General features: G+C 38.6%; 4 protein-coding genes and 1 pseudogene across 7 annotated transcripts in view; 4 read left to right on the top strand and 1 right to left on the bottom strand.

Annotated features, from left to right (window-relative positions):
• The window catches only part of ddx42 (DEAD (Asp-Glu-Ala-Asp) box helicase 42), an 8149-nt gene extending 7975 nt beyond the window's left edge, over positions 1-174 (top strand). For both annotated transcript variants that reach the window (XM_079605442.1, XM_079605443.1), the window contains one exon: positions 1-174. This exon is cut by the window's left edge and continues 1370 nt beyond it. The gene's annotated coding sequence lies outside the window, so the exon portion shown is untranslated.
• A 67-nt stretch (positions 175-241) lies between these two features.
• LOC306994822 (zona pellucida sperm-binding protein 3-like) lies at positions 242-2267 on the top strand (annotated as a pseudogene). The gene is made up of 7 exons (XR_013800710.1): positions 242-893; positions 971-1092; positions 1179-1282; positions 1356-1637; positions 1711-1793; positions 1865-1953; positions 2026-2267. The product of XR_013800710.1 is annotated as a zona pellucida sperm-binding protein 3-like (transcript).
• A 19962-nt stretch (positions 2268-22229) lies between these two features.
• Positions 22230-23424, bottom strand: LOC307010075 (zona pellucida sperm-binding protein 3-like). The gene is made up of 2 exons (XM_079634457.1): positions 22914-23424; positions 22230-22561 (listed from the first exon to the last, which is right to left on the bottom strand). The coding sequence occupies exons 1-2, from the start codon at positions 23283-23285 to the stop codon at positions 22373-22375; spliced, it is 561 nt and encodes a 186-aa protein (XP_079490583.1). The 5' UTR covers positions 23286-23424; the 3' UTR covers positions 22230-22372.
• Positions 23425-27654: 4230 nt separating this feature from the next.
• On the top strand, positions 27655-39653 carry limd2 (LIM domain containing 2). Its single transcript, XM_079609633.1, has 4 exons — positions 27655-28014; positions 35749-35793; positions 36027-36163; positions 36682-39653. The coding sequence occupies exons 1-4, from the start codon at positions 28012-28014 to the stop codon at positions 36839-36841; spliced, it is 345 nt and encodes a 114-aa protein (XP_079465759.1). The 5' UTR covers positions 27655-28011; the 3' UTR covers positions 36842-39653.
• Positions 39654-40225: 572 nt separating this feature from the next.
• map3k3 (mitogen-activated protein kinase kinase kinase 3) lies at positions 40226-68796 on the top strand. Of its 2 annotated transcripts, XM_079637717.1 has the most exons (18): positions 40226-41612; positions 48911-48953; positions 50199-50291; positions 55774-55904; positions 55992-56032; positions 56381-56480; positions 56845-56958; positions 57169-57289; positions 59309-59442; positions 60246-60319; positions 60420-60487; positions 60602-60697; positions 60792-60953; positions 62167-62315; positions 62804-62935; positions 63708-63837; positions 64838-65015; positions 65885-68796. In XM_079637717.1, the coding sequence occupies exons 3-18, from the start codon at positions 50288-50290 to the stop codon at positions 66111-66113; spliced, it is 1863 nt and encodes a 620-aa protein (XP_079493843.1). In that variant the 5' UTR covers positions 40226-41612; positions 48911-48953; positions 50199-50287; the 3' UTR covers positions 66114-68796. The 2 variants fall into 2 exon arrangements, with proteins under 2 accessions (XP_079493843.1, XP_079493844.1); XM_079637718.1 differs by lacking the exon at positions 48911-48953 and having other exon boundaries at positions 40433-41612.
• The last annotated feature ends 3293 nt before the right edge of the window (positions 68797-72089 follow it).

Genomic DNA, 72089 nt, shown 5'->3' with positions numbered 1-72089 from the left:
TGTGGCCATGTTTCTGAATTAATAAAAAAAGGAAGACTTGAGGTTGTTTGTGTTTCAAAGAATTGATCCTTTCATTTTGATATTTAAAATAAGCAATGTTTGGTTTAGCTACTAATAACATGCCCTTATATGGTACTTCATCTTATTCTGAGTAATAAAGATTCAATTACTTACACCTGTGACGTATTGATTGAGTAAATTGGCAGGTGCAGAGAAAAATGATGCTTGTCACAACAGAGGTGGAGTCATTCTGATTTACATCTGCATAAATTTGGATGGTAGAACCCTAATGTGTCATTGAAACAAGCTTGGCAATAATGGGGTTTTGGCAGGTTGGATTTGGATTGGTGTTTATTCTTGCACTTGGATTTTCTGAAGCACAATGGAGAGCAAGAGCAGCACATAATCAGAGTCCAATTGAGTTTAGGCCTAGAACATTAGCCCAAGCTTCTCAACAGGCTGATTCCAGGATGTCTTTGGTTCCCAGTAACACTGTATTTGCACCACAAAGGTTTCCCGCTCAGTTTCCTGTCCAGACACCAGTCAGGACTAACTTTGGACAGTCTTCTCAAGATCTTATGGGTGTTCAATTAAAAGAGCTGTTGCAGGGTCCAGTGGCGAAACTGACGTGGAGCTTCCCAAGTCTACCAGAGGAACCACAGCAGCCAGACGTTACTTTTGAGTTGCCTTATCCTGTCCCTGCCAACAGTGTAGCTGCTCAGTGTGGACAGAATTCAGTATATGTGAAAGTGATGAAGGACTTCTTTGGGACTGGGCACCCACTGTTGTCGTCTGGTTTTACACTGGGGGGCTGCACTGCAACTGGAGAGGATTCTTCTGCTCAAGTGCTGATCTTTGAGTCTGAACTGCATGGATGTAGCGGCACATCAATGGTTAGGTTCTGTTGTGACTAATCATAGGTATTCTGAACCGCCCATGTGACACTTCTTCTATTAACATTTCTGTTTAGGTGACTGAGGGTGAGCTTGTCTATAGGTTCAACATTATCTACACCCCACAAGAGGCTTCATACGGTGTGCCTATTGTCAGGAGCAGTGGTGCAGTGGTTGGTATCGAGTGTCATTATCCAAGGTGAGGATTCAATTCATTCAGGCTCACCGGATGTTCTAATCCTGACGTTTATGGGCAAGAGATGACCGCTTGTTTAACTCCTACAGAACATATAATGTGAGCAGCGATGCCTTAATGCCCACTTGGATCCCATATGCCTCAACTATGGTTGCAGAGGAAGTCTTTGTCTTCTCCCTCAAGCTCATGACTGGTTGGTGTAGCCCAAACAGATTTGTTGTATGCTTGTGAATCATCTGTTTTAAGACTTTTTTTTTTTTTTTCAGATGACTGGCGATTTAAGAGACCTTCTAACCAGTACTTCCTGGGTGACATGATAAATCTTGAAGCATCAGTGCGTTTGTACAGCCATGTTCCCGTCCGTGTGTTTGTGGACAGCTGTGTGGCTTCCAGAAGAGTTGCGTGATTTCTAACTGGGTTCTGTTCACAGGTGCCTGGTTGATGCCAAGTTCACAGGTTCCAAGTCTCACTTTATACCCCGGACACAAGGTGATAAGCTAGGGTTTCAGCTAGAGGCGTTCAGGTTCCAGCAAGCAGACAGTGGGCTGGTAGGTATGTCTTGTAGTTGTGCAACTCTTTGTATGATATGCTGCCATGGTGTACAAACGGTTGTCTCTGCAGGTCTACATCACATGCATTTTAAAGGTGGCTGCAACAACCTCTCAAAGTTCTGAACAGAAAGCTTGTTCATTCTCTGCTAATGGGTATGTTGCCTGTTAGATAAGTGTACAGGTCAATTAGTTGCTTTAACTTAATTGAGGGTTTATTTTGTCAGGTGGGTGTCTGCAGATGATTCTGACCAGGTGTGTGGCTGCTGTGACACAACTTGTAGCATCAGAAGTGGAAGTGATCAACTGCTTGCAGGTTTGGACTAACTCCGATAACTTGTTATTGTCATACGTGGCTTTAGTTCTCCCTAATCATTTGTTCCTTTAGATCTACGCTTGGAAAGAGCATCTGTCGGCCCCATCAATGTTAAGGAATATGGCTATGGCCAAAATTAACTGGAAATGTCATGCGACTTCTGGTGATTTTTAATAAATTTTGTTAATATATTTGTTTGTCTTTACTCTCACAAATGCTAAACTTAAACATATTTATCCAGTTTACATGGTTTCTGTTCAGATATGTACCACAAAAAGCCTATTTCCACTGGCCTATGTGGGGGGACATTCTGCTCAAGTCATTTTTGGGTCTAGGCCTATTACAACACTAAAGGCGGGCGTACATGGTGTGAGTTCGGACACTCGGGAGGTCGTGAGATTGCACACGTTACGAGTCAGTTAAACTGATAATCGCGTCAAAGCAGCTGGTACATGGCACGGCTGTCCTCCTGCACAAATTTTATCCCGAGCCGGCAGCAATCTCATGAGCTTTCGCGCTAAACGCAGAGACTGGAGCTTTCAATGTTGCAGGCAATAGCTTCAGATAGAAAAATGACAGAAATGTGTGCAAATGATTTGTTGAAAAGCAGAGAACAGTAGCCATTCCGTTCAACATAACTTGAGTGAGAGTGTGTATACGCACACTGTATGGTTAATGCCACTGAGGTATAGCCCCATCGATCTAGCCTGTGATGTGGTTGTGTATGATTTGGGAATAGGGGAGAGCATATACGCTGGTGAAAATCGGGCTGACTCCCTGAAATTTTTTTTAACCTGTTTAAAAATGATAGGGAGGTTGGGAGGTGCTTGTAACGTGCTCGGCTTGTAATTCCTCTCACACTGGTGAAATTATTTTTCTCCCAAGAACCTACTTTAGTGAGCTAGGCCAATAGGCTATTAAATAGGCTATTTCCATCACGTCTGCGACAGGGTGCCAAATTGTCTAAAATGGTTGTGATCCTCTCTTCAAAAATAGCAATCATTGTAACTTAGGTAAGGTTGGGTTTTATATTCACACATTCGCGTTTACAAACTTTTTCAATATCTGCAATAAAGCAAATTTTTGCAAATTCTAAGCAGCTACATGATATTGACGACAAAGATGGTCAACTACTACATTTTCCTAGCCTGGGTGCCAGCCCGAACCCCGCCCACAACATTTTTTGGTCGGGAAGTTCGGTCTGGACTCGATCCGAAAGATTTGCCGTCCTTCCTACGGGATTCGGCAAAAGTTTAATTTATCAGCTGGCTTTGCTGGTCGCTAAGAAGATGGGACGCAGTGAAAACCAATGGAAGGGATGGGCTCACGATCTCTCTTCGCTGAAGTCTCAGATGAACACGCTTCTTCAGCCTGGTCTCTTTCGTCGTCTTTCCATTTTTTTTTAATCAGTCAAGTCGCGTTGCAACCGTGTTATAAAGTTGAGACAGGGCTGACAAATGCGAGAAGATTTATTTGCTTTATTGTCGAGATCTAATCTAAACGGAGAACTTGTTCGTATATACATACACCTTTTGTATTTCTCTCAAAAATGCTATTCGTGCTTGTAAGTACTCTGCAAATTCTTTTTACAACAACGGCAAAGATAGTTTACACTCTAATTTACTACTACTTCCAGCGTGCGTGCAGTTGAGCTCTGTTGACAACTATGGTATGCATCGCTCAACATGCGTTGCTCTGATTGGTTGTAGGTCTATCCAATTGAGTGCAGTTTTTTTTTTTTTCTGGTTCGGTTAAGACACGCCTCATAATCAAAGCCTTATGGAGCAGTATCAGACTCACATTCTGCCTAGAATATGAGTATGACGAAATCAGGCTAACATTTTCCACAATCGATCAAAATGGGCAAGTATTGTTTTAAAGTGGTGGTAAAGTATGATTTCACTTTTCTAACTATAGTTAGTGTGTAATGTTGCTGTTTGAACATAAACAACATCTGCAAAGTTACAACGCTCAAAGTTCAAAGCAAAGGAAGATATTTGCTTTTAAAGAAAAGGACTACAACAAATGGCTGGTAGGGACTACACAACATTCCTCCGTGACATCAGCAACCCTAAAATGTACATAAACCCCACCCCCGGGAACACGCAGTCCATGTTCAGAAGAGGAAAAGTTGTTGTACATTTGTGAGTCAGCTCAAACTTTAGCATCCATCTTTTCACATGCAATAGAAAGTCACTCTGTGCATCTCACAACAGTTCCGATGCACGATTTATAGATTATCATGACAGAATGTTCTAATTGAAGATAGTTAACTCCACATCAGCAAGATAAATTCATCAACTAACCATTCAGAGACGTCCTGTTGCATTCTACATGTTGTCACTTCTTCTTGAGTCTCTCCATCTTTGTCTGACTCCGTTTTAACATTAAAGACAGAACAGTTTCTGTCATTTTACTGTGTCTGCATGAAGGAATCGCAGCTGCTAACACACATTAGCTCTTGAAACCCCGCCCTCTGCAGCAGCTCATTTGCATTTAAAGGGCTAGGCACAAAACGGTGCGTTTTTGCAAACCCTCAAAAAGTGACAACTTTAAACATGCTATATAAAAATATCTGTGGGGTATTTTGTGCTAAAACTTCACACACACAATCTGGGGACATCAGAGATGTATTTTACATCTTGTGAACATGGCATTTTACCACCCCTTTAAATGTAAGCCTAAATATATCTAAACAAATCGCACTATAAATGTCACTATATATCACCAAAAATCCGCTATCTCAAAATCAAACTCCTCACAAAAACCCACGAGGTCAAGATAAGTTGCGATTGTCTGGTCTGTTCCCGACCCTGTTAATCAAACGCTGATTCAACCAATTCCACCTGTCGAAACACTTCAGGCTAGTGACAATACCCTATAATTTTTGCGATACCCCTACCGGAGGTAGAACTAAACCAAATAATGTTTTTCCTCATCTCTAAGGTCTCCCATATATGAAATGGATTCTTGACTCAAAATATTTTACTGCTAAGATTGTTAAATTAACAGATATTGTTATACACCCCAAAACCAAAAAAGGACTAAAATATAGCCTGTCCGTATGGGAGTTAAGGCATAAAAACTAGTGCAGATCAATCACACAAGCTCTGAGAGCTTTGAAACTTGACATATTTGTAGTCAGGAAGTTGCTTTACCTATACTAGAAAAGACTGGATGTGAATATCTTGATGTATGGAATAAATAGAGACATATAAACACAAACCAAAAATAAGCGGACATACACAAATTGAATATCTATGCAGAATGTTTTCATTTACTTTGTGGTTGCTTTGCCAATGATTAACATATAAACATATATGATGGCTTGTTGGAAAGGTGGGGTTGTGCTGAATCCAGCAATACCAAATATGTAAATATAGCATGATAAATCAGAGTTTTCTGTCACTCAATGTGTGAGGTGTCTAAAATGAAAGATAACGGAACACTGTCATAATAGTCTCATTTAAGATACATTTAATAATGATACATTTCATAAGGCACAGTATACTATACAATTCATATGAAACACAGATCAAATTGAATCATGTTAACATTGGAATGGAACACCTTTATTAAAATATGTATATCCACTTGAATTTTGTTTTGGCCAAGTCATTACTGTAATAATAGAAAATAATATTTGTTAGCTTTTTTTCTCTGTCCAGGCCAGCAGTGGGCAGTAGAGCCTACACTGCTTACTTCACCCCATTGGTGTGATCTCTGATTAGATAAGAATAAGATATTAGTGCTAGGCTAATGGTTGGATCCAGCTGTAGCTATCTACTTGATTGTCTTTATTGATATCTTCTATAATGTCTTAAACACATATTATGTCATGAGAAAAGGCTGACCTAGCCTAATACAAGTAGCTAAGTAGCTAGTTGTATAAACAACTTAGCCTAGCTAAGACATTACTTAGCCCTCTGACTAATGTTGCATGTGTATTTCAACTTGATTTGCATTTCAATTAAAATTCTGGGTAACACTTTACAATAAGGTTCATTAGTTAACATGAAATAATGAACTGCACTTATACAGTATTTATTCATCTTTGTTCATGTTAATTTTAACATTTACTAATACTTTATTAAAATCTTATTAACATTAGTTCATGCACTGTAAACTAACATGAACAAACAATGAATAGCTCTATTTAACTAACGTTAACAAAGATTAACAAATACAATAACAAATGTATTGCTCATGGTTAGTTAATGTTAGTTAATGCATTAACTAATGAACCTTATTGTAAAGTGTTACCAAATTCTGAAATGTATATAATTTTTCCTTTTCACTAGTCTCTTGAATTATGGAGAATGTCTTACAGACATTGGATCCAAAGCTTTGTATAATTTGTGGGAAACATTTTGAAAAGGGCAAGAAAAAAGATCCCATGTACAAAACCCCACAGTAGAAGGCCTCCAACGCATACTTACCCTTGCTCAGCAGAGAGATGATGATGTCCATAAAACTCTGGCTCCATATACAGATGACATACTTTCCTCCAAAATCAAAGTTTCATATGTATCATGTAGAGCGAACTACTGCAGTAAGACAAAAATCAGTGAGCAGCAGCAAGTTGCAAATGTTGAGAGTGAGAGCACATCTGCACCAAGAAGGCTGAGTAGGGCTGATACAACATCATTTAAAAACGGAGAGATTGTTTCATTTGTGGGAAGGCCAGCTCTAGACCAGAACCTCTGACAGCCATTTCGACTGGTACAGGCGCAAGTACCAGAGACAAGGTCCTTCGGGCAGCTTCTGAAAGGCTTGATGAAGAAGTACATCTTCGAATTCTTTCATGCCCAGATCTCTTTGCATATGATGCAAAATACCATAAAATGTGCCTTGCACACTACATCTCTGAACGAAATATAGCAGCTGCCAGACGAAGAAAAGAATCTGAAAAGCAGACCAATGTCTATGACAAAGCGTTTATTAAAGCTGCAGTCCGGCACTTTTTTGTGTTTAAAAATATCAAAAAAGACATTTTTGAAAAAAAACGTAACCAGCCAGTGTTCAAAACGATCTGCTTGTCTTACCTCGATTCAAAACGGTAAGCTTGTAATAATGATTTTAATTCCAGTGGTACTGGTGGATTTCCGCGGGAATTTCGAGCATGTCTTTGCGTCATTACGTCACTTCTGTACACATAGAGAAGGAGTCCCGGCTAGCGTGTGTGGATGATGGAGGTGGAGATTTAGCTTAGCACTTGGTATGGCGGATCCCGAAAGTTTAAAGCGACAATCACCAGTGACAACTGGAGATTCACCAGTTGTAAAACACAAAGACTTCGGACTTCAGATTGGCTACAGAAAAAATATATTTTTCACGTTTTGACGTGATATAAGCAATCGTTAGATTTGATCAGCATGGTACCCTACTGCAATGCTTCCCCCCACCCCCCGAATTTGGTCAGAACAAAAGTGAATGTTACTTACTTGTTCAGATGACATTTTCCGATGAAAATTCTAATGTTGACACTTTCAAAAAGTATACTCTGAGATTGCTGATGAAAGTACAATATCCACAGCGACGCGGCAGCCTCAATACATTGTGTTCATCCGCGCTGTCTCATGCCGATTTACTACCCACGCACAGTTAATAATTCCGCGAATAACTGCAATTGCAGATTTCGAACAGAGATGGCGACAAAGAGGAAAAACGACGGACTGCAGCTTTAAGCTCACAGAAGACATTGATAAAACCGTATTGTCCAAATATATGAAAATGAGGACTCTCAACTCTTTGTCTGATAGCTATGACAAGATACTAAAGACCATTACTGAGGAAGAAGGTGCGTCCATAGTTCAACAAGAAATATAGATCCTGGAAACTAAAGGAAAAGCTGATACAGCATTACAAAGACATGCTTGTATTTGTTCCACGTCCAGGACAGTCAGATCTGATCTGCTCAGATAGTATGACCATAGGTTGTGCACTGAGGGAAGCTGCTAAACTCACAGAAATAACAGTAGACTGTGAGACAACATTTCCACAGACAAGTCAGAGTCTTTCCGAAATCCAAATATTACACAGGGCTGCAGACATATTGAGGAAAAGCATGGAGCGGGTAGAGCATGACAGTCAATCATATGTCAGCACAGCAGTGACCATCTATCACGTCTCCAATGCAGCAAGTATGTACACTGTTAACCCTTACTGTAGAAAAAGCCCAAATTCTTACAATATTATACCATTTTCCATTAAAACAGTAATATACAGGAATATACCTTGTCACAGAGCTGCCCTCTGTTCTCCTTGTTAACCCTTGCTAAAAACACATGCACACATACTTGGGTTTTTAAAAGACACTTTATTTACCTTGATGTACCAGCGAAGGGAGAGATGGATTACACCCACACCCACACAAACATGCACCTACAACAAGACTGTTGTGTCTCAGACTGGCCACCTGAGCACGCATGCATGGTGGCGGCCATCTTGATTTTAGTAAAAGACCGGAATGGACTTCTGTTGTGCTTTTTGTACCTGTGCTGTGTTGCATCATGGGAGTGGGAGATACCAAGTGTGGTGTGTAAGGGGTGGAATTGTTCTGAAGTTATTTATGTATAATTATTGTTTATTGATATAATTATATTTATAATTATTGTTGAACTGAAGTTTGTGCTGTGTTATTTAAATTTGTGTGTTGAAGGAAATTGGGTTATTTGATCTTTAATACATGTTTATGGTATTTAATACATCCCCATTTTTATGATTGACAAATGGTTGTACCCATGTGTATAAATGCTCACCTGAGGAAGTGGTCAGGAGGTCTATGACTGGTGGTAGTGAGTGCAGTATCTGCTGAGTACTCTGATTGAATTGTGATACCTGATCCAAGGTGATTGTTTTTTGTATATTGAAGTCTTTTTATTTATTTATTTTTTCCTTTTGATGTTTCATGTTTTGGCACCTGTGAGCACCTTGCACTTTCCTGGCTTGGGAGAATAAACTGAAAACTGGCATTTAACGTCCTCCATGTGTTGATTTGAAGAACTCTAGATGGTATCCCTAGTTGCTCTTTGACATACCTACAGGAATATACTGTGAATTAACAGCGCTCAAAGTCGACACTCAGAGGCTGTTTTCCAATCACACCCTATACCCTCATTCACTATTCCCTACATTAGTTCACTAATATAGTCCACTTAAATGAAAAGAAGTGAGTGAATTGAGACACTGATGAACTCCTGATAAGCAGAATCACTGAAGAACAGAGAAACAAGAACAGAAAAAAAGAGAAACACAAGAACTACAACTGACTTCCAGCCACACTGAATGTGAAACCAGTTTAACATTATTTATTTCAAGTTATTGTAGAGAATGAACAGGGATTTAGTTAATAATAAAGTTTGTTGTCACCATGATGGAGATCAGTATTTGCTTTAGTTGGTCTCTTGTACCTTGACTCAAAAACTTAAAATAAACAAAAAGTTTATAAAGCTCATTTGCTACAGCAAGAACAAGTCAAGGGGAAGTTGATCAGGTGTTATTGGATTTGTGATGATGTCATAATGATTCATAAATTTTTTATCTTTTTTTATGTAAGCTTTGAATTTATGGATTTAATACCATATATCTGGTTATCTACAACATGCAATCCAGCAATATTTCTTTAATCAGGTCAACTGAAGAATTTTCAAATTATATAGTGCATTAAATTTGTATTAACTCCTGCTTGACTATGGCACATATAGACATCAACAATCAGCGTATGAATATAAACAATGGTGACGATCAAAAGTTTAATATCACAATGCATGCTGGGTACCAGGATAGTATAAAACTCCCAGCATGCTCTGCTGCATGCATAATAATTTAATATATATATATTCGCACCATTGTTGAGATGCATGTTCTAATTTGTGATATCTCTGTGTTTCTACAAGACTGCGTAGCTCTTTCTTTTTGGTTATGCATGTGTTAAAAATAAATTAGTCATTGTTGCTGTTGTTTTACAGTGGTGGTAACGTAACACTTTTCATTAACAATTAAACTCTGAATGAGTGAGAATTAACTCCTTAGTGAATGGCTATATCTTGATTTTGTCATGATAGTGAATATAACCGGAATCATTCACAAACTGTGTGTGTGCACAAGTGTGACTTGCAAAAACTCAGCTCAAGCAGCAATAAAATAACTTCTGTGTTGGCATCAGCAACCTAACTAAAGCAAACACTGATCTCTATAATGGTAACTTAAAATCAAACATTTTCAATTAAACATCTCAAAAACAACTTCAGTAGATGTATGACAGAAATAAAGAAATAACGTGTAATAATGTGTAATGGCTGGAAGTCAGTTGTAGTTCTTGTGTTTCTCTATTATCTGTTCTTGTGTTTCTCTTTCCTTCAGTGATTCTGCTTGTTAACAGCAGGTGTTCATCACTAATGCTCAACAATCACTTACATATTCCCTTAATTAAGTACAAATTCAAGCAACACAGCAGTAATGACTTTATGAACTTCTTCACTTATAAGATCGATAATATCAGGGACAAAATTATAACTATGCAACCGTCTAATACAGTATCGCATCATGAAGTGCATTGTAGTCTCCCTGAGGGAAAATTTGATTCATTCATTGCTATAGGAGAGGAAGAATTTTGCAAACTCGTCAAATCATCTAAATCGACAACGTGCATGTTAGACCCTATACCAACTAAGCTGCTGAAAGAGATTCTTCCAGATGTCATAGATCCTCTTCTTAATATCATTAATTCATCTTTGTCTCTAGGATACGTACCAAAAACCTTTAAGCTAGCTATGATTAAACCGCTTGTTAAAAAACAGCAACTTGATCCTACAAAACTAGTCAATTACAGGCCGATCTCTAATCTGCCATTTCTGTCAAAGATATTAGAAAAAGCAGTATCCTCACAACTGTGTTCCTTTCTTGAAAGAAATGATATCTGCGAGGATTTTCAGTCCGGATTTAGACCGTACCATAGTACCGAGACAGCTCTCGTTAAAGTCACAAATGATTTGCTCTTATCATCCGATCGTGGTTGTATCTCTCTATTAGTATTACTTGATCTTAGTGCTGCATTTGACACCATTGACCACAACATCCTTTTAAATAGACTCGAACATTATGTTGGCATTAGTGGAATTGCACTAGCATGGTTTAAATCATACTTATCTGACCGTTATCAGTTTGTAGCAGTAAATGAAGAGATGTCTTATCAATTACAAGTTCAGTATGGCGTACCACAAGGCTCAGTACTAGGACCGCTGCTGTTCACTCTGTATATGCTACCATTAGGAGATGTCATTAGGAAACATGGAATTAGTTTTCACTGTTATGCCGACGATACTCAGCTGTATATTTCTTCAAAACCTAACGAAACCTACCAATTCACAAAATTAACGGAATGCATAGCTGATATAAAAAATTGGATGACTAGTAATTTCCTACTACTAAATTCAGAAAAAACAGAGATTCTAATTATTGGACAAAAAACTTCCACACGTAGCTAATAACCTAGAGTACTGTCTAACACTTGATGGCTGCTCTGTTAAGTCTTCATCGTCGGTTAGGAACCTGGGTGTGCTCTTTGATACCAATCTTTCATTTGAAAGTCATGTGTCTAGTATCTGTAAAACCGCTTTCTTCCATCTTAAAAATATATCTAAATTACGTCATATGCTCTCAATGAATAATGCAGAACAATTAGTTCATGCGTTTATGACCTCAAGGCTAGATTATTGTAATGCTCTACTGGGTGGTTGCCCTGCACGCTTAATAAACAAACTACAGCTAGTTCAGAACGCAGCAGCTCGAGTTCTTACCAGAACCAGGAAGTATGACCATATTAGCCCCGTTCTGTCAACACTGCATTGGCTGCCTATTAAACATCGTATAAATGTTAAAATATTGCTGATCACTTACAAAGCACTAAATGGTTTAGCTCCGCAGTACTTGAGCGGGCTCTTAACGCATTATAGTCCTTCACGTCTACTGCGATCTCAAAATTCCGGCCAGTTAATAATACCTAGAATATCAAAATCGACTGCTGGCGGTAGATCCTTCTCCTATTTAGCACCAAAACTTTGGAACAGTCTTCCTAACATTGTCCGGGAAGCAGACACACTCTGTCAGTTCAAATTTAGACTAAAAACACATCTCTTCGGCCTAGCATACACATAACACATTATAGACTTCTATAATTCAATGTTAGGCTGCATAGTTTAGAACAGCCGGGACCGGGAACACTTCCCGTAAATCCTGATGTACTTGGTACATCATAAGAAGGATGGCGTCTACGCTAATATTAGTCTCTCTGTCTATCCCGAGGTTTACCGCTGTCCACCGGAACCAGGGCGTATCCAGATCTGATGAAGGACCAGCGCCAGGACACGACGACGCCGCTGACCTGAAGTGTCAACCAGTCTCTCCTCCTCTCCACTCCGACTTCAACAAACAGGAACTGGACAAATACTCTGATTCATTCTGAACTTCTGACCTGTAATGCTCCTGAATCATAATCATACACTGTTCACTCATTGGCCAGAGGAGAACTGGCCCCCGACTGAGCCTGGGTTCTCCCAAGGTTTTTTTCTCCCTTCTGTCAACTGATGGAGTTTTGGTTCCTTGCCACTGTTGCCTTACCTTCTGGCTTGCTTAGTTGGGGACATTTAATATTCAACAATATTATAGATCTGCCTTAAAGGTGGACGATGATGAAATTGTTTTTTGTATTATTTTCATGTTATCACTGTGAACCTGCTTTGATACAATCTGTATTGTAAAAAGCGCTATATAAATAAAGGTGACTTGACTTGACTTGACTTAATTATCTTATCAATGTTACTTTTTACTCTTTGAAGTGTGGATTGTCCTGTGGGGTTGAAAGGGTCAACAGTGTAAGATAAAAAGACACCCACGAAAAGTATTTAAACAGTAGTAAACTGTAAGTTATAAAACAGGTTTATACTGGCAACACTGTTGCCAGTAGTTTACTGTAAAATTTAGTTTTTTGGGTCAACATTGTGCTGAAGAGTAGAGCCTGTGCTTCAGTCCAGGAGAAGATCTAGCAACATTGATGATGCGCTGGATGTTGCTTTATTCAACAGGCGGTGATTGCTGGTCCAGTGGAAATCCTTTTTTGTACTTAAGTTTTTTTGTGGTTTCTAATGAAAGTTCTTAACTCTTTTCTGACGTTATTAATGCATTACACATTTTAGTTAATAAATTTAAATGACAGTTGGTCAATTTAAGGCAGTCGGTTTCTGCAAGTGAAATTAGTTTTAACTCGAGTTTTAATTTAGTGCATTTTACAGTAACAAACTGTATATTACAGTAAAATACTGTAGATTACAGTAAAGAACTGTACAATTAACAGTAAATTACTGGCAACAGTGTTGCCAGTATTTTACTGTAAAAAACCCCGGTAAGGTCTAACAGTGTACCCAACATCCTGCATGACTTTGTCAACTGGTGTGTTGATTCACCTGCCCACAGAGATTACCAAACATGTGATGATGACCCAGCTTCAAAGGACAATCTGTGTGTTATCGCAATCGGTCATGATCTCATTGGACAGAGCTGTCACATCCACCAATCACACTGGGACTTGCCATTTTGATACATCATGAGTTTGGTAGTAAGACACTCATCAATGAGCTCAGTGCAATGGGGCACTGTGTTTCCTATACAGAGGTTAGGCACTTCCTCACATCTGTGGCAGCAGACCAAATATCAAGGACAGAGACTGGTGTCTACATCCCAACTGGCCTCACTGGAGTCGCTGAACATGGAATTGTTGATGCAGCCATCGACAACTTTGACCAAAATGAAGACACCCTGGATGGAAAGCATACAACTCATACAACTCATGCTATGGCATCTGTTGTGTTCCGAAGAGGCCAAGTCTCCACAGTAGATACATGCCTAGCACGGGTTCCACAGAGGAACATGTTTGATATGAATGGAGATAAACTTTGCAGGTACACGAGGCTGGTGTTACATGCAATACACTTTGAACAGTCACATTCTCGTCTAATTGTCAAATGTGATGATACAGATGTACTAGTTTTGCTTCTGTACTATTCAAGCAAAGGGATGTTTGGATCCTCAGCAGTGTTTATGCACTCTGGACATGGCCTCAAGGAAAGATTCGTCCCTATATGTTTGATCGCTCAGAAGCTTGGAGCAGTGCTTTGTGAGTGTTTACCTGCATGCCATGCCCTCACGGGTTGTGACACCACAAGCAGTTTGTACAGAACTGGGAAAGCCACTGCCCACACAAGACTGAAGACCCATCTTTGTGAGTTACAGGAAATGACCAAATTTGGACTCTCTGGTAGCCTGGAAGAGGCTTTGCCTGTGGCAAGAAGGTATGCCCTCCTACTGTATGGCCAAAAGAAAAAGGTGGATGGGCATCCTTGCACCAACCTGGGTGAGCTGAGGTACACACTGGCATCTACCACAGATTTGTCAGCAGCAAATCTACCACCAACAGAAGATGCCTTCAAGCAACATGTGCTGAGAGCCTTGTACCAAACAGCAGTGTGGCGTCACAGCCACCTGGCCAAACCTCTTCTCTGGAACCCAGTTGGTAGAGGGTGGAGGCTCAGAGAAGATGGGTGCATTGAACCTGTGATGTTCCAGAAGGCACCAGCACCTAAAGAAGTTAGAGACATCACCCACCTCTACTGTAAAGACGGAAACTGCAACGATGCCACCAAATGCCAGTGTCTTTCAGTGGGCTTAACCTGCACAGAGTTTTGCTCTTGCCCTTTCCCAGACTGTCCAAAAATTACCCACTTTGTCACTGATGACAATGTGGATGAGTGACAGTGGTGTGTTGCAGATATGGGGGGCTGATCTCAGAATGGCTACCAAAAGCAGTTCATGTTCCAAATGGTTGCTGCTAGAAAATAAACAGCCCGAGAAGAGAGGACTCATCCCCCCTCTGAGTGTTTGTTTTGTTAGATTGCCATTTGTTTGATTTAAGACAGTAATTTAATTTGTATTGTGTGAAGTTAAGTTATAGTTTTATTAAAAGGCTCATTAATAAGGTGAAACTCCAATCCTGACTCCTGGTCTCCTGTTTGTGCTATGGTAAGGTGTTATCTTTCAATTTCAATCTTTGTATCCATATAGTTCAAGGTGCCATGTGAAATGTTTCATTATTAAATGTATCTTATATTTTCATTTCTCAACATTCTTCTCACCAATGATAATGGGCTTTGGACTAAATTATGTCAGTGTTTCATTTTCTTTCATTTTAGACACCTCACACATTGAGTGACAGAAAACTCTGATTTATCATGCTATATTTAAATATTTGGTATTGCTGGATTCAGCACAACCCCACCTTTCCAACAAGCCATCATATATGTTTATATGATAATCCTTGGCAAAGCAACCACGAAGTAAATGAAAACATTCTGCATAGATATTCAATTTGTGTATGTCCGCTTATTTTTGGTTTGTGTTTATATGTCTCTATTTATTCCATACATCAAGATATTCACATCCAGTCTTTTCTAGTAGGTAAAGCAACTTCCTGACTACAAATATGTCAAGTTTCAAAGCTCTCAGAGCTTGTGTGATTGATCTGCACTAGTTTTTATGCCTTAACTCCCATACGGACAGGCTATATTTTAGTCCTTTTTTGGTTGGGGGGTGTATAACAATATATGTTAATTTAACAATCTTAGCAGTAAAATATTTTGAGCCAAGAATCCATTCCATATATGGGAGACCTTAGAGATGAGGAAAAACATTATTTGGTTGAAAAGTAGACATTAAGCTTTCTATATATTTCTGAGTTTCGGTTCATTTATGAGACGAGCTCCAGTTCACGAGCAATGCAAGTTATATTGCGCTGGCGCGTTCATGTCCTGATTATATTGTATTTGCTCCTTATTTCTTAAACTCAGGCAATTGGTTGATGAAACTGTTGGTTGAATTGATTCAAATTAAGATAGGCCTACAATTTATACAAAACTAAATTCACTTTAAAAAAAGGCTCTTTACAAAACAAAACTTAATGTGGTCAGAATTATGTCTCCCGATATATTGGGTATCTTATGATTAGGCTACTCATGATGTTCACTTTTTATAATCAACAGATGCAATTAAAAATAACATTATTTAAACAAATATGAAACTAAATACGTTTTCTTTAATGGCCTACAACACGTATAGGCCTACAGTACAGGTATATTTAATAGAGTGGAATTTGAGCAAACGCCGTTGTACCGGTGAGCATGTGGGACAGGGTGCATTTTTTGAATAATAATCGAATAATTCCCTGAGAATGTTGAATATTATTTTTGCTTGAAATGCCAATCCCTACAAAATACGAAATGTCTTAAGACAACAGACAAGCATCATAGCATAATAAATATTTTTTTTATTTGTTGAACATCAATCAATAAAATTTTTACCCTTAAATGGGTTTGGAAGTTTTTTGTATTTTCTAATTCGGGTAACAGACACAGTTTCTATATGATGATATCTAGTGAAAGAATCTCTATGTTATGAGGTTTATCTGATCTCAGTGATGTAAGACAGCTAACAGCTGGTTGGTTTAGCCAGTCTGTCTGCTTCCTGACCTGAGCCCCAGATTGTCATTTTTTATCTCTAAGACTATGAACCAAATTACTAGAGAGAAGAGCAGCACCATCCCAGGAGGGATGAATACCATCTTTTTTCAACAGGTCAGGTTTGCCCCAAAAACTTTTCCAATTGTCTATGAATTCTATATTATTTCACGGACACCACCCAGACAGCCAGCCATTGAGTGAACACAATCTACTAACTATCTCATCACTCCTGCGAACAGGAAGGGGGCCAGAGCAAATTACAGTGCTTGACATCGTACTTGCGAGTTCATACACCTCTTTAATATTAATTTTGGTGATCTCCGACTGGCGGAGTCGAACATCATTAGTGCCGACGTGAATAATAATCTTAGAGAATTTACCATGAGCATTAACCAGCACTTTTAAATTGGTTTTGATGTCAGGCGCTCTGGCTGCCTGCAAACATGTGACTATGGTGGCTGGTGTCTCTATTTTCACGATTCCGTGTAATAGAATCGCCAATAACTAGGGCACATTCAACAGGATTCTCAGTGGGTATTTCACTGAGGGGGGCAAATCGATTTGTTATGGTAATCGGAACGGAAGAACGTTTTTTTGATCTGCGACTACAGCGTCTCTCTGTCACCCATTTGCCCTGCTGCACGGGCTCTAATTCAGCTGGAACCGAATCGTGTAAAGGGTTCACTAGGCTAGGCGCATCCAAAATAGTATCTAAAGCTCTTGCACTCTTACTGTCCTCAATTAAAGTTTGGATGCATGTCTCTAGTTCTGAAATCTTATCCGTCTGCCTGACTGTCTCCCTGCATTTATCACATAAATCCTGTATTGCAGACAGAGAAGGCTATGCTAAACATGTGACATGAAGTGCAAGTGATAATAACAGGAGAAGTCATTACTCACCGTGTTTGTTGACTGATTCTTACTCACCTGGGCTTTTGATGAACTCAAAGGCGCGGGCACGCGAGAGAGTGCACAGCATTAACAGGCTAGCGAATTACTAGCGTGTTGTGGTAGTAATAACGGAAGCTTGCGATGTCAGGTTAATGTGTGATGTTGGGTAAGCTGTATTTAGTAGTATAAACAACTAGAAATGATAGTAAATAATGGTTCAAAGCAGAAAGAAATACGATGCTAATATGAGGCTTAGAAGAAGCTTACAGCCACAAACCAACTCACAGCAGCAGCAGGAGTCACAGTGAGGCAGACAGGAGCAATCGAAGAAAATCCCAACCAAGGATAACAGGCTGTGCAGCATTTCTAACCACCTGGACATTATGGGAGAACACTTCCTCACCCAGCCTAATAGTAATAGGCAACATACCAAGAGTGTCAAGATAGTCACCAGTCACTGATTTTGCCAGCAGAAAGGATTTCTGAATAGGCTTTTTCATGAGCGAGGGGATCGACATTCTCATTGTTTCACTAATCAAGTATATTTCTGATCCTGTGTCTACAAATGCTTGTACAGCAATGTTCTCAATGATAGCAAAAACATAATGTGTGGGAGTGACATAAGTTACCAGTTCAGTTTGTTTGGGCCCACTCATAGACTCACCAGATACTTGGCCCATAGTACCTGCTACCAGACGTTTCCCTGCAGATCAACATCCCCATCATCGAAACTGACATGATGATCACCAGACGAGGGTAGATGGTCACTAGAAGATCGTGGGCCATGTCTCTCACCAGAAAACTTGTTGGAGGAGTAAGGTTCATCTTGACGATATGGAGATGATGCAGGTGACGATAGGTATCTCCTTGGGGATGAGAGCGGAGAGTAACGATGTTTATCTCTACCACGTTCAGGTGAGTAGCCTCTCTGTCTGGAGGAAGCATGTTGAAAACTGGGCTCCAGCTGTCTTTTCAATTGACCAACTTCCATCCTGAGAGTCTTAACATCAGCAGTTAGTTGCTTTACTGCAGTCATGGTTTCTGATGAAATGTCCCCAGATGACGCTGTCTTTGTGGACACCATAGCAGAAAGCGATTCCCCACTGGGTGAAGTTGCTGATGAATTCAGTGCCTGAGAACTTAATGTGCTCATTCCCACTTTACAAGCAATTGCTAATGCGTCCTCTAGACTAGTAGCGCCATGCTCATGACATTTTGCTTGGAGAACAGGATCAAGACCAGCTATGAACCATCTAAATCTTTCCATAGCAATGGTGGCCTCACCATCATTTGGAAATGCTTCCAAAACCAGTCTTGTAATCTCAGCTGTAAATACTTCCAAAGGCTCTTTGAGCATAAGTGGTCTGGCATTCACAAAAGTCTGAAAATGCGACAAAAATGGTTTCTGTCCAAAAACGTAATTTAATGCAGCAACACACTGTTCATAGTCTTGTTGTATATCAGGAGACAATGAGAGCCAGAAAGCTAAAGCATCTCCACTCAACCGTGTAGGCAAAATGGCGGCCAAATCTTGTGTCTGTGCATCAGCACAAGCTTTAACAGCAAGCTCTAGTCGGGCTTTCCATAAGGAAAAACTGTCTTTATCCTTACCGTCCCCATGGAAACATGGTGGAAGATCGACTTTGAAGTGCAGCACTTTTGTTGTGTGCTTAGACGAAGCCGCGTTCTCTGTACGATGAGTCGTACTGTCCAATTCGTCATCATTGTTCCCATTGAGAGACGAAGCGCACGCGGCAAGCACGCGACAATCAGTAGACATTTTCCCGTCGATTAGGTATTGTTAAACTTCGAATGGAGCGAGTGATGAAATAGTCACTTTTAAACAGACCAAATGTCTTCTCAAAGTTCACTCACCACCACTACGCTTCGCGGTACATTAGAAATGTGCCGTCGTAGTTAAATGCTACTGCCGTGAAACTTCCAGAAACTCTTGAACTTGAAACCACTGCCACCAGTCTGTAACCCTTTTTTCTCTATGCCGTATCTGCGATTACTCCAGTCTCTTCATCGTGGGTAACATAAATGAAACACGGGTTACAGTGGTGATAATTCACGTTTCTTCTTTAATCAGAAGCATCGGCATAACAGCATGAACAGCCGCCTAACTCGCATAACTCACTTTACTTCTCTTCCTTTCGTAGTAGTGACTCTTGGCTCTGAAGGTTTTTTTGTCCTTTTGTTACAAAAGGTGTAACTGTCATAGGCCAGTAAGAGTGCATGTAAACCTCACTCCCCCTGATCTCAAGAGGTGCTGTAGCGACTGCCGCTAGAGGCTACGGCCTTTAGTCTCCTTGTTAGAGCGTTCTCCTTCCACACTGGAGACCAGTGCAAATCCCACTCGGACTGGGTCAGTAGGACCAATTACATTACCAGCATATGTTATTTCTGCCCTCATATTAACACCAGCACATTTGCAGCTTTGTGCTGCTTTTCTCCCCCTCTGCGTTGTCCTAAACTTTGCTGGAAACATGCTGAAAAAATCTATTTATCAACATTTGCAATCTAGTCCTACGAAGCAACAAACTAATAGAACAATTTATATTAGCTGAATACCAGACAAGTTCCAGATGCAACGACACCATTTTAATTTCTGTTTATCAACAGAATTTAAGTGGTTATATTTTGCATGTTTGGGTGTAGGTTAATGCTTGTCCTGTAAATGTAATGTCATTCAGAACACTACTTTTGTCACTGTTTAAAGTCTTTATTTTACAGTGGCCTTTTATAACAGCAATGTGTCTTAGTTTCTGATAATTTATGTTTGGCATCAACAGTGATCATTTGTGCTGTGTGTTAATATAATCGCTTCCAGTAATCCTATTTTCTAACATGAATGATTCATTAGAAATATGGTGCACACTTTATTGAAACCTTAACCATTTGCTTTTGTTTACTGCTTACATTTTTTCAGGAAAGATGAGTATAAAGTTTTTACTTAATTGCTTAAGGTCATTTATGGCAAGGCAAGGCAAGTTTATTTATATAGCACATTTCATACACTGTGGTAACTCAAAGTGCTTTACATAGAAGAAATTAAAATAATCAAAAGAAATAAGAGTAATTAAAACAGGTTAAAAAATAAAATAAAATAAAATAAAATACAGTGCAAACAGTCGGACGAACTCACTGATGCTTCGTTTGAATGCCTCCATCTCGCCAGGTTAAACTGTGAATAGTAGTTTAACCCTTGTGTGTTAATTAAAAAAAAGTTACACAGGTCCATAGAGAACAAAAATGTACAAAAACTGTCTTAAAAAATAAATAAAAAATTACACATAAAAAGGTAAAAAAAAAGGTTCATGAAAATGATTTTTGAACATTTTATATAAAATATATATTTTATGAAACATGAACTCTAAAACTGCTAGAAAATCTAAGTTATTCATCGAAATAAGTTTAAAAATTAGCTTTCAGTAAGATTTTGTTTTGGCACAAGATTCTTACAATTCGAAGTCCAACGTGCTTTTGTTCTGTGGTGTGCACCATGTGATGTAAAGAACTATGAAAACAATATTGAATGTTGACATTGAAACAGAGACAAGAAGCCTAATTTTCTGGTTAACATTTGTTTAAATTACTACTTGCAGCAACAAATTAATTTGCCTCCAAATCACCCAAACAGTTTGTATGTCAAATGGTATTTTTTTAGGGCTCACTTATGCAAAAGGACACTAACATGGGGTTAAATGCCTTGGTCCTGTAATAAAGACGGCTCACACATGCTTCCTAGAACTCAAAAACAATGGGTGCTTCACATTTCTAATTTGTGCATCCTCATTTCCTTTCCATGTCTCAGCTCCAACCCCCTTAGAAATGAGGACAAAGGAATTGAAGGGAGGCTACTTTGGAATATTCAAGCGTCACTTCAAAGCATCATCAGCTGATGTCCTCTTAAAATATGTCAGATATATGGTTTATTTAAACTACAAAGGAAAAGTATTAGATTAAAATTGTGACAGATGTGAAGAGGGAGGGAAATGTATACATGTGCCAAGTTTTTCAACAAGAAAGACTTCCACATAGGATTCACCTGTGCATCCTCACTTCTAGCTTCATTGGAAGCCTTCTCACTCCTCGTTCCTTGCAGTGCAATTGAAGTATTGATTCTTCAATATTGCTTTTTTTTTTTTTTTAATCAGAGAAGCATCAATTTGGTGATTGAGAAGCACCCAATGTTCCAGCCATCACCAATGAAATTGTTACCAACACTGACTGAAGTTGTAGATTCAGTAACTCAAAACAGTATAATAAGAACACTTTATTTTGACATTCTGCAATAAGGTATACTACATTGGACTAAAACCATGGTCCTTGACTCTGATGGGTCCAACAGATGCCCTGTCCCACCGCCAATCTGCTGAAGAAAAGTGAGAACACTAAAGCAAATGAACATACAAACATTAACTTTTGGAAGCTTAATCACATGCCTCTACGTAGCTGATCACTTCCACTTCTAATGCCACAGGTTGCGTCACAGCAGCCACACACCTGATCATCCTCATCAGCAGACACCCACCTGTCAGACAAACCAAATATTAAGTCCTCACACACTAAAGTTTTGAAGTAATTCATATCAGTGAAAACATACCTATTAGCAGAGAAGGAGCAAGCTTTCTGCTCAACATTAGTAGGGTTGGATGCTGCAGCTACCTTGAGAACGCAAGTAATGTAGACCTACAAAAAGCCACATTATTTTGTACACTCCATGCCATGCACCCAAACTGCTAATCCACATACATACAATTCCACTAATCTCTTGCTGGAATCTGAACGCCACCAACTGAAACTGCAGCTTGTCAATTTCAGTCCGGGGCATAAAGTGAGAGCCTGAGCCTGTGAGCTTGGCATCAACTAGACACCTAGGGTGAAATAATTTTTATTTTTTGTAAATAAATTCAGACATTACATGATGCCACATTGTGTGGTTCTTGAAGGACCTCTCACCCATTATTCTCAATAAAGTAGTATCTGGGTGTAGCACTGGTATCAGGGACTGAAGTAGCCACACAGCTATCCACAAACACATGAAGAGGAATGTGGTTGTATGACCTCAGTGAAGCCTCAATATTAATGGAATCACCCAGGAAGTACTGATTAAAAGATCTTTCAAATCTCCAGTCATCTGCAATGAAATAATTTTAGCCCAGGTTCACAAGAACTGGCATGTTACAAACATTTACATTATACCAGTTCCTCAGCTACTATGGTTGAGGCATATAAGGCCCAAGTGGGGACTAAGGTATCACTGCTCACATCAAGCACTCTGTCAAGGTATAAGAGTCAATCCCCTTTTAGTGCAAATTATATTAGCATATTCTGCAATCCTATGTTGAAATCTTACCTTGGATAATGACACTCCATACCAACCACCGCACCACTGCTCCTGACAATAGGACCAACATATGAAGCCTCTTGTGGGGTGCAGATAAGGTTGAACTTATAGACAAGCTCATCAGTCAGTTAGTAGACAGTTAACTAAACAGAAAGGTTAATAGAAGAACAGTCACATGGATGATGATTGTCACAACAAAACCTTACCATTGATGTCCCGCTACATCCATGCAGTTCAGACTCAAAGATCAGCACTTGAGCAGAAGAATCCTTTCCAGTTGCAGTGCAGCCCCCCAGTGTAAAAACAGACGACAACAGTGGGTGCCCAGTCCCAAAGAAGTCCTTCATCACTTCCACACATACTGAATTCTGTCCACACTGAGCAGCTACACTGTTGGCAGGGACAGGATAAGGCAACTCAAAAGTAACGTCTGGCTGCTGTGGTTCCTCTGGTAGACTTGGGAAGCTCCACGTCAATTTCGCCACTGGACCCTGCAACAGCTCTTTTAATTGAACACCCATAAGATCTTGAGAAGACTTTCCAAAGTTTGTTTTAGCTGGTCTCTGAACAGGAAACAAAGCGGGAAACCTTTGTGGTGAAAGTACAGGATTACGGAGTTCATAGCTCTGGGGAATTCTAGATTCAACCGGTTGATGATCTAATGCCTTATGCCCAACTTGGTACTAATTATGTACTGACCTTCCTTGTCACTGTGCTTCAGACAAGCCAAAAGCAAGCAAAAACACAACTAAAACCAAAGCCAACTTGTCTCAACCCCATATTCAAAAACCTTTTGATCCTTAATGCTGATCTTTGATTTTTCCTTTATTTATAAGAGTTTATAGTAGTAAGCTTGGCTCCATCTCTCAGCATCAAGCTTTTTTTTTCATTCCCCCCCCCCCCCCCCCCCACAATTTCACACATTGCATATGTTGCTACATGTTGGAAGTACCATATAACAAAGGTGACAAGTTACAATATATATTACTTTTTCTGCAGCCGAGGACTACTACTATAGTACTCACCACGGTTCATGTAACCTAACCAACAACTGATCAGTAAAAACTATAGTGTTCTATTGTGAAAAAATTGACTCCCAAGAAGCAATAGCTTATAATTAGGGGTCCATCCCACCACCAACACCACCCCATCCACCTGGTAAGGATTATGTGAGCGGTCCAACTTCAGATGCCAGTGTAACGGAGGCCAGCTAGTAGTTGCTGTGCGAGTAAACCTCACTCCTCTGATCTCAATAGGCGCTCTAGCGACAGACGCTAGAGGCTGCAGTCTTTAGCCTCCTTGTTAGAGTGCCTGACTCTCATGCCGGAGACCTGCACGGAGCGGGGTGAGGAGGACCCGGGTGGAGGGGTTACATTGGTGCCGTGACCCGGATGGGAGTGAGGTTTAGGGGGGTGAGTGTAACGGAGGCCAGCTAGTAGTCGCTGTGTGAGTAAACCTCACTCCTCTGATCTCAATAGGCGCTCTAGCGACAGACGCTAGAGGCTGCAGTCTTTAGCCTCCTTGTTAGAACGCCTGACTCTCATGCCGGAGACCCGGGTTCGAGACCCGCACGGAGCGGGGTGAGGAGGACCCGGGTGGAGGGGTTACATTGGTGCCGTGACCCGGATGGGAGTGAGGTTTAGGGGGGTGAGTGTAACGGAGGCCAGCTAGTAGTCGCTGTGTGAGTAAACCTCACTCCTCTGATCTCAATAGGCGCTCTAGCGACAGACGCTAGAGGCTGCAGTCTTTAGCCTCCTTGTTAAAACGCCTGACTCTCATGCCGGAGACCCGCACGGAGCGGGGTGAGAAGGACCTGGGTGGAGGGGTTACACCAGGACAACCATTCTTTAAATTGTGGGTATTTAAAATACAGTTAACTTAAGCAGACAAAAAATTGACAGTTACGATACCTTTGTACCTCAATTAGAAGCATAATGGTTCCATGGACTTGTTAACTTACTTATGCATCATGTCACAGGTGAAAATCATTGAGTCATCAGCAATTTGAGGAAAATGTGTTTTGTGTTACGAAATGACATTTATAAATGTCATGACATGATAATAAACGATATTCGCTTAAATACTGATACAGGCAAATTATCAGTGCTGGTTCTACTCGACCTCAGTGCTGCATTTGACACTGTCGATCACAACATACTTCTTGACAGGCTGGAAAACTGGGGCTTTCTGGGATAGTCCTAAAATGGTTCAGGTCATACTTAGAAGCGAGAGGTTATTATGTGAGTATAGGAGACCATAAGTCTGAGCTGACATCCATGACATGCAAAATTCCTCAAGGCTCAATTATTGAGCCACTCCTATTCAACCTGTACATGCTTCCAATGAGCCAAATAATGAGAAAGAACCAAATTGCTTACCACAGCTATGCAGACGACACACAGATCTACTTAGCCCTATCGCCTAACGATTACAGCCCCATTGACTCCCTGTTCCAATGCATTGATGAAGTAAACATGTGCCAAAACTTTCTTCAGTTAAACAAAGACAAAACTGAAGTCATTGTGTTTGGAAACAAAGATGAAGTTCTCAAGGTGAATGCATATCTTCACTCTAGAGGTCAAACAACTAAAAATCAAGTCAGGAATCTTGGTGTGTCTCTAGAGTCAGACCTTAGCTTCAGTAGTCATGTCAAAGCAATAACTAAATCAGCATACTATCATCTGAAAAATATTGCAAGAATTAGATGCTTTGTTTCCAGTCAAGACTTAGAGAAACTTGTGCATGCTTTCATCACCAGCAGGGTGGATTATTGTAATGGACTCCTTACTGGCCTTCCCAAAAAGACCATAAGACAGTTGCAGCTCGTACAGAACGCTGCAGCCAGGATTCTGAGCAGAACCAGAAAATATGAACACATCACACCAGTCCTCAGGTCTTTACACTGGCTCCCAGTCACATTTAGGATTGATTTTATTATTACGGGTATATAAATCATTTAATGGCCTAGGACCTCAATACATTGCAGATATGCTCACTGAATATAAACCCAACAGATCACTCAGATCATTAGGATCACATCAACTAGAAATACCAAGGGTTCACTCAAAGCAAGGAGAGTCCGCTTTTAGCTATTATGCCAGCCGCAGCTGGAACCAGCTTCCAGAAGAGATCAGGTGTGCTCCTACTGTAGCCACATTCAAATCCAGACTCAAAACACATCTGTTTAGCTTTGCATTTACTGAATGAGCACTGCACTTAAAATAGCATATTTTGTACAGTGTAAAGCTGTATCTTGATAAACATGGTCAGTTCAAAATGCAAATATGAAATGTAGACAAACTGTAATTGCAATTTGATTAACATTTTTGGAAAGACAAGTGCCAACAAGCTTAACCTTCAGTTGTTCAGATATTTTCTGGGCAGGAAAGTTGGATTCCATACCCAATGACAATGGCAAACAAATGTGGCTTTGAGGCATTTCAACCTAAGCTTTCCTAAAACTTGAATTGCTACTGGTATTTTTTTTTTCAGGAAATGCAAATACAGTGCTGGTCATAATTATTTGCCCCCTTGGTAAATATGATCAAAGATGGCTGTAAAAAATAAATCTGCATTGTTAATCGTTTTGATATTATATTAAAAAAATTAGCACAAATCTAACCTTTCATTGAAGTAAAATAATTGAAAGTGGGGGGAAAATCACATTATGAAATAAATGTTTTTCTCCAAACCACGGGAACAATTATTTGCCCCCTTTTATTAAATATGTTTGCAACCTCCTTTTCCCAAGATAACAGTTTTCTCCTATAATGCCTGATGAGTTTGGAGAACACCTGACAAGAGATCAGAGACCATTCAGAGATCCTCCATTCAGAATCTCTTCAGATTCCCAGATCCATGTTGGCGCTTCTTCTCTTCAGTTCAGCCCACTCATGGGATGGCCATTGCAGATGCTTGGTTTTGTGCTCAGTGACCCATTTTTGTTTTGATTTTGATATTTGTTTTAGGATCACTGTGCTGTTGGAAGATCCAAACATGGCCCGTTATAGGATTTCTAGCAGTCTGTTAGGTTTGGATTTTTATCTGTTGGTATTTGATCGAATCCATGATGCCATGTATCTGAACAAGATGTCCAGGACCTCTGGCAGAAAATTAGGCCCACAGCATTAAAGATACAGCTGAGTATTTCATTTTACACATGGGGTACTTTTTTATCCCTGTGTGCACCAAACCCATCTTAAGTGGCCTCGTAGCAGGGCAGCGAAGCAAGTGCATTCGGGAGTTGTTTTTTTCATCCACATGAGACTGAGTCTTTTCTCAGTCTAAGGCACCAACTTCTAAAATTTAAATACACATTCATCTATCCAACGATGAAGTATCCCTTTAACTTTAATTTATTATTTTTAGTATTATTTTTGTTATATTTTACCCACAACAAGGCACTCACACTTGAATAGCGACACATTTGAAGAGCTGCTGCTGTGAACATAAGCCTAGTAAATAACTTCAATTTGGATCTGTTCTCAATATTATTGTATGACTTCAGAAGAGGCCTAACATTTGTGAGGCTTTGTTGGTGTCTTCTTGACATAAATGTAAAGATTGTTTAAGATGGTTCCCTGCCATCATGAACTGTTACAAAAAATTAAGTCATATAGGTTTGGAATGACACAGCAAAAGGTTTCATTTTGACTAAAGTATCATTTTTAGCTGAACTAACCCCTTCAACGTTCATTACGTTGTAGAGTAAAGACCGTCAGTAAAAGCTAAATCAGTTTTGTCTACATCAGCGCTTCAACGAATTAGCCATGTTAAATTCTAGTTTACTTCATGTTATATTAGTCAGTTAGGGAAGAGTAAGGGGGGAAAAATAAAGACGAGAAATTAGGAATCCAGGTAACATTAGTATGGTTATTTTCGTGCAAAAGTACCCGTAGCAAAACCGAAATTCTGAGGTTGGAGGAGAGCGCGAGGACGCGGCACGAGCTGCGTCCAATGGCGTGCGACATCCTGCTAAAAAAAGGCGTGATGAGGAGGAGAAAAAACGTCCGTTGAAAAGAGCGAGGTGGGGGGGAAAGCACGTCAAACTCTCCTCTCTAGCTAGACGGCTCGGGCGATCAGAGCTTCTGCTGGTACATTTCATTTAGCTCAGCCGGAGAAGAAGAACATCATTTTAGACCAGCCGAGAAAAGCGAATGCGATTTCAACCGACTCTTGCACAGTGAGCGGACCAGACAGCAGATCTCTCGTCTCCTTTCTCTTTAGCAGGCTGATAAGGAAACCCAGATGGTGAGTTTCCCCGCTTTGATTCAGCAACAGCAGCCAGTGAGTGAACCCAGCGACCCCCTCGTCGTCTATTGTGGTGATGCAGTACGCTAGCTTGGGAGCTATCAAGAGCTAACTGTGGGGTACTGGGCTGAAACTTAATGGTGGTGCAGTGATCCATCAAATAACGTTAAGATGGTTTAACGTTAACTTACCTATTGTACAGATGTAACGTTATTTATGTGAGCGTTTAGACTGGAAACAGAAGATGAATACTAATCAGACCTTGTTGTGTAGTGGGGGTCTCTAGGTCCGAGCCTCTGAGGGTCTAAAGCTGTCATGTGTTTTCCTGGAGATGCGTGTATGAATTAAAACCGAAAACGCATAGCAAAGCCATGTTTTGACACCTGGTTTTTGTCGACCCATTTTAGTTCACGGAAAGGTGGTTCTTCCGTACTGAAGCAGTCAAAAACGTACAGGGTTTGTTTGATTTTGTAACCAATTTATTTGCTTGAATACATAAAATTACGTAGCTCAGCCTCTCCATGTTTAATGCATCCTTTCTCCTGTCTGTCCACATTTATTAATTTGGCAGACACGTTTATACAAAGTGGTTTGCAACGCATTCATGCTTCACATTTTGCCTTGTCTCATTGTGTGACATTTGAACGCTGTAAATTGAACGTTGACATTCAATACTCATCCCACGTTGACCATAAACTGTTTTTCTTCTTTCATAGCCCAACGAGCTTTCTTTTTATTATTCCATCATTGGAACATGGGAAAAAGCAACTAGGAGTAAGCACAGGTTTAATGTGGAAATTTATGTAAATGTTTAGACATGCACACACACACACCAGTGAATAGTGAATTTAAGCATGTTGTCACGACAACATATTTGTTTAACTTCTAAACTTGTGAGAGAAAACACAAAATGCTCATTTGTGAGAGAAAATATAGATTCTTCAACTTCCATTTTGCAAAACACGGCCCACTTCAATTCTGCATACTCCAAAGTAACAAACAGTGATACAAAGAGTGAAATGCCCCAGTTTTATACTATATACTGAATCAAATTGGATGAATTAGACTAGACATATTAATGAATAATTATTATCTAGCTAACTCTTTTATAATGATTTATTTTTAGCCTTTAAACTCACACCAATAAAACTTAAATGTGTGTATCTTTAGACTTTTAAAGCTTCCTTTCCTATTTTGCGCTGTTCTGTGCGGTCATTACAGTGATAGTGGCACTTTGTTTCGGTGATGGCATTGTCTGATCAAACATATGTACATTCTCAGTTAAATTGGCTCCATTGGGTATTCAGCAACATAAGGAAAATGGTTTTAGCTAATGATGTGCTTGAGAGATTGCGAATGCTCAAGCAAATGGTACCATACGCACATGTAACCGCTTTCAGAGTCCAATTTATTCCAGAACCATGTGTTGCTTTTTAATGATGTCTTCTTTCATTAGAGGTGTCAATCTCTGTTGTACGCAGAAGTTAAGAGCAGATGGCAGAAGCACTCAGGGTTTTCAGATGAAACTAAGCCCCAAAGATTGTGTACACACAGATTATTCATGTGGAGATGAGATGACAGCCTGCGGCATCAACTGTCCAGTTGTCAGAAACGAACGTGCTGGAGGCATGTCATTCCAGGTGTCTCAACCGAAGTTAAAAGGTTTTTGTGTGAGACTTCCCAAGATAACATCAATATCTGAATCTCTTTCTAAGTTCTCATTCATAGGAATATCAGATAAAAATGGAATCATGAGCATCTAGGTATGTTTGTTCATTCAAGTCTGTTCAAGTCTACTCTCAAATGCAGTGTTTTCTCTATTACAGAAAACACTGCATCAGATGTACCTACTCGAGCTGAACGTCTCACACTGAGGTTCTAGTCCATGGACTACTCTTAGTCTCTTGACTATTCTTAGAGCTCGATTCTAATGAAATTATGCCAACAAGGACTCTGGGACAGCCTCTGCAGAGTGATAATGGAAACCCTTTTTTCCTTTGCAAAAAATGTGTCCTTATATGGAGAAAGAGAAGAAATTAGGCTTGCTCCATAGGCTTAAATAGAACTTTCCACTGAGTGCTGTAGCTGTAGCTGTAGCGCCGCAATTGATGCATTTGTTATCTGTAGTGTCCCAGCGGTATATGTCTTTGACTTTAGCATTTTCGTAAGCTCAATATTAGTATATGCATGTATTTGTGGTACAATGCACTTTTTATCACATTAATGCAGGTGTTTATGAGAATCAAGTGTCACTATGTGTGTTTGGTCTGTTGACCCCTTGCATGCATTGGGTTAACCCAAATTTAAACATTCCTAGCCATTTAGGATTGGACACTTTTAATCTATATATAGGGCTTTTTTGAAGCAGTTTTTATTTTATTTGCTTTTCCCTGGAAAAAAAATTAGTGTGTAATGGCAAAAGAGAATAGGTTCGCCATTTCTACATTTTTGTCAAATTCCATGGACAGCAACAATGTCTCTTGTTGGAATTTCTGTCGGTATGTTTTATTATTTCTGAATTGCAAAATGCACTCCCTTTCTTGTGATAAGATCATGGTATGGTAGATGCTGACTGCTGTGTTTTGTGAAGTACCACAAAGTGCCTAGATCAAGTTTCGTACTCGTTACTGCCAGGACACATCCCTTTTTTGAAGCTTTTCAAACACGTTCAGACAGTTTAAGATCCACTGGTTTTCTTCTCATTTTGATGTATAAACACAAAGCGTTTTGCGACGTGTTGCAAACATACCTGAGCCTATGGAAAATGGGATGGTTCTTTGGAAAACATCATTATTTTTGCAGTTGTGTTCATGGCGCCACTTCAGCTTTAACAGGTGAAATCTTACACCATGCACTTTCTCTTGGTCAAAGGTGTACTCTGGAGTCAAATGAAACCTTAGACTGTTCCTCTTCTACCCTTCCCACATGCATTCGCTTTAAACGTTCAGTACAGGCATTTTTTTTTCTGCCTCAACACATTTAAAGTTTCACATCCGTGTGCAGACTCCAGTCACAGTGTCAGCTTCTGTCAGTGGCTCAACACATTGGTGAAGACTTTCACATTCTTCTTTAGAAGTCTTTGAGCCAAAGCATTTTCTCATGTACAACTACTTTCACACAATCTCTCCCTCTTCTATTCCGACCCAGAGTTTTTCTGCTCAGTAAGAATTCAGTCAGCTCTGGTTTATAAAAATGAGCACCATAATGGTTCGAGAAGCAGTTAAAGTCCAGGAAATAGTTCTAACGATGATACAAAACACAACTTGAGGTAGAAATTTGAATAAGCCAAACTCAAGGCTTAATTTAAAACATAACCAGTCATGCATCTAGATGCAAGAGTAAGTGGCGACCAAAGGTATTTGTCCTTTCTGTTACTGTATCTCATTTGAGTTGTCGCTGTAGGCTGAAAGTTAGCAATGGATTGCAATGGAGAAAGGCACAAAATTACTGAAACTTTCAGAAAATGACTTGCTGATTGGAACCAGTGGAAAAAGACTAACCCTAATGTGTCATTTGGTAAATTAATGTATCTGTTTTGGTGCCAAAAGGCTTATTTTGTTTTTCTAGTTACATGGATATCAAACATAACTTGACTTTTGCGAAAATGGGCCCTCTAGCATCTTTCAGTACATTGAATCTCATTTATGGAGCCCAGCCAAACTCCCTCAGGGCTGCTGCATGAAACTCATATCTGTGTTGCCAGGAATTTTGACAATAGAGTTTTGTCTTCTAAATCTGACTCATTGCTCTTGTTCTTTAAGAATTATTAGCTTGGCAGAATGTGACCAATGGGGCGTCACATCAGCCAAACCATTCACAGTGTGGCCTTGTTTGTACTTAGTACTACCTGGCTCAGATGAGCACAAGTGGTCGCCCAAAACAGATTGCTATTTACACCTATTATTAACTGTAGTCTAACATGCATGTCACTGCATGTTGATCAGGCATACCACAGATATTCTGTTGGAATTTGCAGGTGCACTACAAATGTAATGTGCTCTGTGCATTCCAGGTTGCATCTGAAAGTTTGAATGATCACATGATGTATTAGACACAAGGTGAACAGGGCTTGGATGATGGTGACCACAAGATGATTGTTGCCTCCTCAGTCCATTGAACTCCTGCTTATTCCCCTGGTTGTCTGGACCCATGGGGAGCAGCTGATGGGATTTAGTCCAGCTAATGAGATTAAAATAGTGTCTGCAGTCTAGTACCAGAGAGGAAGAGTAATGGAGAGTGAATGTTGAGTGTACACAGTGTGTGGCTGTGGGAGAGAGTAAAATACTGACCTTTGGCAATGGTAGGGCATCACAAATCATACTGGTGTGTCAGTGTTTGAGGGGGAGCAAGGGGTTCAAATATGTACACACACTGCCCTGGGTCATAGTAACTATGGCCTGCGGCCCATCTTGTTGGCTGGCTGTAATTAAAATTTGGTTTGGTATTTAACTTGTTCTGTCTTGTGCACAGCACACTCTCTGCAATTTGTTTTGCTCAGAACATTCAAGTCTGAAACTAACAAGGGTTTTCTGTCATTGTCTCTGATCAGAAAAGTTTTGATGTCATCCTTCAGAATTAAATAATTTATTTATCTTTGATGGCCAATTATCTCATTTATTAGTAGTAGTAGTAAAATTGTAAAATTATTATCTTTAATATTAAACAATTAAAAGTCACATTTAAAATTTTTAATTATGTGGGGTTTTTTTAAACGTTGCACTGGTCAAATATCTTTTATTTAAAAAAATATATATATATACGGTATATATATATATATATATATATATATATATATATATATATATATATATATGAATATATATATATATACACACACACACACGGCTACTTTTTAACTTTTCTTTGAAAATTAGAACCTTATAATTTTCACTTCATAAAAAAAACATCATTGAAAAAGTTTTTTGTAGTCTGAGCAGTGTTCTAAAAAAATATTTAGAACACTGTGACATTGTTAGATTTCACACTATAATAATCCCTTTATACCTAATGCCCTGATTGCATTTATTTTCTTGGAATTTACACTCAAGGTACTGAAGGTAGTGTTTTTGAAACAAGGCTGAACTTTAGAGAGAACATGATGTTTTTTCTTTTTTGTGTCATTGTGAGCTGGTAATGTGAACTGTATGATCTTAAGGGTCTAATGACTGTGACTGCTTATGACATTCATGCAGCACTAAGGCTAGACTCAGGTCAGCTGATGGCTGATTTTTGAGGGTCTCTAAGGAGGGTGGATTGGACCACATCAACGTAAAGTGCTTCTGAGCAGAGCACAGCACAGGAAGAAGATGTGTTATCACTCCTTCCTGTCATCGTGCAGACGGTTGGGCAACAGTGCTGTGTGAGTGGGGTGAGAAAGCGTGTTTTCTCCATCATATGTACAAATAAGGCAAAAAGGGACAGATGGCACCGGCTGAGGTAGTGCCCTGCTCCACTGGTGGTTTGTGTGCTTCTCTTGTGTGCAAGTATTAACACTCAAACATCTCTAATCCCGTTTTTTCCACCATTTAAACTGTGACTGATCGGACCATTTAGTTTTGCGTTTCTGCTAACCAAAGGACAGAAAATCCCTAAAACTTTTTTAGGTTCCCTTTGTGTACTTGTTTAGTCTCTTTAACGCACTCAATGCTACTGCTCTATTTATTTTCCATCTTGACTTCTTTTAAATGTAAATGGTGTTTTTGATTTTTGTGTGCATATAGCATGAATATTTAAATAACTGTGGCAATGGCTTTGAAACAAACATGTTACACAAACACTCTGAAACAGGAAGTGGGTTGAGGGTTGTCTTGCGCTCAGGGTGTGTTGTGACTTTTCAGATAAAGTGTAATCATGTTGGCTTCTCGTTTTACATTTGCAGATGCATAGTAATCGTTATTTCTTTATTGACCAGGGGATGACCACATTATACAGAGTGCACAAAAAAAAATCCTCTCTCATAAAACAGCTGGTCTATGCACTTCTTTGGCAATCTTAATGGGCGTAATATATTGACAAACTTCACTATTTGATTATATATTTAATTGATTAATTTGGATGCATATCAGGTAGTATGGCAAAGTGTGTTAAAAGGGAATTTTTTTTTTACTACAGCCATTACTATAATATGAAGTCAATATAATATGATATAACTTTCTAATTACATAATTATACTTCTACTCCAGAAGATTTTGAAATAAACATAATTTGACGGATATATTTAGACATTGAAATATTGAAGAACAGTAAAAATATATAATATAGCGCACCTCTCTGAGTTCACTTTTCTAGCTGACTAACGTTTATGGCCACTGAATGGCTTTTCAGAGGTAAATGTAGGCCTAATATTACGTGACATTTGTTTACCGGGGTGGGACAAAATCTGTCTTATTTTTAAAGTAAAAGCTGGCATGGTCTTTTTTAGCTTGTCGCATTCAGTTGTTTTAGCTGTTCAAAAACACCTTTATTGTGCTCGATTGTTGCGCAGAATGCGCACTTGCATTTAAATTAATTTTCGTAATCACAAACGCACTGGTTTTAGCGCAAAATAGTTTTACCATTTACTGCACTTTGTAATTCTAGTTATTTACCTGTAGCGGCTAGTGTACCAGAAGTCTCACACATTCACAGGAAATGGCTTACTTCTGCATTGAAATTGATGTGGATAATGATTGTAAATGAGGAAATGATTAATGAAAAGATCAAATGATTGAAGTGCATTTGTTGGCGTATGATACTGTTGACGTTCTTGTCTGATTCTGTTTTTAAGGAAATATTATCATGTTGTTGAGGATGCCGAGTGGTTGAAATCTCATTTCAGGGCTTTGTGTGTGAGCGAAATCCCTCTCGATAATGGCTATAATTTGTGAAAAGTGGTGTTATTGAATGTCTAATGTGATATAATGGTCATAACTCATACGTGCACTGCTGAGCTGAGCAAATGAACTCTCTGTGAGCTATACCAGCAGATCTGTGTGCGATTCAAGCTCTAGGTTTATTCGAAAGAGACAAGTATAGATGCTGTAGTGGAGGTGGAGGACTGCTCTTGGCTTTCTGACAGACCTGAGCTGTTGCATAAACCTGTCAGTTCAGCATTTTATCAAGCAGAAGATTCTTAGACCGCATTGGTTTAACTTTTTACAGATTCTCTGTTGGTCTTTTGTTACTGCTTCAATGTCGTACTCGTGCAGGTGTCGCGCAAAGCCTGACCCTATCATTAGCATTGTTTTCTGAAATCTATTATAAACGCTTGGTTCTTAAATACCCATTCTCCTGTGTGCGTGATTTGGTGGCCTGTACAGATTGGCAGCTGTTTTGATTTTAAGCACACTGCAGAGTTGACTGTGGGACATGGGCTTGTGTTATGTAATGTCATATATTATAGCTTTAGACTGGCTGAAACTGAAAGCTTGTGTGTGTGCACACGCACAGGGTCTTTATTTCACGGGGCGATGGAGTTAGAAACGCTCACCAGGCTTAGTCTTCGTTGATCCCTCTTCATGCATTTGTGTGTGTGTGGGTACACCGACAAAAGGTGCTTGTAAAAGCATGCGACCAGATGGAGGGATAATAGAGGGACTGGACATTTTTGGAGTTATGTCAGGTTAGAAGGACAGCGGTGATGGTGGATGGATGGATGATTTGCAGGATTATACTGTGTGGTATTCACACTGAAATAGTGTTGCCATGGGTAACTTGTCTTAGGAACACATGCTTATTTTTTTTTCTTCTTTCCAGGACAACAGGAACACGTCTGATGACAAGCCCGTTCAGCGTTCTAAGGTACGATTCTTTGATCACATCCTTGTTTGTTCTCCATCTGTTTGTAGATTTTATATTATGCAATGAATCTCTCTCTATCTCTCCCGGTCTGTCTGTATAAGCCATGCACTATATCTCAAGTCTATATTCTGAAGTCATGTGATGAAATTTTGATCTGTTCCTTGCAAATTCATTGAGTGAACTATTGTTTTAAATGACTGAAAACAAATGGCAGTGGCTTTGCTTCCTTCTAGTCTTTCAGTTTCAAGACACAGAAGGAGACCTGTGCATCATGTGAGAAGACGGTGTACCCGATGGAAAGATTGGTGGCCAACAACCTCATCTTCCACGCCACATGCTTCTGCTGCAAGCACTGCAACACCAAACTCAGGTTAGACACTTCCTCATCAGCACAGACTAAGAAAAACAGCAAACCGGAGCAGTTCAACGTGTTGTAAACTGAAAGTGTTCTCTTATGCTCACCAATGCTGCATTTATTTAATAAAAAATGCAGTAAAAACTGTATTTTTGTGAAATATTATTGCAATTGAAATAGCTGTTTTCTATTTGAATATATTTTAAAATGTAATTTATTCCTGTGAATGTCAATGTCCCATGATCCTTCAAATATCATTCTAATATGAAGATTTGCTGCTTAAGAGACATGTCTTTATTATAATTATGTTGAAAGATGTTTTTGCTGCTTAATATTTTTGTGGGAACTGCTACATTTTAGATTCTTTGATGAATAGAAACTTCAAAAGAACAGCATTTATTTGAAATGGACGTCTTTTGTAAGAATGCTAACATCCTTGCTAAATAAGTGTTAAATTCTGACTGACCTCATTTTTGTATGTATGTATGCGTGCATTTATATGCATGTAATCTCTTGGTTTCTCTGCTCTGTAGTCTGGGAACCTATGCAGCACTGCAGGGGGAGTTTTACTGCAAACCACACTTCCAGCAGCTCTTTAAGAGTAAAGGGAACTACGACGAGGGCTTCGGACGCAAGCAGCATAAGGAGCTCTGGGCCTCCAAGGATGCAGAGAGCATCACCAAGTCGGCATAATCCTCAGTGATTTCCAAAACTCACCTCTCCTCCACTGGCCAATGATGATGACCCTTTATTTACTCTGCCCACATCTTTGACACAATAAATACACAATGCATACACACTTAGACAGGCTCTTCATGATGTAACAACACAATCACAGATATTTCACCATGTCACAAATCCCCCCTCGCTCAATTTTAATTTAGTTTTCATTTTAATTTAGCTTTAGCAAATGTTATTTTTGTGTCCATTTCTTTTTGTCTAGTGTTGTGGAGTTAAGTTAGTTAGTTGATTGTGACCAAAATGTTTGTATCCCTATAGGTGGGATGATTTACTTGTTAGCATCATTACAATCCTGTGTGGCAGTACTAGTATTGTTGGTTTTCTGTCGTAAGAATTGTCAAGATTATTTCGATTATACACTCAGGTAATGATTCTGGGGTGTTGCATCAAAATTATTCACCAATCTTTTATGTTCATAGTCGACTTAAGTGCTTTTTTTTTAATGATTGATATTTGTCCCTCTAGTTACAGCAATCTGTACTGTTTTCAGACTATATGGCCTAACAATGGTCCTTACAATGGGAAAACTGTCTTTTTTTCTTCTTGCTTTGTTGGCGCAGGATATTTGATGTGTGAATCTACAGGGTACACTGTACTGTAAATAACTCAATTGAGTTTACATCCCCCTCATTCCTTTTCTTTATCCTACCTTTTCTAAATGTTATCTTTTGACATTAAGAATTAGTAAGACTTTACAGATCCTGTAAGACTGGCCTCTGCGAACTCATCAAATAATATCATTATTATTATTCTTAAGCATGGATATCCTTATCAAATGTAATTATACACATTATGAAAGTATTTGAGATTTATATTCCCTTTGCTTAAGATTGAACATTTTCAGTTAATTTAATACATTGAGATCTAGACATTGAGATCTTTGCACAGTCTTATGTCGCCTCTCTTTTTTGGCGGCCTCTAGTGTTCTGGATGCTTAAATGTTAGTTGTTCTTTTAGAAACTCAATGCTGTTTAGTGGTATCTATGCTCATCATATCAACCATAGATAAGCCGCTTATATCATATTAGTGTTTTTTTGCAGACTGCACTTTTCCCCCCCCACTTTTTTTCACTTTTTTTTTATTGTTGCTCAGTGATTTCTTGCAGAGGCATTTGTACATAAGTACCACTAAGCAGAGTGAATGTACTGTGATGCACTGTACTGTACTTATGCCTTGCTGCATGGGACCAAGCTTGTATGACAAATTAAGATATTCACAGGGAACTAGGTCTCAGAGGAAATTACATTTATGATGCTTCGCACCATTGCCTCCCCCTCTCCCACCACTTCCTGTCATCACATAGTTGTTGGCTTTTTCCTGTAGGGTTCTCTGTGACGTGGTTTGGTAGGACTTTGAGTACATGCGTAAACGTGTGGCTCCTAAGTATTGCTCAGGAATATAGATGGGTCACAATGATCCAACAGGTCACCCTTAGTGTTCATTGTTAAAAGCTGTTGTTCAACTAAATAAATCATTTTTACACTCGAAATTGTTACACAGTTGGGGTTTGAGCAGGAATGGGAGTGATCTACATCTAAATGAAGACTTCCATCCCAGGTTTTATACGCACATGTCAGCGTTAAACTGCAACTTTGCATCTTGTGAATTGTCACTGTGGCCATAAGCTGTGACCTCTCCTGTGGTTCATGTATTTGTGTACAAATATCATTGATGCCGTCATGTAGTTTCTTTTAATGAACGAAATGCCTCTTGTGTTTTAATACTTTTGCTTTTATAGTGTAACAAACAGTAAAGCTATTCGTATGTCTGTATATGTTAAATGCCATAAGGAAGTGGTCTTTAGATAGATTTGCCCTTAGTTTTAGTCCATGATAGTGGCTTGTTGTGTTTGCAAGTGTCTTGTCTGCCTTCCAGTGCAATGGCCTTTTGTCTGTACATTTGACATGCTCCGTTTAGACTTGCTAAGCCATTGAAAATCATCCAAATATTTTCAACAACTTGAATGCCACAAAAGTCCCTGTGTATTTATATATTTAAGGTTACTGTGAAATTTAAATGCATTGCGAGGTTTAGAGGAATTATTGAAAGCTCTGGGCATGAACGGAAATAATATTTTCATATTGAGCCTTATCATTTCAGTTTGTTTCAAATCCTTCATTAATAACACATTTTCTTTTCAGCTTCCTTTTTTAGTTTATTTCCCCCAAATCTTCAGCTTTTTAAAAATGTCATAATCAATTTTCTCACTCTTAACTAAATGTTACACCAAATGTAAATGATTTGGACTTCTTTACTGTCATTTTCCTTTCTGTCCAAATGTGATTTTATTTTTGGAACAAACTTTCCACAGGCACAGATCACTGTGTTTACCCCAATTGTTAGTTATGATTGCACACAGTGCGCCATGGTACAAATGACACAATATCCTGCAAACACTCACTGTCTTTTATAAACTACAGAACAAACAGGAAAAGGTACACTCTTCTTTGCTCTTTTCTGATGGATTTGTGGTTATTGAAATGTGTGAGTGTGTCTTTGTAAATGTATTGATAGTTAAGGTTGCAAAAGATTATTTTTTAAATGCATGCATTGAGTGAGAGGAGATAAATGTACGCAAAGTGTATTACTCTATATCTAAAACTTGATCAGTGGAACAAGGTGGCCTTAAAGTAGAAGGAGGTCTTGGCTCTTTACTTTTTTCTTTTGTCCCCATCAGGTTTATTTTCATCTTGGTACTTTTATCATCCCTGCAGTTCAACTGCTACAACAATGTTTAATAAAATGTGATTCTTCTTTCTTTCATTTCCCACAAACTTGTCTTGTCCTTTTTCCTCCTCCTTTTTATTTCTCATTTTTGTACACGCTTTTGTACACATAAACAAATAATAGATATGCCGGTGTTGATCAACCCTTAGTTTGGTTGTTGTTTTATTATAGTAAAGCTCACATGCATGACCTGAGATTTTATTTATATTTATAAAAAAATCAACATTTTTATATGCATCTTTATTCATAAAAGTGTGATTGTGTTTAATACTTCTAAAACTAAATCTTAAAAAGTTACTTTTTATATAAATATAAAAAAAAACTTTTAAAATATAAAGAGAGTAAAACAAATAACAGCATGTATAACATACAGCAGAGGGAAATAAAGATGAGATGACTAATTACCTTTATTCACACAATTATCAGCATCTTCATTTGAAATGTCAATTTAAAATATCGTTAATATTGTAAATAAATCCTGGTCCCAGACTCCCAGATACAAATCACAGTAAGGAATTTTTGCTGAAAATCAAACGTCATAAATGTGTGCGCGGCAGTGACGCTGTGCGTGTGTGCTTTACGTCACCAAACAAGAACTAAAGAGGAACAGCAGCGCGCCCCCGAGCGTACACTAAAGTCCGTGTGCTTGAACACAGTTGTCATCTTGAACGTGTTACGGAAATTACAAACGTTATACAATGCATTTTTCCACTGACGACGAGTAAAAAAACGTGAAAGCCATTTTATCCGTGCACGGGCATTAACATGACGAACTTTTGGCTGGGTTTAAAGGAAGCGAGCTTATGTGTTCCGGTGACGAACTGCTTTTTCGCTGTCAGGAAACTCACTGCGTTAAAGATTCATTCTAGCATCTGCTGTTTATCATCCTCAACATCACGAGAATGCTTGGACTAATGTCGCCTAAAAATCTCATCTCACGCTTAATATCACCAAAAGCGCTTGAACGGCCCTCGGGGAGCGTATTTCTCGCACTTTCGCGGAGTTTTAACTTTCGCTGAGTTTTAACCGTGATCAACGGAAAAGGGAATTTGTTCTCGAAGTTCAAGTAGCCGCTGACTGTAATGCGCACGCTCTTTTGTCCAGATCTTCGACAGTGGTTTTCCTGTGCAGTTATCCTCATACGTTTTTCTCTTTTCCTTCGGTAAAGTGGATACATCAATTCTGCTTTCACTGTCACATGCCTTCATTCATAATCATTTGTCGCATAATAATGCTGAGATTGTCCAATCATCGAGCTGAGGGCTCATTTTCTGGTTTATTTGGCTTTACAAAGTTGTTACGCGCAGGATTAACGAACATTTACGGACTGTTACCGATTCGCCTTTCACTAGAAAAGTGAAAACTGTACGTTCGTGCAAGTGAGCTGGCCAGACACATCAACGGAGGGGAAAAATTTGCAAACCTAGCAGGAAAAGAAGCCAGCAGAATTACGGAAATCCTTTCTTTTCCTCCAGTCTGCTAATACAAATGGATTTTATGTACGCAACTCGCTTATTTCTGCATCATTAGTTTTGTTACGAGACATTCTTGCTTTAGATTTTGGACGTGACGCTTATTATTTAGGTTTATTTTTTTACTCTCCATGCAGTAACTTAGTTATGCCTTCTTCACAAAGCTATACAGATATGTCGCTTCATGAAGCGTCCATGCTTTATTCGTAGTCACTAAACTGCTACTTCCTCTCAGCATAAACTGGAGATTACGTTTTTTTTGTGTGTGTGTATTAAAGAGGTCTCTTCTCTTGACTGGTCTGAGGAATAAGTTTTATGGATGAAATGGGAGACCCTCAGGGGTCCGCGCGGCTGAAAGCGCGTTAGCAATGGCAGCGGCCTGGAAATTTGTGGACAGTCATATTACATTAACTGTAGCTATTACGTTTGTCATCGCGATTTACATCGAGTTTCCGAAGACAGGACAGAAAGTGACTGAGTGAAGAGTCCCTCTTCAACTGCGTCCAATTCACCCCAAGCTCAGGTGAGTGTTTTAACTTGGGGCTCATCAATACTCCTGCTATTAATGCAGTGTACAACTTAGGTGCATGTTTTGATATTGCATTTTTGGTGGATGACAGACTTGACTAATGAAACTGACATGCCCATGTTTTTTTTTTTTTTTTACCCTCTTGTCATTCATAAAATATGCACACAATGCGTGACGAACAGCAGGTGTAAACTGATTCACTAGTGCTGGAAATCTTGTAGAAAAACGAATATTATGTGTACCATGCTTATATGGATGTCTTCATGCGCATATGTTTGATTTGAAATGGGAAAATATGATATTGCATTAAAATGGAATTAGAAATTATGTTTTGATGTTTGGTAATAAGTCATAACTCGGTTTCCATAAGTTTTCTATTTGAACCTGCCTATATGTTCTGGTATTAACTTGACCATATGCATGACATGCAAGTACTCATGCAAACAAAGGAATGCTCAAATTGTTGGTATTTTATTGTAGGGAAAGAGTGCTCAAGGTCAGTGTTTCCCAACCTTTTTTTGTCTTATTGACCCCACAGCAACATCAGTAAGGTTTAATGACAGGGTCATTGACACAACCAGAAATTGTTCATTTTGCTTTAAATTATACTGTATATTATTGCAATTGTTATATTATTTAGCTCTGGCAATATTATTGAAGCCATGTCAAACAAAAAAGTAACCGATATGGAAAACACTTACTAAGCACATTTATTTAAATTCATATCACTAAGGCGCTGTTCACACTTGTCAGTTTTTGGGATTGACAACCACATTTAGCTACTTACAGGTGTGAGTCTCAAAATACCGTACCCTGTTTACACAGTAATTTACAATAGCGTCTCGGATACTGTCTGCAGTGTTAGTTAGTTCCATTATCAGTCAAGCAATAGAGAAAGGATGTAAAAGTCACGTGGCTCGCTTACTGCGTGTGCAGGTTTGCCATATAATTATATCTATAAACAATACAAAGAGCTGTGCATGCACAAGTAATTTTCAGGTGAACAAGGACGATATGCCGATTTCCTGTGCGTCATTGAAAATGAAGTAGAGACCTGCGTTTGTCAAAGTGGCCCTACCAGCCCAATTTGAGCGGCCCACCGGGAATTCTCCAGATCCTCCTGATGGCCACTGGGCCTGACTGTCTATTACCTGCAATGGGAGTCAAGCCCCTATAATCTAACCAGTAACAATAGCGACCGTGACCAAAGTAATATCAAAGATGACGACATCCATAAAACTAAAAATCTTACTTTTAACACAAGAGTCCAATCATGCTGCAAGTTCATCCATCAAATCTTCATTAACTGACAGCAGCTTTAATATCTTTCATAAACACAAAACTCTGGTGGAAAAGTGACCGTAGCTTAAACCTTCAGATGACACACAGCTTATATCACCGTTGCTGGAATTTACCAAAACCACACACAAAAACCCAACGCAGTGTAGACGCTTGTTTGTGCAGTGCAGAGCGGCTCTCTCACACTGTATGATGTGACAGACAACTAGTTGTCCAGTACAATTTGTTCACACTACGCAGGTTTTCATAGAGTGCGTCTCGAGTCCTAAAAATTGCGCTTGTGAGTTCAGTTATAGAATTTGGTTGTCACACATCTGTAAATAACTGTACTGTCTGTCTCTGAACATAACCGTATTAAGGACTTAAATACATGACTGACAACCGTATTCTGTTGCTATGTTATGTATTCTGTTGCTATAATGTTGCCCAAAACTAATTGATAAAACGTTTCCACAAAAAAGGGAGATTAATCATTAGTTATCATTTCGATTTCTTTAGTTCAATAAATAGACCCCTCTTAACCGATTAATGTGTTCATCTCCCCAATTTGTAAGTTCCACATGTGACTGACAGCTTAAAGGGCACCTATTATGACATTTAAAATGTTCCTAATGTTGTTTTGGGAGTCCCCAACAACAGTTTTACATGCATGCAATGACAAAAAACACTTTTGTTGTCGTATAATATGCATTTATTTTTACCTGATTTGCTCACCGACTCCCAAATGATTCGTTCAACGACTAATTTTTCCAAACCCCTCCTTTGCGCGATGCTAATCTCCGTTGATTGGTCAGATGACCCAGCAGTGTTTACAGAGATAATACTTATTGTTTAACACGGAGTACAATGATGCTTTTATCAATTAAATTGTGTTATAATAATGATTAGTCCAGCTGCTTTGTAGTTTGTAGTAAAAAACAAAAAATAAGATAAAGAATTTAATGTAATGTTAGCGAGCATAGCCCAGAGTTCATATTGTAAAAGCACAATCAGTGTTTGTTTGCATTAGCCCGATGCATAAACATAAAGTTTTTACAAAAAAAAAAAATGCAGTTACGTTACTACGAGGTATTACTCGATTTTTTAAGACAACTCCGAAAACAACGACAAACACTTCACATATCTCAATACAATTGTCATTGAAGACCTAGAAGCTAAACGGTGCTTACACAACAAACAAAATAATTATTAAGCATGCTACATAAAACATAAAAGCAACAATTATTAATAACACTTACAGGTTGTGATACGGAGGAGGAAGCTGATGCAAATACACTTGGAACTGAACCTTCCTTCAATATCAGCCGGCTCGCGAATCCCAGTTTGATTGCATTTAAGTTGGTAAAGCAATCGTCTTCAAAATGGCGCGAACAAAGCACAAGGCTCGGACTATACTTCTGTGGTATAGTTGTATATATGAATTGTAGCCACTTAGTCTTCAAATGCTCCTCCTTGGGCAGATGAAAAAAGTTGGTTTTTGAGTCGCACTTCAGAACACAGCGTCTCGTCTGTTTTCCAGTTTTCCCTGGAGCGCAATAAGTGGGCGTATCGTATTCAAATAACTTGACAAGTTGACGTCATCTAGTCAGAGAAAAAGCTTCGGTCTTCTAACGATTCATAAAAATGACTCCGAGTCGACTCTTACTTTTGAAAGACAATAACTTTATATACGGTGCACTTTCATATTTCAAAATTTGCAGGATGTTTTTGTTCACTTAGATCTATGTTACACACTACATGAAAGGTAAATTTCAAAATTCCATAATAGGTGCCCTTTAAATTAACTTGAACTATACATGCACACACATTATGTGTACCTATTTTGTTTCTCAAGCAAGTTTGTGTACAACTTATTTGCTACCATTGAATTGTATATATATCAGCATTTTATTGATCAGCTTGATTCTAGATATCAGCATTGGCCACTGAAAACCTGTATGAGTTGACCACTAGTGAATAAATCTAGTTCACATGTTTAACTAAGCAAAAGTGAAATATTTCCAATGCTGAGTACCCTGGGGAGCTGGTCTGGAATCCCTGTTATAAATGAATAAACCATAAATTATATCAGTTAATATTTCTACAAGTACACTGGTCTACATTTTAGAAATGTAGAAGTTTAGGAATTGTGAATTGTCTCATAAAGAAAGGGCTCAGAAAGTAAATCAGACATGTGTTTACAGTAGATACAAGAAGATAATAGCAGCATGGTACAGAACTGACAGTCAGCAAATAGTTATTCATTTTAGATGTATTTAATACGTTTGTGAGAATGTGATTTTTGTGCTTTGTCTGTGTTGAGAAAATCCCTCAGAGGTTTTGAGTGTCAATGTGCCTTTGCATCACAACTTTGATGGACCACAACTTCCACAGACGGTGTCATATCTGTTTATGTTTGATGTAACATGGGTTTTTAGCCAGTTCATGACCTAGGGATAAAACGTTGTCTGTTGTTCCACCATCTAGAACAACTTGTCATCTCTACCCCAGAGCTGACAGGAACAGTTTTAGTCTAGCCACTCCAAAGTGTTGGGAACCCTAGAGGGGATTTGTACTGTAAGCGCCTCCACGAGCAAAAGCCAACAGCCTCAGCGCCGCGTCTGGGAAAACCAGCCACAGACTAAACAGCCGAAATTTAGGCTGGAGGTGGTTGGAGGTGGGAATGGTGAGAGAAAATGGTTGAGATTCTGGCGAGTACTGGAAAAGGGATACAAGCATAACAATGCAGTTCCAGGCCAGCTGACAGGGCCCATGGGTAGCCTTCTCTCCTTTCCAGATTCCACACATACTTACCACAAGGTAATTATGAGCAGGAGAGAAGGAAAATGAGACCGAGAGGGGATTAGAGATTCAATAAGGAAAAAGTTTTACAAACCTTAATTCAGGGGTTCTCTATAATGTTTTGTTCCATGAACCATTTTGAGATTTCAACAGAAGACAGTAACAGCCGTTTTTGGGTGCTTGGTCAGTAGCTAATATCCATCCAAGTTGAGAAAAATCGCAATATCTAAAAAAAGAAAGAAAAAAATGATTTTTACTGAAAAAGTAACTTCTCAGGAAATTTGTTTTAAAAATAGGTATGGAAGTGAGAATAGCCAGAGTAGCCATTGGGGAAACCACTAATTATTTTATTATAATGTGTTTCCATCATATACAAATCTTATGGAATCTAAGCCTATACTTTACTTTCTTTGTATATGTTGGTGTTCCTGTACAGCATTTTATATTTTCCATCTCAATTTGTTTAAAAATACATAGATGGAAACTCATGCCTTTTCTGCAGATGCAGCCTATGTGACACTTCATTACAATGTGTGTTTACCTTTGTGTCTTTTTTTAACCTACATTTTGCTTCGTGTCTTTGAGTCATGTACCCACTGTGGGAAGATGACCATCGCGATGTTGAGTTCCCCGATCTGAAAGTAATATGGGATTGACTCTCTTTTGCAGCCTGTTTCTAGCGGCCAGACGATGAATTGCCGTTTAAGTCACTTTCGTGTTGTATTCAAGACAGAGACCGGAAGGTTGCCGTTTGGTTAATACACAGGGTGATCTGAGGATTACAGTGCAGGGAGCTCTCTCGTCGGGTCAATTGTGTAATGGTCACGGTAACTGTGGAGCCAGGTAAGTGTGATGATACACTCACAGCCCCCACACTGGGACGCTGTGCCTTCCAGTGTGGGCGGCCCCTGCACTCCACAGCGCTGCCCCACTGCAGGCACGTCTGTTGTCCCACTGGCCCCCCTTGCGCAGTATCTGCAAGCCTGGCTTACCAGCCTGTCTCGCTGGGTCATTCAAATGATCAAATTGGCTATCCAATTCAGTTTAACAGGCATCCCCCCAGGTTCAGCAGTGTCCAGTTTACCTTAGTGGCAGGATGCTCCTGTCCTGCATGCAGAAATTGCGGTCCTGCAAGTTCTCGCTTTCTTCTCTTCGACGGCGAAGTGACACACCTGCCTCCTCTCACTCATACGTCTCATTCGATCCGGTTAATAGTGCTTGTATTGCGCATAATTTTATTAAGACCTTGCATTTCTGTGGGCAGCAGTTCCCCTAGAACAAGTGTCCGGGCACGTTGTCACAACAAATGCCTCCAGCACTTTAAAATAAGGTCTCATTTGTTAACATTAGTTAATGTATTAACTAACAATGGGCAATACATTTGTAACAGTATTTATTAATATTTATTAATGTTAATTGACAAAAATCCAGCTGTTCATTGTTTGTTCATGTTAGTTAACAGTGCATTAACTAATTAACTAATGTTGACAAATACAACTTTTTATTTTAATAATGTATTTATTAATAAATGTAACGCATTTGAAACTAATCTTATCTAAAAAAAAAACTTAAAAAAACGAGAATCGTTTGAGAATCTCTGCCTTATTTTTTAACCCTCTTGAAAATATTACCTCTTGGAGTTTAGACTCTAGATTTATCCTCTAATTTAAATAGAGAAGGAAGTGAAATTGGTTTACTTGGAAAGGAAGAAAAGACAGAAGCGGGATCTAAAGTCAGGTAGGAAACTGAGATGATGTTCCTAGTGAGGATCTGTTTAACTTAGACTTGGATGTATATAGCGTAATATCAGATGAAGCCACATGTATTCGCTGCTTGTTGAGTGTGTTCATAGGTTCAGTTGGTCAGGCCACCTGGTGCCACCCATATTTAACTAAATGAGTGCAAATTAATGACCTCTGTAAATTTTCTCGGTTCAGTTGAAGTTGCATGACTGGAGGCGCTGAAACAAACGCACGCATGTGCGCACATGTTCCTTACCTCATCCATTTGGTTAATAATTTCACCGTTGACCATAAATATGGAAGGATGAGCAATTTTTAGCAATGTGCAGTTAGTCCTCTCTTCTTCAGGCCGCTAGTTGGATCTAAAGAGTTTTACGGGTCAAATGAAGTCTGGCAGTGAAGCACAGGCAGGTAATGTCATTAGGGATGATGCAGTCCTATCCAGCACTTCATTGTTGAAGGTCAGGAGGATATGCTGATGGAAGCATTCTAATGAGATTTTGCTGACTTTCTAGTGCAACCATTGGCCGGTTTGCCCCTCAACAGCGCACCTGGTTTGAGTTCTTCAGGATGTAAAATTTCCATTACAATGTATAGATTTGTTATGGCATTTTTTGCATGTCTTTAGTGTTGTATTTAATATAAATAACTGAATTAACTAAGGCTTGAGTATTGAGACAGATTTCCTGAGCCTGATTCATCTGATTAAATTATTAGATTTTAATTCTGATTTATTTGTGTATATTTCAGTTAATATAACTGTATAAGTAACTGTATAATTTAGTAAAAATTTAACATATAACGTGTGGTATACATTTTTACTTGAATATGAAAGTTGCATATGACATTTTCTTTAGGCTAATGCTGTAAATTATCTAAGTTTTTTTTTAACTGATTAAATTAGTCTTTTTAAATTATTAAAAGAACCAACTCATAATAATGTTTTGAGTAATTGGGATACACTGGTTTCAGTTTGTTTTTGATTTTGAACTCTTCATATTGTTATTTGTCCATGAATCTGACTATGCTGGTCATGACATTGTTTTTGCATGCAGCCTGCAAGGACAACTCAATAAAAATGTATTTCTTGACATAGTTGTACATGACATTTTTATTGCATCAGTCGATGCAGAACTCCTATTCACAGTTTGAGTAAATTATAATTTACCCAATTATAATTATAACAGCAGAATTAACACTGATATTGTCCACCAAATGCATTTGTAGAAAATACTGTAGTTTGTGGAATATACTAGAGATGAATACTGAAATGTGCTCAAACGTTTCTATACAGAAAAAAATAAGCTAAAAATAATACTGTTTGGTAAATGAATACTGACACTACAGATTCCATGCATAACACAGACGTTAGCTGTGGTTAAATGAATTTCTTCAGAGAAATGGGTAACATATTATGTGAAACTATAATTTGGACACCTTTGTGGTAAAGCAGTTTTTTTCTTCTTCCAGAAAGAACAGATAACATATTTGAAGGACATCAAAAGGATACAAGGTAAAATTGTTCTTTATTTAGAAAGATTAGCAATTTGTCCCAGTTCCCAGCACATGGTCAGCAATATTGTTATGCACCAAATGATTTGTAACATTGTTTAGCCATGAAAAATAAGACCAAACCTCAGTTAAAATACGGAACATCCAATGCACAGTACATCCATTTTGATTCACATTCTTTTTCTTAATGTGAGCCACCTGTATTCATGGACAAATTACATTTTAAAATATTACAGTGATAGTGTTTATAGGGAGTATGGCATTGTTGAAAGGGAATTTTATGGCTGGAATCAAGCCTGTGGAGCTGAAATCTGGCAATTTTTAAATGGTAAATATTTCCCTCTGCTCATTTCCCCTCGGCTGGAAGGTTTGTGCCTTGGTTCCTCTGTGCCAGCAGAGGATCATGTTACAGTCCTTCAGGTCTCACGTGCACTAACACTCATGCACACAGTATATACTCTCACCATCCCGTCACATGTAAAACATTCCACATTCCGTTTTCCTGCATTTTCGATGGGGGTTTTGAGCATCTAGCATCAGTAAATGTTAAAGTGCCACTATAATGCTATTTTAAAGGTTCATAATTTGTTTGGAGGTCTCCTACAACAGGTTTACATGCATCAAAGGTAAAAAAAAAAAAAAAAGATTCTCAAACGACTCGTCCAAAGCAGTCCGAAGATTCAGTCTTTCTAAATCCCTTCTTTCCGTGAGCCTTTTCTACTCTGATTGGCCAGATGGCTCAGTCTGTTGTGATTGGTCTACTGCTTACAGCACGTATTGGAAACGAAGCGGCAATTACCATTACTGAATTTCAGCTCTGTAGGCTTCCTAATGCTCAGCGATTGTACACTCTGTAAAGACCATAACTATGGGTTCGATTTTACCATATCAATCCGAATGCGAGTCCGACGATGAAACATTGGAAGAACTAGTTATTCAACCTGAACCTCCTTCGCAAGGATGACTTGAGCAGGACGTTTCTCAGCGATGCGTTACTCATTTTGATGTAGCCTACATTATGAGATGTTGCAACTATAATTCCTCACCATCAGCATTAACAAGTGTATGTCCATCAACAATTGTAATTGTCAGTGGTGTTGTTGTTGTTGTTGTTGTTGTGGTGCTGTTGACAGATATCATTGTTTGGTGGCTCACATTACATTTGTTTTGGTAGGTAGGTAAGTTAAAGCTGATGACACATTTTATCAGGAGTTTCTGTATAACCTGAATATTGTTCCATTTCTAGGCCATTGATGGGGGACACTAGAGGAAAGGGTGTGTGAGGACCTTCAAACCTGAACTTCAATCAATAGCACACACATTCATACCGACAAAATGAGTGAGTCCTCATGTTTTTTATCATGTATCAGGGATCCTCAACAGGTCTTCAATTATTGCTTGAGCTCAAACAATTCTTTTATGAAAATAAAACAGAGAACATCATTAGAACAAGTAAAAAAAATAAAGCTTAGCTAGATGTTTTAAGTGCCTCTCACTCATTGAAGTGAACACTACACAATCTTACTGACCCCAAACTTTTGAACAGTAATGTTTTTGAAAGAACTCTTCATCCTATTTTCACCAATTTAGCATTTTAGTCAGAAATACAGTAGAAACATTCATATTGTCAAATATTAAGATTAAAATAACTGTTTTCTATTTTAATGTATTTTAAAATGTTATTTATTCCTGTGACGGAAAGCTGAATTTTCAGCATCATTACTTTTCAGTGTAACATGATCCTTCAGAAATCATTCAAATATGATGATTTGGTGCTCAACACAGTTGTGTTGCTTAATATTTTTGTGGAAACTGTGGTGCATTGTTTATGTGATTTAACTAAATAAAAGTATTAAGTTCCTTGAAAAAATCTTACTGACCCCAAACTTACTTTGTAAATTATGTATGTATATATTAGTGTATGGTGGGTTGTAAAAGTTATTCTACAAGTACTTCTAATTGAAAGCTTTATCATTTTTAATAATGTAAATCTGCTTGCTTCAGAGCAATCAATTGTACAAAGTGTTATATATATATATATATATATATATATATATATATATATATTAGGGGTGTGCAAAGCAGCCGCTATTTGTATCTGTATTTGTATTTGTTGAGGGGGGAAAAGTATTTGTATTTGTATTTGTATTCGAGTAAAATTCAAAATAGGCGTAAAAATCGTAATCATAAAAAAAAAATTTGCGTTACACTTCTAATTTACGTTATGTGTAGGCCTAAGTATTCTTTAATTATATCCATTATAATAATTATGGATATGCAATATTGGTTGATGTTTTTCCATAAATCCAGCAATGAAACAAGGAATGTCATTGAAAAGAAAATAACATAACAGCCATTACCTCATCCATGGTTAAACCAACAACTAATAAAATACCATTGTGAACATTATGAAGCCAGCTTACATCTTGCTGTCTGCAAAAGACAGAGTAACTTACGTACCATATAACTCCCACACGTGCGTACAATTCGACAAAACTACACAAGCAATTTTAAACTTTTTAACCAAACGTTAACGTTACTCTGTCAACAGCCTATAGGGATCTTCGCCGTGACGTCACGACGCGCTCTGGTTGGCAGAAGAACAGTAATGACCGCTTAAAGCGCAGCGCAAACACAAAAGAAAATGGTTGTATCGTGCTTTGTGATCGGCTGTGTTAACAGGTTCGATAAGAGTAATAACGCCAAGAGCTTCTACCGCGTACCTAAACAGCCTGAATCAAGAAAGAAAGCTTTGAATTTCTGCAATTAGGCGTCTATACCCAGCGGAAAACAATGGGAGCCAGCGGACCACGATCGCGTCTGCTACCTACATTTTGCGTTAAAAATTAAAACTAATTTTGTAAATAAATGTTACTAGTAGGTTCTATCTCATTGATGGGTTAATTAATCAATGAATAACTGTACAAAATACCGCGGAAGACGTGTCAAAGTGTTTGTTTACATAACTTTTTGTGCATGCTGTGACTGAGCAATGGAAGTATAATAACACTGACATACCCTTATAAATTAATGGCAAATTATTGTATTTTTATTCATACATTTTACGTATATGTTAACCAATGTTATATATCAGAGGTAAGATAATTTTGAATATAGCCCATGGATAAATTACACCTGTATTTTTACTCTAGTTGTAACATATTTACCAGTTATCCTTAGTTACAACAAGTAATATTCGTAATTATTACTTAATTTATAGGCATCTAAAGATTTGTACGCCTTCATCGACTCTCTGGTAAACATAGATGGCGTGTCGATGAGATACAGATAGATGTCGCCGAATGTCAAATCTGGCCATGTGTCCGGGCTTTTGCTCCAATTCTCACTCAGGTGATATTGATCAGGCAGAGAACATGAACCCTGGTTATATAAAAGCTTAACCTTATATCTCTTTTTTGGTTCTTCGGACAAATAATTAGCATATGCTGACAAAACACAGGTAGACTGCTGCGAGTCTGCGACATGTTTTGGTTCTTTCTGCCAACCAGTTCGCGACCACGCCCATATCGTGACGTCACATTTGACTCCGGCGAACATCCCTATAGAGCATCACAGTCCCGCCCACAGCCGGTGCCGGAAGTAAAAATTCAATACAATTTCTCCATAGACATTTGGGGTATAAGCCATAAAAACGTAACCATACATGGTAGACTTAAAACCAGCAACGGCTGTACTAAGCGATTGTATATGCTCATATAAACGCCAAAAGTTCATGGGGCACTAACCTTGATTTGAGATAAATGCCTTTTATTCGCGATGTCTTGGATAAGTACTTCATTACCCACAATCCTAAACAATCCCACAATCCCACAGTGATGCATCTGATTGGTGGATGTCGTGTAAACCCCGCGAAGGTCAGAGCGTTGCCATGGAAGCAGGATTCTAACAGTAGAGACCAGAGCCCGTCTACATTCTCTGGTAGAGACTTGAACGGACTGTTTTCTTTAGCGGAAGCCATATAAATATTTTTTAAATCAATACATTCCTTTTTAAATTAATATTTTGTGTCAAATTATTTATTTATTTGGTAGTAATAAGCGGGATAATGTAATTTATGTAATAAGCGGGATAATGTATAGCGAGTTGAACTCCCTTCAGGCTTCGCTTCGGGCTCATAATCAGCCTTTATCCCTTACTTATCGTTCACTTTAGATAGGCTACTGTAGCCTTCATATGGCATGAGTCATATCAAGCATTTTATGATGCCACTGTCAAAACAATATTAAGCCTAGGCATACCTCTTCATGCATTTAACGTTACTGAACATTTGTGTAATAATTCATGGCAAGTTAATAAACTGAATATGACGGTCCAAGAGCAGACCATGCACCGGTCCATGCATCAGACCGGTGGCGCTGTGCACTTTCTGGTTTGCTGACCATCACTTTTTAATTTTCACTTGTGGATATTAAGAAAATACATTAAATGTTATTACAATTAAGGATGAACTATAACATCATGAAAATGAGCATGGACCTCAACCTGTCCTGTCAGCAGAGTGTCCTGTGTCATAAAGGGCTTTGAAATAAACACACAAACTAACGTTACACACTGACTGAACACACGTGTGTTAATGACTGAGCTGCACCATGTTGCTAACGCTATCGTTAACCGCTTTCACACACGCACACAATATATTATTATTTTTATTTACACGATTATTACTGAAATAACTGCTATTAACTACACATTTACTATATAAAATTCACTCAAAAGGCTCGTTCGCGGTTGTGGCTGAGTCGACTTCAGTGAGGCGCGGTGGTTTATGGGATGAGTAGTTCTTTCGCTCGGAAATGAAAATATGTACACAGTCTTGTACCTTTGCCTTTTTTTGGATTTTCTCTTCGTTTTTTTACTCGAAATGATATGTTGTATGCTTATGAGTTCAGCCATAGCTGGTTATCCTCAGACATGCTCTAAAACTCTTTAGATACGGATTTTTCCAAAAGTCAATGGGAGAAATGAATGGGAAATTTACTTCCGGCACCAGAGCTCTCTCGGGCTGTGGGCGGGACTGTGATGCTCTATTGTCTAAATTACCGCGCTAAACAGAGCTACGTAAACAGAGCGAGCATGAGAGCACCCGACTGCAGACGTCAATAATGCCGCGTAATGGAATAATCTCCCGATCGCTTCTCGAAAGTTAAAAACTGCCTCAGGAACCCAGTTAAGGTACAAACATCTATTCAACAAAAATAGTGATGGAGTTAAGTGTTTTTTCGATCAGCCGAGCGCTCTCTGTTGCTGTGTGGACTGTGGAGCAGCCTGTGTCCGTCACTCTCTCACTCATCCGGGCGTCGTGCACTGCGGTCTCATGCGGAAACGCAGCTTTTTGAAATAAAGTTTTTCTTGTTCCCGAATACAAATATTTTTTAAAGTATTTGTTCGAAATAAGTATTTGTAAAAAACACGTTATTTGTGCCTTTCCGAATACCGTATTCGGGTTCGGCTCCACCCCTAATATATATATATATATATATATATATATTGATGTTTTCTCACCTCTGTCATTTTAGTTGTTTATTTAGTTTGTTGTCAGAAAGTGTGCAGCACATATTGACATATTCATCTAATTGAATGGCATTGGAATGTTTGCTAACACTAACCGCTGAGAAGGTTTTTCAAACTTCTCTTTAAGCGAAGAACGAACAATTAATATGCTGTGAGTATATCAGGGCCTTCCTAAATCACAGACAAGTTGCTGTTGATCTGGAAACAATTGTGACGTCTGGAATTAAAAGGATGTTGGGAGATGTTTAAATAGAGACAGAGGGAAACATGGAGACAGAGACTGATGTTTATGTTCTCACTGGTCACATGAACACACAGATATTCAACAGTTGAGTCTGTTGCTTGGGTTGATCTACCATGTTCTAACACAGGTTTCCCAGTATTAGTGGGTAGACGAGGCTTCTCTGTTTCTTTCCCTCTCAGGAGGTGTGTGAAGTCCATCCAAAGAACACACTGCGAATATTTTCCCTGAGTGAGCTTAGCCAAGACTCAGCTCATTCTTACATCAAACATGAGAACAGAGATCTCAAAAACAGGGTTTTTCAAAAATCTCCCTCTCTCTGACTTCTCTGCATTGACGCAGGTCTAGTCGTCTGACTGTGAGTGTTTATTCACAAAGGAGAGCAGAACATCCTCTCAGTTCTTCCGCACCTGTGTTGTAACCGTATAGCAAGTTTATAGTTTCTGCAACATAATCTCTTGTTTGGTTTAAAGTAAAGTATTCAGCCACTCAAGGACACTCATTTCAATGATTGAACGCAGTTAAGGGTCAGCCACAAATTGATTTCACTTTCGATTTTAGTCTGTTTGATGGATACTTTGTCAAAGTAATGGTACAATGTTAGTGACCTTTTATGTTATTAAGGGAAAAGTCAAAAAACAAATCTTAATGAAACCGTGGCGGGACAGATTAGACCGTGACGGGCGCCAGAGTCTAGGAAATGAATGGGAAACATTGCATATCATACCGGTTATAACTCGGCTGGTTATGAGATTTTTTTATGTATTTATGTTTTACCTTTATTGACTGATAATATTTTATAATAATTTCCCCTATTTTTACATTTAGATAAAATTCGTCTTCATCTAAGACTCACTTAAAGTAAATCTTTAATTAAAAGTAATTAACACTGTTAAATGTAATCCTTAGCAAATCTCAAAATGAATATGAAAATATGATCTGTCCTATAAATGTTGTTTTAATATGAGTGTGCCGTCTTTGTCTATCTAAAGTCTTTGCCATAACATGAAAATGATTATCGGCGTATCTGTTTTTCTGTCTTTCTCAGATGAGAGACAGGCTCTCCATTCTATTATGAAGGATCTGGTGGCCCTGCAGATGACCAGGCGCCAGCCGGCGTCAAATAACGACACGGCAAAACCTAAACCTGTCAACACTGCCAGCTCTTCCAACAGAGTGGTAATCCACATAGATACAGGAGAAACAGTGACCTTGTGACTCCTATATGACCCTGATGTGACCTCACCTCTTTTTCTTTCTCTTCAGGAGGATGTCAGGATTAAGTTTGAGTTCTGTGGTGAAAGAAGGTGAATTTAAATTTCTTTTCTACTTGAATGTGCATGCATGTATGTGTTAAAATAAAAGTAATGATCAAATACACTGGGGTTTTGACTTTGAGAGATTACACACAAGCATGCTCTCAGACTGGTAACGCGGTGCAAAGGGAAAGGACTGTGGTTTGCCTGTGGCTGCCAGGACAGACCACAGCTATGCTAGGTGTGCTCGCAGGAATGTGTGCACTCTGCAGATCCGGCTGTGTGTTTGACTTGACTTGCCGCCTCGGATTACACATCTAAAGAAATCTCAGCTTCCTGTTTGATGTCCCCCCCCTCTGTGTGCGTGGCGTGTGTGTATGTTTATATATGTTTGTGTAGGATTCTGATGTTTGGGCGGCCTGTGCAGTTTGAGGAAGTCCAGCAGAAAGTCAAAACATTCTTCGGTCAGCAGTTAGACCTGCATTATATGAATAATGAGGTATTGATTCACTTTCAAATGCACTCACTGACACTCGCTTATGTCTGGTCACTTAGCACAAATACTCAATAATTTAATGTCCACTATTTTAGTCCTATTTCTTGGGTAGATTGAATTTTGTGTATTATTTTGTATAAAGGATTCATCAGACTGATACACTGTAACTCCTAAATTTGATACGTCTTTTTGAACTACTTATTTAAAGCATCAGAAACTAAGAGTTATTTGTTCCTGAACACCGCAGTGGTTGGACAGGAAACAGATGATTGCATCAGTTAATACGTTTTAAACTTTTTTTTTTCTTTTTCAAAAAGATAATTTTCTTTTCTATTAAGTGTATTTGCCCATTTGTTTGCACACACAGCTGTCCATTCCCCTGCGTGTTCAGGACGACTTGGATAAAGCCATTGATCTGCTGGACCGCAGCTCAAACATGAAGAGCATCAAGATCATGCTGCTGACACAGGAACAAAGCAATGTGAGCCTTGCAATTAATGTTAATATCAGCCAGTTCAATTTGGAAAGAAGAAAAATGGTGCAGAGCAGATTATTAAATCTCTGCTCACTAGAAATAGGTCAATTAGTACACGTAAGAATCCCATAATATGTTGTTTCTACACACAAAATGTTTTCTAAATGCTTAATATGTACATGTGTGTGTGTGTGTGTGTGTGTGTGCACTGTGCAGTCCTCCTCTCCATCTCATCACACAGTCAGTAAGCAGGTTCGCATCAAAACTTCTCAGTCCACTGGTGATGTCAGCACTGCCTACCAGTCCTCAGAACCCAGAGGACGCCACCACTCCACCAGTGAGTTCACATGCACACACTCACACTGAAAAATCACTTTGCCTTTCTTATCAATCCTCCCAATTTCTCTCTCTCTCTCTTTCTCTCTCTCTCTCTCTCTCTCTCACTCTCGCGCTCTCTCTCTTTCTCTCTCTCTCGCGCTCTTTCTCTTTCTCTCTCTCTCGCGCTCTTTCTCTTTCTCTCTCTCTCGCGCTCTTTCTCTTTCTCTCTCTCTCTCTCTCTCTCGCGCTCTCTCTCTCTCGCTCTCTCTCTCTCGCTCTCGCTCTCTCTCTCTCTCTCTCTCTCTCTCTCTCTCTCTCTCTCTCTCTCTCTCTCTCTCTCTCTCGCTCTCGCTCTCGCTCTCGCGCTCTCTCTCTCTCTCTCGCGCTCTTTCTCTGTTGTTTCTCTGACTTCCTCTGTGAGCAGTGGGTCCTCTTCCTTTTCCTGTCCACCATCACTGGCTGCTCCACAATGGCTTGCTGGATCCCAGCCAATCAGATTGCGAGACATTATTAGCATGGTGGGCCAATGGCCTGTTGTAGAGATAGTGTGTATTTTAGGGGGGAAGGGAGGTTGTTACAGCTTGTGAGGGCGTCTGGAGAAAAGTGTGAGCTCTGGAAGAAAAATACATTTGTTTATACTTTCCTTCAGTGTCATGATTCAGCTGTTTTGACTTTAGATCATGCCCTTGTCACAGTGTATCATGTAGCATGGGACTTTTTTATTTTAGATTTCCTTTAAACTCGAAATAATCTACTGTCTGATTACATCATGCAACCTGTATGAACATGTAAGTCAAACAGGAAGGCCATAGCTGAAATAAAGTTAAACAGCTTTATTTGACAGTGGCATTAATGACAGTTTGCAAATATAAATATTAACGTGTATGAATTGTGTGTCGATGTTCAGAGTAATTATGGTAGTTTTTCCCCTCTCACTAAATCACTGTACTGACTGAAAGGAAACCAAAATATAATTTTATTTATAGGCGCCTTTCTTGACACTCAAGGTCACCTTACATCATCATCAACAACAAAAACAAAATTTAAAAAACAATGAGATACAATACAATAAAAAGATAGTGCAGTTGTGGTCAAAGGGAATAAGCTATTCTAAACAGATGAGTTTTGAGTTTGGATTTGAAAAGTGAAAGAGAATCAATATTACGGAGGTCCGGTGGAAGCGAATTCCAGAGCTGAGGAGCAGAGAAACTGAAAGCTCTACTCCCCATAGTAACAAGGCGGACACGGGGAACGGTGAAATTAATAAAAGAAGTGGATCTAAGAGTACGCGTGTGTGTGGGTATATGGAGGAGATCAAAAAGATATGAAGGGACTAGATTATGAATGACTTTAAAAGTAAGAAGTATTTTGTAGTTGATACGATAAATAATAGGGAGCCAATGCAGCTGTTGTAAGATAGGAGTGATGTGATGAATAGAAGGGGTGCGAGTAACGATACGAGCAGCTGAGTTTTGGACCAGTTGAAGTTTATGAAGAGTTTTATTTGGGAGGCCAAACAAAAGGGAATTACAATAATCTAAACGGGAGGTGACTAAGCTGTGAACAAGAATGGCAGTGGAGTGAGGCGTGAGGAAAGGACGCAAACGGTTGATATTACGAAGATGATAATAAGCAGACCGGGTAACATTGTTAACATGAGATGTAAAAGATAGGGTGCTATCAAAGATGACACCCAAACTCTTAACCTGAGGGGAGGGGGAATGAAGGAGCTATCAATGAGAATAGAAAAATGATGGAGTTTGTTTAATGTTGATTTTGTACCTATAAGACTCAATTCTGTTTTATTGCTATTTAATTCAAGGAAATTTGATGTGAACCAGGATTTTATGTCAAGAAGGCAGTTAGTAAGGGAAGATGGTGAATGAACATGATGTGAATACACAGTTGCATGTGTGCACTCTCAATCTTACATCACAGCATTGACAGTCCAACTGAGATGTATGATTGCCAGTAAGACCAGATAAAGATCTTCTTGCCGTTGTTAAATTATTATGTCTTTTGTTTTGTCAATACCTAGGCTCTCAGAATACTGGGCGAAGTTCTCCGCCCCCTGGTTACGTTCCTGAGCGGCAACAGCGAATCGCACGTCAGGGATCTTACACCAGCATCAATAGCGAGGGGGAGTTCATACCTGAAACCAGTGACCAGTGTGTGAGTTCATGGCTGTCATGGGGCCATTATAACTGTGTCAGGAATATTTTTCTTGACCTCATCTACAGTGGTACAAATTGAATTTGTCATTAAAATGTCATTAAGTGTTAATACTCTGTAAAACAATTGTATAACAGTGTCATGTATACTTTTCTTGACCTCAACTACAGTGGTACACATTGAATTTGTCATTAAAATGAAAAAAATTGTAATGTTAACCCATAAAGCTAAGTGGTTTCTTAAGTTTGATAATGAATCTGCTATGTCATGTTTATGACATATGACAATTTATGTTGTCTTGGTATTGTCAAGTTGTCATTACCAAGACACTGTCAGGTTATGATGTATTGGTTTATGTCAAGTTGTCATAACAAAGACATCTCAAACAATGTTATATTTGCATTAATTGCGTGAATGACACTCAATGACAGTTGTCATAATGATTTATGATCAAATCATGGGAATTTGTAATTTGGTAACATGCTGACGTTTGCAATTACTGCACTCCCCTAAAATCATATATACTGTATATATACATTGGTAACTTGCATATTCTTGCAGCCAGTATGAGTTGAAAAAGAGCAACATGTACAGCATAGATTTCAAATACGGTATAGAAAAGGTGTCGGGGTTACCTTGAAACAGTGAGGTGTTCCCATATAAATGCCCCTTTCTACAATTGTCATAGAAGCTCTGTGAGAGAATTCAACTAAATATTACCACTGCAGAAATTACATGATGTCACCTAATCATCTAGTTCGCCATCTGAGTCCATTAAACTTATAATTCACCTGTATTTGAAGGTGCTGGATCCTTGGAGCAGTGCAGAAAACTCAGTGTCCGGCAGCTGTCAGTCACTGGACAGCAACTCTGACAGGTGAGGACACAGATACAATCAGAAGTGTATTTGAATGATACTGTAATTGTAAGCACCTGATACTGTTATTTTGCATTGATTTGTGTCTCTTGTTTCGTAGCCCCTCACTCAGGAAACCTCGTACACACAGGGTTAAGAGTTACCCTGACAACCGACAGGACTGTGCTGGTGTGTTTCAATAAAGATGCTTCTGCAATCAGTAAATCTATTGATAAAGTTTTACAAATCTGCTCTTCCATTGACCCAATTGTCCGTTCTCCTCTTCCCATTCTCCTCTTTTAGACCGGGAAAACCATGCAAATGATAAGATTGTGGGTAAGGGAGGGACGTACCCTCGAAGGTATCATGTGTCCCTGCATCATAAAGACCACAGTGAAGGTACGATATCCTCAGGCCTTTCATAAATTTGAGTGTACTCGCACACTCTAGGTCCTCCCATGTCATATTTTAAACAAATAATGCTGCTCCTCAGGTCGACGGACGTTTCCGCGGATCCGTCGTCCCCATGGAAACTTGTTCACATTGGTGCCATCAAGGCGATCGCTGAACGGCAGTGAGGAGAGTCTGGGGAGCTGGCAGCTGGTGGATACTCAGGCCAGACTCCGCCCACAGGACCGCCCAGTCCCTCATAAGTGTGAGTGTGATATAGATTATGATGTTTTATACTACAGGGCCGTTGAATGCTTGAATCTGATTGGTTGACGAACGTTCCGAGGTGTGCAATTATTTTCAGGGAAACGCACGGCTAAAGTAGTTCCGGCAGGTCTTAACCGCATTACAGTTCCATATCACTTCGCGTAGTCAACTGTAATAACGGAAAATAGGATACAATTCATAACAAGAAAAACCATGCAGCCCCATGTGCTTGATTGCAATTTTCAATGTCTAACTTCACAATCAATGGAAACATGCAGTTTAATTTTAATAAATAAAGTATAGTCCTATATATAATCAATAGAAAATTAAACTGAATATTTAAATAAATTGATAGTCCTGCAGTTCTGCTGCACGGGTTTTCGTAATTATTGCAAATAATATAACAAATAAATAATTATTGATAGGCCTATAGCTACTTGTTAAAAGGGCTTTGTGTTTCATTTATTAGGCTAGTCTACTGTCACTAATAGAAAAAAAGAATGAACGAATTAATTAAAACGAATTGAATAAATAAATAATAATATTGACGCACATGCTTCTCTTTCTCTCTCTCATAACAGCATTAATAACTGCATAAAGCCGGGGACACACTTACTGTAAATCCGGTTATGAATGTAATTTGATATGACTGATCATGCACGCGTTTTCAGCGCGTTCAGTCTGTGTTCACAGCGGTGTTTAAAATCTGCTGCATTCACAGTCAGAGAATGTGTCAGTCGTTAAGTGTGTCCCCAGCATTACTCTGCTATCAGCGGCTCAAACCTCCGTTACTAACTCTAAAATGACGTTTTGGAATTAGCAACGGAGCATGGGTTTAGATGCGCAAGGAATTAGTCCTCCATACAAGAGCGTTTTAATGACAAAAACTTTACAAACGTCTTGAAATTCATCATCTGAACAATATTTCGAGGTGTGGTAACTGTAGTATAAGCGGAATAATTGACTTCAGGCCGTTAAATTATTAGAAAAATAATGCACACCCGAGGTGTAACGGCCACTCCGCTTCGCGTCGTGACCGCATTACCACCTCGGGTGTGCATTATTTTTCTAATAATTCAACGGCCTGTCGTCAATTATTCCTTACGTACATTATAGTAGTGTTTATAAGCTGCTTTGATGTATGTATTTGTGTGAAATTGTCAATTGATTGGTTTCATTCATCATTGTTGTATCATATGCGTCATGTGCAGCTCCTACAGCTCCAGTGACGTGGCGTAGGGGGAAGTTGCTGGGCCAGGGTGCTTTTGGAAGGGTTTACCTGTGCTATGATGTGGACACAGGCAGAGAACTTGCAGCAAAACAGGTTCATTTTGACCCTGCCAGTCCAGAGACCAGTAAGGTACACTACACATATTTATTTTATTTTATTTCGCCTTTTCTCTTTTTGTTCTTTTTCTCTTTGATCTTATCAGCATTTTTTTCTCTTGATTTGTCTATATCCTTCTTTCTCAAACTTTTCCCCCACTCTTTAAACCCTTTCCTGTCTGCCATTGCAAAAACATGCACTGTCGCTTCCTGTATCTGTGTGTGATTGTGTGTGTTGGACAGAGGGGGGTTTTGAGGCGAGGGGAAGTGGTGTAGTCTAACAACGCATTTCTCATTGATCATGCCCTCACTTGACACAAACACGCACATACAGTATGCTTGCTTACATAATCAAAAACTAAATGCTTTCCTATCTACTGTTTGGCTTTAGTGTGTTGTGGTTTTATATTTTTTCGGTTGATCTTCCACCTATATGCTCAGTCATCTCACTCATGCTCCCTCTGGTCACAGCCGCTCTGCTCAGCTGTGGTTGTGTCATGACTCTCGCCCCCCTTTCTGCAGGAGGTGAGCGCTTTAGAGTGTGAGATACAGCTGTTGAAGAACCTGCACCATGAACGAATCGTCCAGTACTACGGTTGCCTTAGAGACCACAGTGAGAAGACCCTCACTATTTTCATGGAGTATATGCCCGGGGTGAGTTTGAAAGAGAATTGGGTCATCAAGTATTGGGAAAGCAACGATGATTTGACTTGTTTAGGGAAAAGATAGCAAAAAAGTAAAATTCTGTAATTCCATTTGCCTCGTGTCATTCCAAACCTGTATGCTGTTATTTTTACCATGGAAAGAATATTTTTTATTTATAAAATGACTGCTCCATTTAGATTTATGTATGGGTAAGATTTATTTTTAATTTTTTCGAATGTAGTCTCTAATGGCCACCCATTTGTTGGATCAAAAATACAGTAATATTGTGAAATATTATTACAATAATATTTGATAATAAAAAATATTATTGATAATAATAATATTTTTAATAATAATATTACAAAAATATTATTATTAAAAATAACTGTTTTCTATTTGAATATATAATGCTATTTAGTATTTTTTTTCCCAAAAAATGTTACTGACCCCAAACTCTAGTGGTAGTGTATATTTACTGAGTTTTATTCATTGAGGCTTATGCACCTCTGCTGCAACTCTCAAATCAAATATTTAATGACAAACTACATCTTTGGAAACTACTATAGTATTCTAGTGATAATTTTTTTTTAACAGCATACAGGTTTGGAATGAGTAATTAATGTCACAATTTTTATTTACATTTTAATTATCACTTTAATGCTATTTGTCTTATCTTAAGGGTTGTAATGTGTCATCATCACACACCTGTTTGATAGCAATACTGTGGTTGTGGTGTAGAGTTCAGCGTGATTCACTGGTGCTGTGGTTTTTGACCCCTCAGGGTTCAGTCAAAGACCAGCTAAAGGCCTATGGGGCCTTGACAGAGAATGTGACGCGCAAATATACGAGACAGATTCTGGAGGGCATGTCCTACCTGCACAGCAACATGATCGTCCACAGGGACATCAAAGGTACAGCCTGGCATTAGACCTCACATAGTCAAAAACAAACACTTTTTCTTTTCTTTTTTTTACAATTAGTTATTTGAAACAAGTGTACTATGTCAAAGTTCAATTTGTTTGTAAATTCACACTGCTGACCAATGGGAAATTTATTCTGTAGAAAATAAGTAATATTTGAACAGTAAGTATTCTGAGTAAAAAGTGTGTTTTCATATTCAAATACTTTTAGATCACATAGTATAGCTTGTAAATCTATAATATAGCCAGGGTTTGAAAGTAACACCAACCAACCCGCTAAATGCGGGTAAAATCAACTGTGGCGTAATGCTGTCAAAACATTAGCCAATTTGGCGTGTTACTTATTATGTTTACTCTCTTTGCTGGGGAAGTTTGTGTGAGCCAAATCTGCGCAGATTTAGCGCAAATACTCAACTCGTGAGACATCATGATATATTAAATACAGCGTATTGGACAGAATCTGTACATATCTGGCTTACTTGACTATGCACGTCCCTATGCAACAAATAACGGCGCTCTTGTTCATTTGCATTGAAGCAATAGCGAAGATTAAAAAGAATTTGGTTAACAGAAAAGACATTGTTATTTTCCAACATCCTAAATTTTTTTGATGTTCTTTGTACTGTATTGATCTGTCCACCTACAACACATTTTTGGTGATGAGAATGAAAGAGGAAGGAAGGAGATGGCTGGATGACAGGATTTGTTTTTTGTTTTAAATAAGAAATTAACGTATGAAATCAAAATTGTATAATATACAAGTAAGTACAAATATAATGTAGTTAATCTGGTTAATTTTTTTTTTACATTTATGAATGGCCGGTTACTTAAAAATTTTGTAGCCAAATTGGCCGGTGGCGGTGAGTGAAAGATTTAATTTCAAACCCTGAATATAGCAATCTATAAAATATCTCATATCTATAAATATCCAGATCTTTCGGTCCACTGCATGTTAACTGCTCTCCGTGATCACTTCCTCCGGTGCATTCAGGTGCCAACATCCTGCGAGATTCAGCCGGCAATGTGAAGCTGGGAGATTTTGGCGCCAGTAAACGGCTTCAGACCATCTGCATGTCCAGCACTGGGGTCCGTTCTGTTACCGGAACGCCGTACTGGATGAGCCCAGAGGTCATCAGCGGAGAGGGGTACGGCCGGAAGGCAGACGTTTGGTGAGAGCCGTTTTTGTTGTTGTAAATAAGTAGATTTTGAGATTGAGAGAAGCACGTGCATGCTTTGGAACAGCATTTTCCATCTTCAATCATGGGAACCTTAAAGCTGTATATTTTTACTGGAGTGAGAAAAGCAGCTGGGATTTATGGAAGTCAATGTTAGCGTGATGCTTGCAGTAATATAAACAGAAACAAATTTGCACCATTTAGATGAGCTCATCTAGTCCAAGTCACTTTTTACTGTAAATTGTTTATTAAACAGACATGATTGTGATCTGTTGCGTAGTTAAAAAAAAAAAAAAAAAAAAAGCAACGTTCTCTAAATATTAAGAACCTATTTTTAACATGCCAATGAAAAATGTTTGTAAATGTGAGAAAAAGAACTGGCCTTTTTTCTCTTTTTTTACCCTAACTGCACATATTCTCATTCAGTGGGAGTGGCTTAGTTGCTGCTCAGGGATTCCCCGACATAAACTGATTGGACAGTCTCCCGTCAGGTCAGGGGAGCATTATGATTGGCTGAAAGTCAGCTTGGAAAGTTTGTGGTTGTCTGGGTCTCCATATAGGCCACTAGCACACTATAAAATACATTCTTGATCAGTATTTTCATCTTATTTTGTAATTACAAAATGTCTATAAACATCTATAAAAAGTTTAATACATTTCTTGAAGCAAAATTAAAAAGATAATTGTGAAAAATCAATCAAAATGTATGAGATAAACACCTGAAACTATAATCTGAAACATCTGGAATCTATAACTTTACTGAAAAATTAACAGACGGTACTTGAAAACATGTGGCATGTAAAATAAAAAATATCATGTGACCCAACGGGTCATTAATCTTAAACTGTATGTTGTGTGAACAGGAGTCTTGGCTGCACTGTGGTGGAGATGTTGACAGAAAAGCCCCCTTGGGCTGAATACGAGGCCATGGCGGCCATATTTAAGATCGCCACTCAACCCACCAACCCCCAGCTGCCCTCCCACATCTCCGAGCACACGCGGGACTTCCTGCGCTGCATCTTCGTGGAGGCCAAATACCGGCCGAGTGCGGAGGAACTGCTCAGACATCCCTTCTCACAGATCTTGTGCTGAGGAGGCCCACTGTCCATCCAACTGCTTCAACTTGTTAGTTTCCCTGTTCAAAAACATCTAAGAGTGTGATAAACTCAGTTTCAAAGGCAATCTATGTTTACAGAGCATGTGACCTGCCAGCACCCAATCAGCTGTTGCCTGGATTAGGTCACAAAACTGGTGTATTCTCTATCAGTTTAAAATGTGGTTTCTTTGTGACAGCAGGGGGCGCTACAGGACTTTCGTGCTGCAGACACTCTTTAGTTCAGGAATAAACAGGTTGATGGTGTAAGCGCAGATGAAACAAACATGATACTGTTTGAGCTGCTTATCTGAACTTATTACAACAACTGCCAAATGTGCCTTCTGAAGCCAACAGGGTCTGAATCTCCTTGAATGAGGTTTTCAGACATCAAGAATGTCTCCTAGTAATGAATATTTCATACAGTCCACAGCAGAGTTGTGAAGCCAATGCTTTACGTGCCAGTTTCACAGTTTCTGACTACAGGCACTTAGTGTTAAAGGAAGCGTAACAATTGTCTCGGTTTGTTGCTGCCTTCGACAAATGAGGGTCTTGCGCACGTCAGTCTCGAACGCTTTGAATTTGTGGTTAATCTTATATTTTGATTGATCTTTATAGAATTGCACTTCCTTGATTTGTCGTTTGTAAGTAGCGTTTAGTCTGTTACAGAAAGCAGCTTACTCTCTTTTTTGACTTGAGGATCAGGGCATGAGGTTATAGTGAAGAGCATCTTTGGATGACGCGTAATACTTACGTTTTGTTAAACTGTAGTGCCTCATAGTGTCCTGTAGAGAGCAGCAGTACAGTCTTTAAGATGCAGCTAATCTAATAGTCTTCCCATAGTGATGAGATGTCAAATTGGGAATCTCTCAAGGCGTTTTATCGGTTATTTAGGGTGTGGTGAGATATTGAGAGTCCATTAAGATGTATATTAGTTTTCTCTCCAGCCCAGCCAAAGAAAACGTATTAAGAAAGTGCCTTAAGTGTCGTATGGCCGTATATCGGACTCATTTGGATCAGATGCACTTTTATTAAATGAATGTTGAATTTACCAAATTGTTCATTTGTTACACAGAATGTGAAGCCTTTTTCACTTTTATTTATATCCCATTGTTCAGCCATTTTTATATACGAGTATATATGTTTATGTATAAATCTATTTTTATATAGTGACTCTGTCTGAACCGAGTTGTGCTAATAGGAACAGAAGATGAGTTCGAATCAAGAATTGTAAAAGCAGCTGGTTTTGCAGAGACTACAACATGATTTTACATGTTTATTTCTGGCTGGAAATTTAGCTCTGGCGATTTATGCCGTACCTGATCTGTGCAAGTCACAAGTCCTCTGTACTCTCGTTTTTTTAAGTGTCTATTGTGTGTGTGTGTGTGTGTGTATTTCTGTTTATCCATCTGCTTTTTCCCTGAGGATATTGGAGAGAATCTCATGCAGACAGGATTTGAATGCAGGTTGTTACAGGAAGTGACCAGTGCCTTGAATCATTCTCAGAAATGCATGTACACACATACTTTCACATTTGCTGCCACTTAGGAATGACTTGCACAGAGATGCATTTACCTTTATGTATTCAGAGTTGCAGTGTTGGAAAGAAAACTAGGAGGTGTAAAAGAAAGGGTTTTTTATGTTAGGAAAAAAAAGAATGGTTTAAAGGTTGATGTACACTAACTTTCAAAGTTTGGGGTCAGTAAGATTTTTGTAAAATAAGTTAATACTTTTTCTCAGCAAGGATGCGTTAAATTGATCAAAAGTGACAGTAAAGACATTTATAATGTTATAAATGTATCATGGTTTCCACAAAAAAAAATTAAACGGCACATCTCTTTTCAACATTGATAATGACAAGTAACGTTTCTTGAGCAGCAAATCATCATATTGGAATGATTTCTGAAGGATCATGTGACACTGAAGACTGGAGTAATGATGCTGAAAATTCAGCTTTGTCGTCACAGGAAAAAATTACATTTTAAAATGTAAACAGTCATTTTAAATTTGCGGTAATATTACGTTTTTTTTACTTTATTTTTGATCAGATAAATGCAGCCTTGGTGAGCATAAAGGACTTATTTAAAAAAAAAAATATATATATAGGATATATCACTGGCTAGTAGTGTATTTCAGAATGCAGAAAAGTGTTATTATACTTGGAAAGTAAGCACATGGGACTTGGAATGTTTGTGATGAACTGGGAAAAATGTATGAAAAAGTCCCAAGCTTTCTTTGGATATGTATTATGCGGTGTTGCTCAAAAGAAAGGGTATGTTGATGCCAGGGGCAAAATTCCATTCAGCTTGACGACTTTGTTTAGCTCAGGGTTTGAGTGACAGGTGTCCATCATACGGGCACACCAACACTGACCACAGGACCAATTGTCCTCCTTTTATGTTATTTTGAAAGTATTTTGGCCTCCTCAAAAGAGTGGCTCAAATATGATCTTAAAAAAGCTGCTAGGTCTTGTTTAGGCAGCTAAGAATCAGTATTGTACCAAAGAATCAGATATTGTACCAAATGTCTCAGAGAAATGTCACAGTAAGTCTAGTTGAGAACCCTGGGATAAGCAAAAGAATACAAACCAATAGGTTAGATACACAGTATATGATTATGTATCTTGACATGAGACTTGCAGTGCAAAGTCCAGTGTATATTTTCCAATAAAATAATATGCATAAAACAAACTTGTATGCTTGTTTTTAGTCTTGAATATACAGTATATAGTATAATTTCCAGTGTTCTCTAATACCTATTATGTGTGTTTGTCCATGATTCTTGCTAACAGTGTGTTTCTCAGCATCAGTCTTTGTCTATTTGGAGTCAGTCTAAGCCAGTCACAGTACTAACTGCTTTTCTCTGTGAATACACACCATTGTGGAATCAAGGAAGGAGTGACTGAATTTATAGCGCTTCCTCCCCCTCGTCTCTCAGTTCAGTGAAATATAGTGCAAAGAGAAACATTATGTTCAGGCAGGAATGAGGCCCACGTAAAGAAGTGACTTGTGGGAACTCTATTTCTTCACTGCATTGTGTGTGTGTGTGTGTGTGTGTGTGTACTGCCTTTTTTAAGGCTTCATTTGTTAGTCACGGTGTTCCTCTGGTCTTTTGACAGTCAGACAACAAAGCCAATCTTGCGCATGTTGTTCGACCAGTTGTGACCGAGAAAGAATGCGTTTCTGTAGAATTCATCTGAGAATTTTCTTTTATCTTAATGCTGCGGGCCTGGACACCTATGTGTGGTTTAGAAATAGAAAGTCAGTTTGTTCATACTCTTAAGAATTAGGTGTTAGAGTAAAAACATTTTTTTTTTAATCTTGATTTTATTTCATTCAATTTGAAAATGCCATTGTACATGGGCAGGTTCATTTGTTTTTGTTTTGTTTATTGATTTACTTTCGTTTAATTTGCCTTTTCAATAACTAGTTATTGAAATAGTGTCAGTATTTTAGGGCTGCCAAAGTTGATGCGTAATGATACCAAAAACATTTCATATGTTTAACATGAAAAATTTTTCAGGACTTTCTCACCATCTCGATATCTACTGCCATTTTCATGGCAGGTTTAAAAAAATTACAATATTTTTTTTATATTAAATAGAGAATATTTTTATTTTTGTTGTTTTTTTTTAGCTATTTTTTATTCTATTTTTATTCATTTCATTCATTATATTGTTGTACATTCGTTAGTTATTATTTTTGTAGTTTAAAAAAAATCATTTAATTTTCGTTTAATTTAACAAACATTTAGTTGTTAAAAACACTGCAGCGTTCCAAGCACAACAAATGTCTCTTGTCTTCTAAGCGGAGCACATGGCTGGATTTTTTTCTGGCAAAATGTTCACTGTAAACTGGACTTGCTATTTGTTGTGTTACACTGTTAGACCTTACCGGTTTTTTTTACAGTAAAATACTGGCAACACTGTTGCCAGTAATTTACTGTTAATTGTACAGTTCTTTACTGTAATATACAGTTTGTTACTATAAAATGCACTAAATTAAAACTCGAGTTAAAACTAATTTCACTTGCAGAAACCGACTGCCTTAAATTGACCAACAATTGTCATTTAAATGTATTATCTAAAATGTATAATGCATTAAATACACGAGCAAACAGTTATTATGAACTTTCATTAGAAACCACTAAAAAAACGTAAGTATAAAAATATTTCCACTGGAACAGCAACTACACAGTCACCGTCCGTTAAATAAAGCAACATGCAGCATATCATCAATGTTCCTAGATCTTCTCCTGGACTGAAGCACAGGCTCTACTCTTCAGCACAATGGTGACCCAAAAAACTACATTTTACAGTAAACTACTGGCAACAGTGTTGCCAGTATAAACCTGTTTTATAACTTACAGTTTATTACTGTTTAAATACTTTTCGTGGGTGTGTCTTTTTATCTTACACTGTTAACCCTTTCAACCCCACAGGAAAATCCACACTACAAAGAGTAAAAAGTAACATTGATAAGATAATTAAGTTAATATGTAAGTGATTGTTGAGCATTAGTGATGAACACCTGCTGTTAACAAGCAGAATCACTGAAGGAAAGAGGAACACAAGAACAGAAAATAGAGAAACACAAGAACTACAACTGACTTCCAGCCATAACACATTATTACACATATTATTAACCAGTATGACTTTATTTCTGTCATACATCTACTGAAGTTGTTTTTGAGATGTTTAATTGAAAATGTTTGATTTGAAGTTACCATTATAGAGATCAGTGTTTGCTTTAGTTGGGTTACTGATGCTAAAACATAAATATTTTATCTTGTTGTTGCTTGTGCTGTGTTTTTGCAAATCACGCTCGTGCACACACATAGTTTGTGAATGATAGCGGTTATAATCACTATGATAACAAAATAATCATATAGCCTGTTCAATATCTAAGTAGTTGATTCTCACTCATTCAGATTTTCATTCTCAATCAAAGGTGTTACAATATCACCACTGTAAACCACAGCAACAATGACAAATTTTTTTTAACACATGCATAATCAAAAATAACAGAGCTACACTGTTTTATAGCAACACAGAGATATCACAAATTAGAACATGCATCTCAACAATGGTAATTTAATTATTATTCATGCAGCAGTGCATGCTGGGAGTTTTATACTATCATGGAACCCAGCATGCATTGCGCCATGAAACTTTTGATCGTCACCATTGTTGAGATTCATACGCTGATTGTTGATGTCTGTTTGTGCGTGAGTCAAGCAGGAGTTTATACAATTTTAATGCACTATATGATTTCAAAATTCAATACAGAAATATTGCTGGATTCAATTGCTGTAGATTAGCAGATATATGGTTCTATACCCATAAACTCAGAGCTTACATACAAAAAAAACAACAGAAACTCACTCATGGATGATTATGACATCATCACAAAACCAAAACCACCTGATCAACTTCGTCTTGACTTTTTTTGCCGTAACAAATGGTCTTTATAAACTCACTGTTACAGCAGCCAGAGAAAGAGAGATGGAAGAAATGCTATAAGTCAAGGTACAAGAGACCAACTAAAGCAAATACTGATCTCCATCATGGTGACAACAAACTTTATTATTAACTAAATCCCTGTTCATTCTCAAGAATAACTTTTGTACATGTATGAAATAAATAATGTCAGACTGGTTTCACACTCAGTGTTTCTGGAAGTCAGTTGTAGTTCTTGTGTTTCTCTTTTTTTCTGTTCTTGTTTCTCTGTCCTTCAGTGATTCTGCTTATCAGGTGTTCATCTGTGTCTCAATTCACTCACTTCTTTTCATTCAAGTGGACTATATTAGTGAACTAATGTAGGGAATAGTGAATGAGGGTATAGGGTGTGATTGGGAAAACAGCCTCTAAATTGTGTCGACTTTGAGCGCTGTTAATTCACAGTATATTCCTGTAGGTATATTCCTGTATATTACTGTTTTAATGGAAAATGGTATGATATTGTAAGAATTTGGGC

The sequence above is a fragment of the Phoxinus phoxinus genome (genome assembly GCF_949152265.1).
Source record: "Phoxinus phoxinus genome assembly, chromosome: 1".
In the NCBI taxonomy this organism is placed as follows: Eukaryota; Metazoa; Chordata; class Actinopteri; order Cypriniformes; family Leuciscidae; genus Phoxinus; species Phoxinus phoxinus.
Note: the sequence above shows the minus strand (reverse complement) of the source record. Positions and strands in the feature narration are given on the sequence as shown.

Coding starts and splice junctions, on each gene's coding strand:
- LOC307010075 (XM_079634457.1), bottom strand. CDS start 23,285: ATGGGTGTTCAATTAAAAGAGCTGTTGCAGGGTCCAGTGGCGAAATTG. Junction 22,562..22,913: donor GTTCTTCTATTAACCTTTCT/GTTTAGTTAACT, acceptor TAAAATTATTTC/ATTGCAGATGACTGGAGATT.
- limd2 (XM_079609633.1), top strand. Junction 35,794..36,026: donor AGCCCGTTCAGCGTTCTAAG/GTACGATTCTTT, acceptor GCTTCCTTCTAG/TCTTTCAGTTTCAAGACACA. Junction 36,164..36,681: donor CACTGCAACACCAAACTCAG/GTTAGACACTTC, acceptor TCTGCTCTGTAG/TCTGGGAACCTATGCAGCAC.
- map3k3 (XM_079637717.1), top strand. Junction 60,320..60,419: donor CTGGACAGCAACTCTGACAG/GTGAGGACACAG, acceptor CTTGTTTCGTAG/CCCCTCACTCAGGAAACCTC. Junction 62,316..62,803: donor CCAGTCCAGAGACCAGTAAG/GTACACTACACA, acceptor CCCTTTCTGCAG/GAGGTGAGCGCTTTAGAGTG.